Consider the following 72089-nt stretch of genomic DNA (forward strand, 5'->3'; position numbering starts at 1 on the left):
TCCCCTTCACCCATACCTCCCCTCCCTCCCTCTCAAGGCCAAGGAGCCATCAGGGTTCCCCATTCTATGCTAAGACCAGGGTCCTCCCAACTCCCCCCTGGTCCAGGAAGGTGATCGACCAAGCTGAGAAGGCTCCCACAGAGCCCGTCCATGCAGAAGAATCAGAGCCCAGAGCCATTGTCCTTTGCTTCTCAGTCAGCCCCCGCTGTTGGCCACATTCAGAGAGACGGGTTTTATGCATATATGAAAATTAATTGCTAAAGAACAAATTTAACTAATAAATTTAATTAATGATTAAAATTAAGGAAGGCAGTCTGGCATGATGACTCAGCATGTAAAGGTGCTTGCTTCACAAACCTGACGATTTTAATCTGTTCCCGGGGTACCATGCCATGTGAAAGGAAAAACTGACTCTATACAGTTATTATCTGACCTCTACGAGGGTGCTGTGACACCCCCACATCATGGATACACACACACACACACACACACAAATGAATTTTAACAAAAAAAGAAATTAAACACTGTTTACCCATTTTCGTAAGTGAGGGCACACTAGAGGACACTGGGTTTAAGCCAAGATGATTGCCTCCACTGAACATTTATTCTACTATTTGCATAGCCTTGGATTTCCTAACTGTCTCCATAATAAGAAGTAAATGGTGTTTATAAGCCACCTGCTCAAATATATTTCTATTATGAGAGCTGCAAAGAGCTAATGCAGCAGCTTTAACGCATATATATATATATACATATATATATTAGTGATATTTACATTTGCTCCTTTAATCAGAATCATGTTCATGACCAAGTATGCAGCTATCATATTTCCTTGTCCCCATAATTTATACATCACAGGCTTCAGTATCAGACACAAATTCCCATACAAGAACTGCTTTTCACAGTCACTGTCAATTTATCCAAAGGATAAAATGACATTGTACTGGAACAGTTAAGAACTTGGGCTCATGAGCAGGGCCAAAGGACAGAGAGGGGCAGATATATTGCACTTGGAGAATATCAGCTAAAAATTACAGAACTGAATAGAAGTGCATAATATATCCAAAAGTGAAAATTGGTAAGTGTTCATAAAATATAGAAAACACCTTGACTCTATCATAGATGAAGATAGAGGGAAGGAAATGGTCATGCCAGGTCACAAGAGACCACAGCTTCTTGAGACTGAAGAAGTGTGGAAAACAAATCACTAGCGTGAAGCAAACACAGACTTACATGGGTGAGCCGTTTCATCAAGAGCTCTAGGGAAACCTGCATCCTTCTAACTTAGCAACAGAATTGACCCTTAGGAACTTTGTTGATGGAAATTCCTGTGGAAGCTTCTATTTATAGCATTCTTTAGCTCCTTATTCCTGAGGCTGAAAATAATTGGACTAAGAAAGGGGGTGAAGACTGTATAGGTGGTAGACATGAGGGTGTCTGTGTAGAGTGAATGGGGTCCCCTGGACTTGAGATAGATGATGGAGGCGAAGCCATAGTGCACAATCACCACCGTGAGATGAGACACACACGTGGAGAAGGTCTTTTGCCGGCCCTCAGTAGAGGGGATTCGCAAGATGGCAGCCACAATGAAGATATAGGAGAGGACAATGAGGACCAGGCATCCTATGAAGGGTGTGACACACACCAGGATCACAACAATGGTGACAAGCGCTGTCCTTTCCCCACAGGCCAACTTTAAGAGGGAAAACACATGACAGAGAAAGTTATGAATCACATTAGAGTCGCAGAAAGTGAGGTGGAAAATTATTAACGTCACTGTCATCCCAATGAGGGAGCCACCAGCCCAAGACCAGGCCACAAGACGAGCACAGCCTTGGAGGCTCATGAGCACGTGGTAATGCAGGGGGCGGCAGATGGCCACGTAGCGGTCATAACCCATGACCATGAGCAAGAAGGAGTGAGTGTAGCCAAACGTGAAGGAGAAAAAGAGTTGGTTAGCGCAAGCTATAAATGTGATGGACTGATGCGTAGACAGCAGGTCAGCCAGCATGCGCGGGGTAATGACAACAGTGAAGAGGATCTCAGAGATGGACAGGGCGCACAAGAAGAGGTACATGGGCGTGTGGAGTCTGCGTTCTGACCAGACGACAGCCATGATGAGCAGGTTCCCCAGGAGTGTGAACAGATACATCAGCAGGTACAACAGGAAGAGAGCGGGCAACATCTGCCGCGGGAAGGCTGAGAAGCCAAAGAGGATAAACTCTGACACGGTGCTGTAGTTCCGACGAGGCATGGCTTCTGTGGCTGGTGAGATCAGAAACACATTGATGAGAACACTGCTCTGCATCAGAGCAACAGCAAACTAAAAGTTCTGTGTTTGAAAAAGTTACTGAGTCTTTCGGGGTCTCCTTCTCCCTAAAATTGTGACCCCAGGGAGCTCACAAATGAGTCCTACTAATACCTGAAACATCAGTCACTCACTCAGTATTATTCAAAAATATAGAAAAGATGAGAAAACTTCTTAGATTACTTCAACATGTTAATTCACTGTTCATCTAAATCCACATAAGAATGTGCATGATCTGCAGGACGCAGCGGCACACGCTTTTAATCCCAGGGCGCAGGAGACAGAAGCAGGTGGATCTTTGAGTTTGAGACCAGCCTGATCTATGGAGTGAGTTCCAGGATCGCCAATGGCTAAACAAATGAACCTTGTCTCCAAAAACCCAACCCAATCCAACCAACAAACAAAAAGGAGCTGGAGACTGCCGTTGTAGAGAACCAGAGTTCAGTTCTGAGCACCTCTTAGGGCAGCTCACATGCCTGCTACTCAGACACCCTCTCTGGCCTATGTGGGTACCTGCACTTATATTTGTACACTCTATTTGTCCAGCCTGCAAGTAGAGACACATAGACATAACTAAAATAATGAAATAACTCTAAATAAAGTATGACTGTGGACAAAGAGAAGCATATGCTCACTTCCCCAGGCAAGCCCATCTTAAAATCCACAGTCAAACATTCCTTAGTGGAAAGGGCATACTTGAGGTTATGTGGTCAAGTGGTTTTGGATTATCTCTTGAATACCAAAAAATGATTCAGTGTCAGAAATTGTGTCTGGGCACTCATCACGTCAACCAACTACATCGAAATATTATGTGGTTATTTCAATCCTGATATAAACTCATTTTCTGAAATGTATTAGGGAATTTCTCCCTTGAAGCCCCTCCTACTCTCAGGAATCTTTTCTCACTCTTTACACTCAATAAAAACTGAAGCCCTTAAGAGACTTCTAAGTTGATTTAGCAACAGCTTTTTATCATATTGGAAGTTAATACCACTTTTGGGTATATACCCAAAGGATGCTCAATCTTGCCACATAGACATGTGCTCAACTATGTTTATAGCAGCATTGTTTGTCATAACCAGAGCCTGGAAACAACCTAAATGCCCCTCAACCAAAGAATGGATAAGGAAAATGTGGTACATTTACACAATGGAGTATTACACAGTAGAAAAAAATGACATCTTGAAATTTGCAGGCAAATGGATGGATCTAGAAAATATCATATTGAGTGATGTAACCTAGACTCAGAAAGACAAATTTCATATGTACTCACTCATAAGTGGCTTTTAGACATAAAGCAAAGAAAACCAGCCTACAATTCACAATCCCAGAGAACCTAGACAACAATGAGGACCCTAAGAGAGACATACATAGATCTAATCTACATGGGAAGTAGAAAAAGACAAGATCTCCTAAGTAAATTGGGAGCATGGGGACCATGGGAGAGGATTGAAGGGGAGGGGAGAGAAAGGGATGGGAGCAGAGAAAAATGTATAACTCAATAAAATCAATAAAATGAAGTTAAAATGGAATGTTTTAAATTATTTAATGTTTCATATATAGATATAAAGTATGAGACATCTTTATACTTCTGTGTGTTTCTATTCAGTCTGTGGAAAGGCACTGATTAATTGGAAACTTCACCTCCTCTTGTGTCATTAGGAAGAACTCATGTAGACAGAGGAATGGTTTCAATGATACCCTATAGACATCCCATGATAATTTAAAATATCTTCTATGCAATATACATGGATTTACATAAATGTATTTTCTGAAAGGGAATTTTTCATGTTAATAAAAGTGTAAAGGTTATATAAATACCCAGTTTCACCCCTGAGTTGATTTTATATGATAGCACCTCTGCAAATTACTTCTGCGGTGACATTTTATTTGAAAACTCAGTGATTCAGCTGTAAGTATGATTTTTTAAAACTCCTCAAATTCCTCAAGGGGAAAAAACTGCATTATAAAACTAGTCTTCAAAAAAAAAAAGGAGCAGAGCTGTCCTATCTCAGTTTCAGGGACAATTAAACAACATTTTCCCTGTTTATTGGCAATCCATTTTTTCTCATGCAATATGTCCTTATCACATGGTAATTTTTAAAATATAATATTCATATTCATTCTTTGAGAATTATATATATACATATGTGATGTAAGATATATATATATATGGTTATATACATATATAATCATATTCTACTCTCACCTCTTCTCATTTTTTAATTACCCACCAATTCTAGGTTGTGCTCCCCACATACCCATGGGTTTGGGGCCATCCATTGAATGTCTTCCTCTCTAGCAACCATCAACTCTCAGCAACGTTTCAGCTAGAGGTTAGGTCTCTGGAGACGTTCCCACACGACATAGTCATTTCTAAAAGAGCAATATTAAAGCAACTTAGAGACAGATTAAGCTTATTAGAAGATTTAAAGTACTGAATTTTTCAAAATCAAATGTAATATTTAAAAAAAACCCACAAAATCTGGGCAATACGTATCAAGAGAAAGAGATAGACTCTTTACTCATTTGTGGTAAGACAATGAATCCAATGAAGCTACAAAAAGTTACGAATAAAAATTATTTGCATCTAATTCCACATTAAGTTGGAATCTGTAGAGAGTGAAGGTATGAGGAATAAATACCAAACCATAAAAAATAACAAGAAGGAGAATAAGTTTGCTTTCCTGGGCTATGATAGAATAAATATGTAAAATCACAGCATCAGGCAACTATCAAATTATAGGCCTTTCTGGTCAACAAGATAGCTCAGATAATGCTAGCAAGCAGATAGAAAATTGATAGAAGATCATTACATTGTCTAAGACTGGCAAGAGAAATCCATCTAGAACAAAGGAGTAACAGGATAAACCAATGAGTAGTGATTTGATGTAAAAAAAAAAGTAGGGAAAGGATATGAACAGAAAGAGGTTACTAAGACATTAGCAGAGTAAACAGAAGAAAGGGGACATAGGGAAGAAGTAGAAAAGGAAGGAAATGAAGCCAGTCATTGAATTTTCTGTTTATAGTAAAAATTCCCTAAAGCAGAAAGTTTCCTGTGTTTGCTGACCTAGGAGGTATAAGAAACCCTCAGAAATGTTGCTAGGAGCATAGAAAGTGGAAATTAAAAATTTATAGGCTGAGCCCCATAAAATGGTTCAGTGATAAAGTCACTTTTGGCCAAGCCTAATATTCCAAGTTTGATCTCTGGGACCCACACGGTAGAATGAGAGTCCTTTGACCAGAGACTCCCATGGCATGCACTACCCCGATCCTGCACACACAAAATAAACAAGTTTTAGGTGGAAAGCTAAAATAAAAATTAAAAATAAAATGTACGTAGTCTCATGATGTGTAGTCTAGTGAACTTCCTCCCTGATGTCTACAGTAGTTTTCAAACCTATTTGTGAGCAAGCATGCAAAAACGTTGCCTGTAGCATTGATTTTAGCAAGGGGGCTTGCTTTTGTGTCTGCTTGTTCATAACTGCAAAGAAGGCAGACAAGATGGAGAGGAAGGAGACAGTGAACCCACTGCTAGGAATTAGAAACACACAAAACATTGTAAGTGGTTCTTGTAGATAATACTGAATAGATAAAGCAAAACCATGGTGAACTCTGTGGCATTTTTGTGTTTGGAAATACCGGAATCCTTTGTAGGACCTAGTGTTGATGAAGCGGGGTGCAGCTGTGGAAGTCAGATACCCGCAGCAGTGATCCTCAACCTCAGCAATAGTGTATCAGCAAAGGCTGACTCTTTCTTGGAGTGGATGATGCCTTGGGCACTGTATGAGTCATAACAGCATCTCAGCTTTCACCCACAGTATGCCAGTACATCCCAGTCTGTCTCTGTGTCTCCCTCCCTCTCTCTGTTTTTGTCTGTCTCTGTCTCCCTCTCTCTCATTCCAGATACATCCACAAAGAAAATGAAGGCCTTTAACACAGTACTTGAAGTGGACACCCAGAAGTATGAAAGACAAAGCACTCTGGGCAAACAGCCCAGGTATCTGTAATACTCTGGTTTCTGGTCCCAAACCCCAGTACCAGGCTAGGCCAGTCTACAGAAATCACTGCTGTTGTGTCGTTTAATCCTTGGCCTTCTGGCTCCTTGTTACCTGGCCTGGTGCTTCTGTGAGGCACCCAGACTGTGTTAGTAGAGGTGTTTCTCCTGCCTGGAACTTGAATGTGAACCCCACAGGAAGGTTTAGCGGAAAGCACACAGAGGGTTTTGAAGTGATTCTCTGTTCCTTATCTATGCCATACCCTCATACAAACCACTCCCAAGGGCCTCTTCAGAAACTTAGCCTAGAAAAGTTTCACTCAGCATCTGGGAATATAAAAGGACCTCAATGGGCCTTCAGAGACAAAGTCTTGACTCCTTCCAACACATAACAAGCACTCTCTGCCCCATTTCCCTCCCCAGAGAATCTTCAGTCTGTGCCAAGGATGAAGCACTCTGAGTCTGTAGAGAGACCAACTGGAGAGAGCTGTCCTCAGACCTTTCAGGTCAAGATAGTGTCACAGGGAATAGAGGAGCTGGGGGAGACCAGAGCGGATGGCCAGGATTGTATTGTGTGGTAAAGGCAGTTTGAAGGCATCTATGGTTGGGAGCATTGTGTAGAAGCATGCCTTTTCTTGGGCACTGTATGCATTCATCATCCTTTGGTTACACTGGACAGCCTGGCCTGTCTTATTGGTCACTTTCGCTTCATTTTCCAGTAATGAAAGTCAGTCTAACACAAGTGATGTGCCCCTATGATATAATAAAAAATTAAAAAGATTCCCTGAGCCAGTAATTATTTTTTTTGCTTGAAATCATGTGATTATTAGATGGAAATAAAAATAAGCTTTGTCTCCTTATTGCTTAATATAGTAAGACAAGAAATTATGCCAGATTCACTATACAAGATAATGAGTCATATTTTAATTCCCTAATTTTAATTCTTAATTATACAATCACTATATAGCCAATCACTGGATTTAGACTAAGAATAAGCATAAATACCAATTTTTTAGACACCTTTTTTATTACTGTAAGTAATTAAAATTTTAAGTTAGCCTATAAAATATATGGATAATTGGGGACTGTGGTCAGTGTCACTGTCTCAGCACTGCTAAAGTACTGGGGATATGATGATGGCCCCTGTCAGAGCAAGAGAATTGGAGGAGTTTTGGAAAGATGGGAGGAATAACATTTAATGTAGACTGACAAATTTTATAATAAGAACTTATTTTTTGAAAACAATAAAAATGTGAGAAGCATGTTGTTCGGTAAATAATTTAGAAAAATAAATCTTACAGGATGTCGAAACATTAACTGAAAAAAAAAGACATTGAAGAAAATGGGGAAGTGAGAATAACCAACATAGTTTTGAATGTTGGGATTTGTTGAAATTGCTGTTTGAAGGATGGCCTTGCTAGGGTAAGAAAGGATGTGTGAGTGTGAAAATGGACCAGTTTTATAGCATGCATCATTTCTGCCCAGCTTCCTTGAATCAGGGAGCATGTGACATTTTCCACTCAAACCCTTGGTCTTATTAACAAATTTTATGCACACAATTAATAAAGTTAAATCTGTATTCTAAACTAGGTATAAATACCAATTTTTAAAATTAGACTTGGAAGAACTAAATTTGTTTTCTGTTTCTGTTTGTTAAGTATGAATAAATAACATCAAGAATGTATTCTGAGAAGAAAAAAATTGATGATAAAACTTTGCTATCCTAAGATGACCAATAGAGTAGTAAAGCATTAAATTTACTTTCCAGCGGAGAAATTCACTCTTCTGTTAAGTCAGTCATCAAATGTGAAGACGTGCTGTGTTACATATATCTTGGGTCATAATGAAAATAAAACATAATTATTAACTGGCAGATATCCTTAAAAATGAATGCAGACAATAATTAATACTTTGCAAATACTTGAAAAAGTACAGTATCTGCCTTATTTAAGTAATTTGGTTACAGAAAGCAAAGAAAACTTAGCAAATATGCTTTGAAAGTCAAAACTCTTGGTTTACTGTTAGGCAGAAATACTCTGCTCGCAGGTAAAGCTGGATCAACAGATATTAAACAGTGTTCATCCTAATGTTGCACCCCTATGTTCATACTGAATGATTACCTCCCTACAAATATTTTGAAACATAAATATGATAGGTCAGCTCATAGCAGGACAAGCCTCTACTCCTCACATTCTGGAGGTAGAGACAGGAGAATCACAACTTTGAGGTCTAATTTGGCTACATATAAAGACTGTGTATCATAGAAAGTAAAAATATCAACCAATCAAAAGTTTATTGGACTCTACCAGTTTTAGAAATTGATAAAGAATAAATGTATATTTTTATTTTCGTTTATATTTCACATATTATAAAATAAAAGGTTTTAAAAATCAGCAATATAAAGAACAAAACTTGAAAAGAAATGGAGTAGTGCCCACATTGGTTAAAGAGAATGTTTTCTAAGATCCAGATCAAATGTTCGAAATACCATGTGTACTATGTTCTGCCAATTTTTAATTTCTAAATTTAGCACAGTAAGATTGACAGTACTTAATTTGAAAAAAGAACAAGTTACCAACATATTATAATAACAACCCCCAGAACTCAATATATCAAATCACTCATCTTTCTTCTTATTTTAATGCTTTTAATTTATTTATTGTTTTTTTATTTTTAAAATTAAATTATAATTACATCGTCCCCCTCCATTCCTCCATTCACACACTCCCATATACCCCTCTTGCTCCCTCTCAAATATATGGCCTCTAATTATTGTTGCACTACATATATATATATATATATATATATATATATAGAGAGAGAGAGAGAGAGAGAGAGAGAGAGAGAGAGAAAGAGAGAGAGAGAGAACTTGCTGAGTCCATTTAGTGTTGCTTGTATTATATGATTTCAGGACTGCCCACTTGATTACTGGATAGCCAGTTACAGTGGTACTTGTTCCTAGGGAAGACTAGTTCTCCCTCTCTCAGAAGCCATTAGTTGCCTCTAATTCTTTGTATGTGGTGGGATCTGATGTAGGAGTGTCTTATATCTATCTGTTGTTTCATTGGTTAATTGATAAAGAAACTGCTTGGCCTGATAGGTCAGAACATAGATGGGTGGAGTAAACAACAGAATGCTGGGAAGAAGGCAGTGAGGCAGACCCCTCAGGCAGTCGCCATGACTCTCCTCTCCAAGATGGATGCAGGCTAGAATCTTCCCGGGAAGCCACCACCTCGTGGTGCTACACAGATTACTAAATATGGGTTAATCAATATGTGAGAGTTAGCCAGTAAGAGGATAGAACTAATGGGCCAGGCAGTATTTAAATGAATACAATTTGTGTGTTGTTATTTCGGGGCATAAGCTAGCCAGACAGCTGGGAGCCAGGCGGGACAAAAAGCAGGCCTGCCCACAGCTTGTTCTACAGGGATCCTTTGAAATAACCCCCTTCCTTGTTAGCATGTCTGTTGGTGTTGCCATTGTTCATATCTTATTTAGGTAGCCATATTATCGAGGTATCATAAGGGTAGCTTCTTTGTCATTTCTAATAGACACAATCCCATAGCCACCTTCCTGACTTCTGTTGTATTATTTCCGTCCCTCTTCTGAGGTGCTCCTTGGGCCTTAGGCATATAGCAAGTGTTGTGGAGTATCAATAGGGGCAGAAATCTTGTGATCACATGACCTTGTATGTTGACTCACTGTGATTTTCTGCAATTGTCTCCATCTGCTACAAAGAGAAGCTTCCTTGATCAGAGTGAGACCTATGCTTCTCTGTGGGTATAGGCTAATTATTCAGAATACAATTATAAATTATACTCCTTTATTAAGTACTCCTCTAAGATCCATGACCTCAGTGACCTGGATAGTTGGCTAGCTTTCCATTACTAGGCATGGTTTTTCTCCTGCTAAGCAGACAAGTCCATGCAGGGAGTTGCTGGTTACTGTCAAAATATAAGAACTACTCTTGCATCTTTAGGGTGTCTTGTGCTAGTCGTTGTGAGTCATAGGACCCTCATCTGGGTAGGACTTTAGATTGTTTCCCTTTGGGGCAGCTTACATACTACCCCTGATGCTATGAAAGCCAGTCCTCAGCGAGGCTTTCAGATGGAATCTAGCTTGAATCCCCCAAGTCTTGTGTCTGAAGTGTATGGTGTCCCCAGCAATAGGGACTTACCTTCTACTTCTAGGAGACATCCAGGTACAACAACAGTAGCCTGTTTTGTTAGGGGAGTTTCTTACACTCCCCTGAAAAACCACTAGAGAGTCTATGCCTGGTGCTGGAGTTTCTTTCAGAGAGTCTATGGCTCTTATGGAGAGTATTGTTGCCCCAGTTGTCAACAGTTGGTCTTAATTGCTGGTGAAATAGAGTTTTATTTAGAAAATACTTCACTAAATCTACATCCAGTAGAGTACTGTCTACATTTTCTTCTAACACTTTTAACATTTCAAATTTCTCTATTCACCTGCAATCTCTGTGAAACTCTGAAACACAGCTTGCTTCAATACTGAGGGAACTTAAGAGGTGAGTGAACAGCCACACAGCCAGACACCTCACTCTCAAGGTCCTGCACAGCAGGACAAAACCCCAGGCCCCTCCTCAAACTCCCTCGGCTTTTCTATCCAGCCACCAGGGAGTTCCCTACTGCCAGGCTGCCCCAAAACACAAATCCAGCCAAACTACTGTCTACACCCTGCCCCCAAACCCACTATTCACCTGCAATCTCCATGATACTCTGAAATACAGCTGGCTCCAATACTGAAAAGACCTAAGAGGTGAATGAATAGCCACATGGCGGGATGCCCCACTCTCTAGGAACAATATACAGCAAGCCAACAGCTAACATCAAATTAAATGGAGAAATACTCAAAGCTATTCCACTAAAATTGGACACAATACAAGGCTGTCCACTCTCTCCATATCTCTTCAACATAGTTCTTGAAGTTTTAGCAATAGCAATAAGACAACAAAAAGAAATCAAGGGGATTCAAATTGTAAAGGAACAAGTCAAACTTTCATTATTTGCAGATAATATAATAGTGTACATAAGTGACCCCAAAAAATTCTACCAGAGAACTCCTACAGTTGATAAATACCTTCAGTGATGTGGCAGGATACAAGATTAACTCAAAAAAAAATCAGTAGCCCTCCTATACACAAATAATAAAGAAGCTGAGAGGGAAATCAGAGAAACATTACCTTTCCCAATAGCCACAAATAACATAAAATATCTTGGGGTAACACTAACCAATGAAGTGAAAGATCTATTTGACAAGAACTTTAAATCTTTGAAGAAAGAAATGAAGAATATGGGAAAATAGAAAGATCTCCCATACTCTTGGATAGAAAGGGTCGACATAGTAAAAATGGCAATCCTACCAAAAGCAATCTATAGATTCAATGCAATCCCCATCAAAATCCCAACACAATTCTTCACAGACCTTGAAAGAACAATAATCAACTTCATATGGAAAAACAACCCAGGATAACCAAAACAATCCTATACAATAAAGGAACTTCTGGGGACATTACCATTTCTCATATCAAGCTTTATTACAGAGCTACAGTAATAAAAACAGCTTGGTATTGGCATAAAAACTGAGATGTTGACCAGTGGATTCAAATTGAAGACCTGGATATTAATCCAAACACCTATGAACAATGGATTTTTGACAAAGAAGCTAAAATTATATAATGGAAAAAAAGAATCTTCAACAGATGGTGCTGGCATAACTAGATGTCAACATGGAGAAAAATGAAAATAAATCCATATCTATCACCATGCACCAAACTCAAGTCCAAATGGATTAAAGATCTCAATATAAATCTTATCACACTGAACCTGATAGAAGAGTAATTGGGAAGTAGCCTTCAATGCATGGGCACAGGAGACCACTTCCTAAATATAACTGCAGTAGCACAAACACTAAGAGCAACAATAAAGAAATGCAACCTCCTGAAACTGAGAAGCTTCTATAAAGCAAAGGACACAGTCAATAAGACAAAGAGGCAACCTACTGAATGGGAGAAGATCTTCACCAACCCCACATCAGACAGAGGACTGATCTCCAAAATATATAAAGAACTCAAGAAATTAGGCATTAAAATTCTAAATAACTCAACTTTAAAAATGGGGTACTGAACTAAACAAAGAATTTTCAACAGAAGAATTTCAAATGGCCAAAAGATATGTAAGAAAATGTTCAACATCTGTAGCTATCAGGGAAAAGCAAATCAAAACAACTCTGAGATACCATCTTACACCTGTCAGAATGACTAAGATCAAAAACACTAATAATAGCTTATGCTGTAGAGGATGTGGAGTAAGGATAACACTCATCAATTGCTCGTATAATTGCAAACTCGTGCAGCCACTCTGGAAATCAGTATGGCGATATCTCAGAAAATTGGGAATCAACCTACCACAGGATCCAGCAATACCACTCTTGGGAATATACCCAAAAGATGCTCGATCATACTACAAAAGCATTTGTTCAACTATGTTCATAGCAGCATTATTTGTAATAGTCAGAACCTGGAAACAACCTAGATGCCCCTCACTTGAAGGATGGATAAAGAAAGTGTGGCACATATACACATTAGAGTTCTACTCAATGGTAAAAAACCAATAACATCTTGAATTTTGCATGCAAATGGATGGAATTAGGAAACACTATCCTGAGTGAGGTAACCCAGACCCAAAAAATGAATATGGTGTGTACTCACTCATAAGTGGATACCAGCCATAAACAAAGGACATTGGGCTTTAGTTCATTGGCTATAGTTCATGATCCTAGAGAAGCTATACAATAGGATGAACCCAAAGAAAAACATATATAGACCCACCTGGAAGTTGGAAATAGTCAATATCGCCTGAAATTATTGGGAGCATGGGGGCAAGAGGTAGAAGGATAGGTAGAAGGAGAAGAGGAGGGGAGAAGGTAAGGGTTGAAGAGAACTTGAAGGAATGGGATAGTCAAGATGGAGGAAGGACAGAGATAAAAGCAAGAAAATAGATAGCTTGATTGAGAGAGCCATTATGGAGCCATTATGGAGCCATTATGGCTCTAGAAAAATTCCCAGGAATCCACAAGGATTAACCCAGCTAAGACACTAAGCAATAGAGAGGGTGCCCAAATTGGCCTTGCCCTGTAGTCAGACTGATGATTAGCTTAAATATCATCATAGAACCTTCATTCAACAACAGATAAAAACAGAGGCAGAGACCCACAGCTGAGCACTGGACTGAGCTCCCAAGGTCCAGTTGAAGAGTGGGAGCAATGAGCATATGAGCAAAGAGGTCAAGACCATGAAGGGTTCATCCACTGAAACAGTTTACCTGAGCTAATGGGAGCTCACCAACTCTAACTGGGCTGGGAGGGAGCAAGCATAAGACTGTAACAGGAGGAGCAGGCTGCCTGTCATTTCAGCTGCCCAGCCATCTCACACCCAAAATAACCACACAGAAACTGTATTAATTAAAACACTACTTGACCATTAACTCTAGTTTCTTATTGGCTAATTCTTACATCTTAATTTAACCCATTTCTATTAATCTGTGTATCACCATGTGGCTTACCAGCAAAATTCTAACCAGTGTCCGTCTCAGGCAGAAGATCCATAGCATCTGCCACTCTGCCCTTCTTCCCAGCATTCAGTTTTGTATACTCCGCCTACCTAAGTTCTGTCCTATCAACTAGGCCAAGGCAGATTCTTTATTCATTACCCAATGAAAGCAACACACAAACAGAAGGAACGCCTACACCATAGGACCAAACTAGTTCCTCTGAATGTGGTTGACAGTTGAATGATTGGGGCAGACTGGCAGTGGCACTGAGATTTACTGCATGTACTGGCTTTTTGGGAACATATTCTCTTTGGATGGCTACCTTGCTCAGCCTGGATGTAGTGGGGAGGGCCTTGGACCTTCTCCAAATCAATGTGCCTTATCCTCTCTTAGAATTGGAGGGGGATCAGATGAGAGGGTGTGTGGAGGGAATGGGATGAGGGGAGGGAGTGGGAATTTGGATTGATTTTAAAAATCTAATAAAAAACATTTCAAATTTCATACTCAGGTTTCACAGTGACAGACATGTGTCTAATTTCATTCTTCTACATGTAAACACCCAGTTTCTCCTGCACCATTTGTTGAACATGCTGTCTTTTCTTCAGCATGTTTTGTTTGTTTCCTTGTCAAATATAAGGTGGCTACCATTATGTGTACTCATGTGTGGGTCTTCTGTTTTGTTCTGTTGGTCTACATGTCTCTTTTTGTGCCAGCTATTAACACCATATTTTCATTACTGTAGCTCTGTAATTTATCTTAAAATCTGAAATGTTAAATCCCACAAATTTATTTATTTTTTCCTCTCAGGATATCTATGTCTATCTGGGATCTTGTATGGTCTCATATAAGTTTTAGAATTTTATTTCTATTTCTGTGAATAATTATGTGGGTATTTTGATTGGGATTTCATTGAATCTGTAAATAGCATTTGTTAGAATGATCATTTTTACAATATTAACTGTAACAATCCATTAGAGTGGGAGATCTTCCCACTTTCTAATGTCTTTTTCATTCTCTTTCTTCAGATACTAAATGTTTGATTGTAGAGGTCTTTCACCTACTTTATTAGATTTATTCCTAGGTATTTTGAGGCTATTATGAATGAGAGTATATTCATTATTTCTTTCTCAGAATGTTTGTTGTTGGTGTATATAAAGGTTTTTTGTAAGTTCATTTAATATCCAGCCACATTGTTGAATTTGTTCATCATTTCTAGGAGATTCCTCAAGGATTTTTTTCAGGATCTTTTATGTATAATATCATCATGTGCATATAGCGATAGTCTGACTTCTTCCTTTCCTGTTTGTGCTTCAATTTTCTTCTCGTTCCTTACTGCCTTATTGTTCCAGCAAATACTTTAAGTACTATAATGAAAAATAATGGGGGACAGTGAATAATCCTTATGTTGTTCCTGATTCTAATGGGACTGTTTCTAGGTTTTCTCTATTTTGGATGTTGTTGATTGTATGTTTGTTGTATATAGTCTTATTGTGTTTTGTTTCCTCCTATCTTACTCATTCTAAAACTTTTTTCTTTCATTTATTTATTTATTTAAAAAAGAAAACAGACTATCTTTTTTATTATACATACCAATCCAAGTTCCCACTCCCTCCTCTCCTCCCATTCCCTCCACATACCCAACAACCCCACCCCCATCCAATTCTCAGAGGGTAAGGCATATTGCTTTGGGCAAGGTCCAAAGCCATCCCTATTATATCTTGCTGAGCAAGGTAGCCATCCAAAAATAGGTTCCCAAAAAGCCAGTACATGTAGTATGGATAAATCCTGGTACTACTGCCAATGGGCCCACAGTCTGTCCCAGCCATGCAACTGTCAATCACATTCAGAGGAACTAGCTTGGTCCTGTGCTTGTTCCTTCCCAGTCCAGCTGGAGTTGGTAAGCTCCCATTAGCTCAGGTAGACTGTTTCAGTTGGTGTCCTCATCACGGTCTTGACCTCTTTGCTCATATTCTAACTCCTCCCACTCTTCAACTGGACTTTGGGAGCTGAGCCCAGCACTCTGATGTGGGTCTCTGCCACTGTTTCTATCAGTTGCTGGATGAAGGTTCTATGATGATATTTAAGATATTCATCAGTCTGACTAAAGGGCAAGTCAAGACTGGGCCTCCTCATAATAACCTTATAGCCTTATAAATGGTTGTAAGACATCATACGCTTGCTGGGATTTGAACTCTTAACCTCTGGAATAGCAGTGAACATTCTTAACCACTGAACCATCTCTCTATTTTCCTGTAGAACTTTTTAATCATAAGGCATGTTAGATTTTATTGAAGGTTTTCTCTATTGAGATGATCTAAATTATTTATCTTTAGGTCCATTTATATGATTTTTACATTCATTAACTTGTTTATATTGAACCATTCCTGAATCTTGATCATTCTCCAACTTGATCATGGTGGATAACTTTTTGAGATACGCATACACTGAGTTAGCAAATAGCTTATTGAAGATATTTGACTGCTCAATGGGGATATTTACTCATAGTTTTCTTTTCTTTTGTTGTCATTATCTGGTCTTGATATTAGAATGGTACTATCTTCATAGAAGCCATTTGGAAGTGTTTCTTGTGCACATATATATATATCTTTTTAAATTTTATTAAATTTTATTGATTTTTATTGAGCTCTACATTTTTCTCTGTTCCCCTCCCTGCCTCTCCTCTCCCCTTCAACTCTTTCCCAAGGTTCCCATGCTCCCAATTTACTCAGGAGATCTTGTCTTTTTCTACTACCCTTGGAGATTAGATCTATGTATGTCTCTGTAAGGGTCCTCATTGTTGTCTAGGTTCTCTGGGATTGTGAATTGTAGGCTGGTTTTTTTCTTTGCTTTATGTTTAAAAACCACTTATCAGAGAGTACATGTGATAATTGTCTTTCTGGATCTGGGTTACCTCACTCAAAATAATGTTTTCTAGCTCCATCCATTTGCCTGCAAAATTCAAGATGCCGTTATTTTTTCCTGCTGTAGCTCTATAGTAGCATTTGAAGTCAGGGATTGTGATTCCTCCAGAAGTTCTTGTATTGTACGGGATTGCTTTGGCTATCCTAGGATTTTTGCTTTTCCATAAGAAGTTGAGCACCTTTCTTCGAGGTCTGTGAAGAATTTTGCTGGATTTTGATGGACATTGCATTGAATCTGTAGATTGCTTTTGGTAAGATTTGTGCTCCTATATATTAAAAAAAATTAAGAAGTATTGGCTGGCAGTTCCAGAGAAGCTACGTAACAAGGAAGACCTTAAGAGGGGCACAAGGATCATCCTTAGAAGGAGAAATGGATGAGATCTCCTGGGTAAACTGGGGGCAGGACAGTTAGAGAAGAGGGGATGGGGGAAGGGAACCCAAGGGAATGGGAAGGTTGAGTTGGAGGAGGGATGTAGTAGGGGAGCAATGAAAGAGATGTTCTGATAGAGGGAGCTATCATGGGGTTAGGGAGAAATCTGGTGCTAGGGAAAATCCCAGGAATCGACAAGGATGACCCCAGCTAAGACTCCTAGCAATAGTGGAGAGGGTGCCTGAACTGACCTTCCCCTGTATTCAGATTGGTAACTACCATAACTGTCATCATAGAACCTTCATCCAGTAACTGGTGGAAGCAGATACAGAGATCCACAGTCAAGCACCTGGCCAAACTCTGGGAGTCCATTTGAAGAGAGGAAAGAGATTATATGAGCAAGGAGGGTCATGATCATAACAGGGAAACCTACAAAGACAGCCGACCCAAGGTTGTAGGAACTCATGGACTCTAGACCATGCTGGGGAGACTGCACTGGACCTAATTAGGTCCTCTTCGAGTAAGCAACAGTTGTGTAGATTGGTCTGTTTGAGTGGTTCCTGGCAGTGGGACCAGGATCTATCCCTGGTACATAAACTGACTTTTTGGAGCCCATTTCCTATAGTGGAATGCCTTATTTAGCATTGATGCAGGGTAGAGGGGCTTGGTCCTGCTTCAGCTTAATGTGCCAGGCTTTGTTGACTCCTCATGGGAGGCCTTACCCTTTCAGAGGAGTGGGTGGGGTGGGTTTAGTGAAAGGTAGGATGCAGTGGGAGGAGGGAAGTGAAGGGAAGGGGAATATTGTGGTTGGTATGTAAAATGAATAAAAGGTTAAAATAAAAAAACAAGTATTGGTTGTATATCTTCTTTGAATGTGTGGTAAAATTTTTCTGTGAATATTTCTTTACCTGTTTTTGTTGGTTGGTTGGTTGGTTGGTTGGTTGGTTGGTTGGTTGGTCGGTTGGTTGGTTGGTTTTGATTGAAAGACTGCTAAAGAAACAGCACCCAAATGACTCCTAATAACATACTGCTATAGTGTGTGCCTTCCTCCACCTACATCAGAGAAGCTCCTTCTTGCAATTGATGAGAATTTACAGAGAGACCCACAACTAGACAATGTGCAGTGAGTTTGGAGCATTCAGTTCTAAAATGGGATGTTTTCATCAAGGCCCAGGCATCTTTGCTAACCATGAGTCAGAAAGATTACAAGAGGCAAAGAATGATTCCAATGAAATGGTGTTTTTCAGACACAACAGGAATCATGCATGTATAAGCTCACAGAGACTATGGCAGCACATACAAGATGTGTACAGGTTCATAGCACATGGGGATCCAGCACTGAAAGGGAGGACTACACACAGGTTCCCAACCCTAACCAAGAATCTGTCTGCAATTGACACCCATTCCCAAAGGAGAAATCAGTTTTCTCTGGTGGAGTCTCACTGGGTACCTCAAGCAGAGTTCAAGGTAGGTCCTATGCCGAGGAGTAGATAGCAAGCACAAAATGAACTCAGTGGAATTTTCCATGCAATTTTTTCCATTTTTCTTTATTTTGCATTTTTATCTCATTGGTCTTTCTCTTGTTTCTTTTGATTTTCTTTTATTTTTTGTGTACAGGGGGTTATTTCTTATTTTTGTTTCATTTTTTTCTGAAAGAAAGAACATAAAGTTGAGTTGGGGGAAGGTGAAGAGGGCCAGAAGGGAATTGAGGAGTGGAAAAAATTATAAAAGTTTATTGAATGAAAGTATATTTTCAAAATAAATAAGGAACACACAGGGAAAGACAAAATTCATTCTAATGAGAAATAACACTGATCCCAGAACATGCACTCTTTTGTAGATGTGTGACTTATGACAGTTCTATTCATGCACACTGAATCAGCATGTGAAGAAAATCAAAGAAAGACAGTAAACCTTCTGAAAATGTGTGTGTACTTGCATTCATCTATGGAAAAGATTTAATCAATAGCATGGTTGAAACTTTGCAACCTTGAAGTATACATGCCTCTTTATATTATATCCTTTATAAACTGTGTATTTAGAAAATGTGTTCTATGTGAGAATCATCTTAATCTTTCATAGTATAACAAATTTTTCTACCTTATGCATTTATTTACTTTCCTTTATGATTTTATAACGTGTTACATCATTCTGACAGGTCACTATCCTCATATTTAGCAGGTAAGCCAGAGAGTAAAACCTATAACTGTAAATATGTTCTTTTCAGTTCTAGTGTACTACAGCACAAACTGTAAACACGCACATGCCTGAGCTGGTATGACTAGAGCAGAAGAAGAAGAATTACAGAGAGCCTCATATGTTGTGAAGTAAAGAAGTCTTCCTCCAGCATCCAAGGTTCTTGAGTCTGTTAGGTCATGTAAGACAACTGTGAATCTTACTTCGAATGACAGATGATCTGTCTTAGTCACTGTTCTATTGCTGTGAAGACACACCATGACCCTAAGAACTCTTACAAGAGAAAGTATTTAATTGGAGTTGGCTTACAGTTTCAGAGGCTTAGTACATTGCCATCATGGTGGGGAACATGGTGTCCCACTGGCAGTCATGGTGCTGGTAAATTAGCTGAGAGTTCTACATCTGGACCCATAGGCAGCAGGGAAAGCCAGACACTAAGCCTGGTTTGAGCTTTTGAAACCTCTAAGCCCATTCCCAGTGCCACACTCCCTCCAATAAAGCCACACTTATTCCAACAAGGCCATACCTCCTAATATTCCCCAAATAGTGCCACTTCCCAATGACTAAGAATTCAAATATATGAGGCCATGCAGTCCATTCTTACTCAAACTGTCACAACTTCCAAGGCAAATAGAGTTCCATATGAATAATTTCATCTAGTAGTCGTCAACTTCTGGGTTTCTCTGGCCATGTTTTCTATGCCCTTTTCAAACAAGATCTGTCAAGATGTCCACTAAATGGCTTTTCACGTCTGAGCACTTTCTTCCCAAACTCTTCTTGACCTGTTAATTCAGTACCACACCAAAGTATTAGCAAAATCACAGTAATGCCACAATCAATGAATCCACCTCATTTCTGTATTTTCTTCAGCATTTTTTTCATTCACTGACCCCAAGCCTAGACCTTATTTATATATTTCCATTTTCCCTTGTTGTGTTCAGAATTGAATACAATCTATATTCCATTATACAACCTTATCACATTGATTCCCTATAGTTATGTGGATGTCTGCAAGGAATAAACATAATTAGTTTCCTTTAACTTGATCAAGGAAAATTGAAGCCGATTATGTGATACTCTTAATCTTACAGATTTGAAAGTGACCAATTATCAACTCTCACCAGACACCATTGCAGCCAACACGTGTATGAATGCCATAATAATTCAAGAGGAAACATGTTGGAAACACTGGGCAAACAGTTAAAAATGATTTAAAAATTGCCTGAGAATTAAAATAGGAAGCAGACAAATATTTGTATGCAATTATCTGGAAAAAGTAAAGACTTTACAAGACTTACAGAAGACATGCAATTTCTAATTCTGAAATGACAGGGACACACACTTGCCACTTTGGAATCCGATGAGGATTTCTGATCTCACTGCTTTCAATGGCGTCGTGTCTTGTCACAGAAGCATAGGCTAGCATCAAGAATTCCCAGGAGTGTTTTGCCAACCTTGTATTAATTTAACTTTCTACTGTAGAGTTAACATGGTATGTATTCAGATGTTTAGGAATATTAGACATGACAGAGAAAGGTGTATAAATGCAAATGTCAAATATGGAGACATTTCTCTTTCCATTTGAGAGAAGAAAAGGAGTCAGTCAGAGGATGAAATTAAAAAGAAATCTGGGAAGGGAGGAAAAGGAATTCCTAATACAAAACAAAGGGACCAAATATGTTTGAGTTCATGTTTAACCTAGGCTCCTGAATACTGAAAAGGAATAAATGGAGAAAGTCCCTTACTTGAGCTGAAGTTTTCTATTAGAGGAAGGCATTCTCAAATCCCCAGTGAGAACTCAGTGGGGGAAATCTAGTAATCATTGCATTCTCATCACAGTGCAATGGTACTCTATTTCAGTTAAGCAGAAACAGTTGTCAGAGGTGAAAACAAGAGTTAGAATCATCAGAAATTTGGAGATAAAAATCCAAAAAAAAGGAGTCAGTAACCTCCTCTGGAGCAGGCCTGAGCCAGAGATATCCACAGGAGCATGCATGAGCCAAGGCCTGAGCCAGAGACCTCTGTGGAAGCAGGCCCAAGAAAGCAACCTCGGAGGGAGCAGGCACAAATAACCTCCTGGATTGCAGAATGAGCTGCAAGAGCGCTGAGTGACTTCTGGGAGAGCCACGGGACCTCAGGGAATGCCAAGTGATCTACCAGGTGACTGGAAAATGGCCCCTACTCCACCATAAGGAGCAACCAACTGAAACATGGATACACTGGCATCTGGAAGAGTGATCACCAGAGACACAGCCCCAGCTATACCAATCAGAGGAAAAGATGGGTAGACAAGGTAAGAACACACTCAACACCACAAAGAGCAACAAAACAGCAACAAAAACTAGTGGCTTTGAAACAGCAAGACTTGAGCATACTGATACAGATAAAGCAGAAGAAAATTACCTAAAAAATAACTTTAGGATAATATTTAAGTCCCTTAAAGAGGAAAGAAAAAATTCTCTCAAAGAAATGGAGGTAAAGACAAACAAAAAATTGGAAGAAATCAACAAATCCCTTAAAGAAAACCAAGAAAAGCAATCAAACAAGTGAAAGAAAAGATTCAAGACTTGAAAACCAAAATAGAGACAATAAAGAAAATACAGGGGAATATGGGGAAGTGATCAGAAACCACAAATGCCAGCATAAACAGCAGAATACAAGAGATGGAAGGGAAAATCTCAAGTGTTGATAAAACAATAGAGGAAATAGAATCATCAGTCAAAGAAAACATTAAATCTAACAAAGGCTTAGCACAAAATATCTGGGAAATATGGGAAACCATGAAAAGGCCAAACAAAAAATAATAGGTATAGAAGAAGTAGTCCAACTCAAAAGAACAGAAAATATACTTAACAAAATCATAGAAGAAAACTTTACCATCCTAAAGAAAGATATGCATATAAAGATATAAGAAATTTACTGATGGAGGACTCTCATTGGTTAATAAAGAAACTGCCTTGGCTTTTTGATAGGGTAGGATTTAGATAGGTGGAGTAGACAGAACAGAATGCTGGTAAGAAGGGAAGTTAGTCAGATGCCATGCCTTGCCTCTCTGAGACAGATGCCATGGAGCCAGCTGCCAGATCAGACATGCTGAATCTTTCCCGGTAAGCCACCACCTTGTAGTGCTACACAGGTTATCAGAAATGGGTTAATCAAAATGTGAGAATTAGCTAATAAGAGGCTGAAACTAATGGGCCAGGCAGTGTTTAAATGAATACAATTTGTGTGTTGTTATTTCAGGGAATAAGCTAGCCAGGTGGCCAGGAGCCGGGCAGCAGGAACGCAACCCACCACTCCTTCTACAATTTACAGAACACCAAACAGACCAGATCAAAAAAAAATCCCCTCACTACATAATAATCAAAACACTAAACATACAGAATAAAGAATAAGACCTGAAAGGAAAAAGGTCCAGTAACATATAAAAGAAGACCTAGCAGAATTATACCTGACTTCACAATGGAAACAATGAAAGCCTAAAGGTCCTGGTCAAGCACTATGTAGACATTAAGAGACCATGGATGACAGCCCATCAAAACTTTCAATCATCATAGATGGATAAAACAAGATATTCCATGACAAAAACAGATTTATCCAATACCTAGCCATAAACCCAGCCTACACAAAGTACTAGAAAAAAATTCCAATCCAAGGAAGTTAGTTACCTCTACTCCCTCACAGCAGCAAATCCCAAAGAAGAGAAAAACACACAAAATAACATCAACAAAAACAAAAAATAGGAACTAGCAATTCCTTTTCATTAATATCCCTTAATATAAATGGACTCAACTCCATAAAATGATACAGGCTAAGAGACTGGATATGAAAACAGAATCCATCCTTCTGCTGCATACAGGAAACACACCTCAACCTCAAAGACAGACATCACCTCAGAGTAAAGGGTTGGGGAAAATTCCAATTAAATAAACCTAAGAAACAAGCCGGTGTAGCTATCCTAATATCTAACAAAACAGACTTCAAACTAAATTCAATCAAAAGAGACAAAGAAGGACATTTCATATTTGTCACAGGAAACATCCATCAAAAGGAAATCTCAATACTGAATATCAGTGCTCCAAATATGAGGGCACTCTTATATGTAAAAGAAACACTACTAAAGCTTAAATAACACATTAAACTCTATACCAAAATCATGGGAGACTTCAACATCTCACTGTGACCTCTGCACAGGTCTGCCAGACAGAAACTTAACCGATAAATAACGGAACTAACAGAAAAATCAACAAAATAGAAAAATCATTATCCAAATTAAACAAAAAGCAGAGAGAAAAATATCAAAAGTAACAAAATTTGAAGCGAAAGGGAGATATAAGAACAGACATAGAGGAAATCTGGAGAATTATCACATCATACTTCAAAAATATACTCTATTGAATTGGAAAAATCAAAGGAAGTGGGCAATTTTCTGTTAAATGTTACTTATCAAAATTAAATCAAGACCAGATAAATTAAACAGACCTAAAGTGCTAAAGAAATAGAAGCAGTCATCAACAAAAAAACAAAAAAACAAAAAAACAAAACCAGTACCAGATGTTCTCAGCACAGAATTCTGTAAGATTTTCAAATAACTAATACAAATACTCTTAAATTTTTCCACACAATAGAAACAGAAGAAACATTGTCAAACTCTTTTAATGAGGCTACAATTATCCTGATACCCAAGCACACAAAAGCATTCCTAAGTAAGAGAATTACAGAACAATCTCACTCATAAACATTGATACGAAAATACTCAATAAAATACTGGCAAACTGAATCCAAGAACACATCAGAAAAATCATCCACCATGACCAAGTAGGCTGGATCCCAGAGATATAGGGATGGTTCAACATAAGAAAATCTGTCAATATAGCCCACCATATAAACAAACTAAAAATAAAACACATGATCATCTCATTTTGCTGAAAATTCTTCAACAAAATACAACATCTCTTCATGATAAAGGTCTTGGTGAGAGCAGAGATACAAGGAATATACCTAAACAAAATAAAGGCAATATTCAGCAGGCCAACAGCCAACATCAAACTAAATGGAGAGAAACTCAAAGCGATCTCACTTGAAATCAGGAATAAGACTAGGTTGTCCACTCTCTCCATATCTATTCAACATAGTTCTTGAGGTTCTAACTAGAGCAATAAGACAACAAAAGAAGATCAAGGGGATACAAATTGGAAAAGAAGTCAAACTTTCACTATTTGCTGATGATATGATAGTATACATAAGTGACCCAAAGCTTCTACCAAGGAACTTCAATGACTCACAAACATTTTCAGTAGTGTAGTAGAATACAATATTACCTGGAAAAAATCAATAGCCTTCCTTTACGCAGATGATAAGTGGTCCGAGAGAGAAATCAGAGAAACATCACCCATCACAATAGCCACAAATAGCATAAAATATCTCAGAGTAACTCTAACCAAACAAGGGAAAAACCTGTATGACAAAAACTTTAAGTCTTTGAAGAAAGAAACTGAAGAAGACACCAGAAAATGGAAAGATCTTCCATGCTCTGGGTAGGTATAATTAACATAGTAAAAATGGCAATCTTACCAAAAGCAATCTACAAATTCAATGCAATGCCCAGCAAAATTTTTCACAGACCTCTAAAGAATAATACTCAGCTTCATATGGAAAAGCAAAAGACCCAGGATAGCCAAAATAATCTTATACAATAAAAGAACTTCTGGAGGCATCACAATCCCTGACTTCAAACACTACTACAGAGCCACAGTACTGAAAACAGCCTGGTATTTCCATAAAAACAGACAGGAGGACCATTGAAACCAAATCAAAGACTCAGATATCAATCCACACACTTATGAAAACCTGATTGTTAACAAAGATATAATCTGGAAAAAAGAAAGCATATTCAACAAGTGATGCTGGCATAACTGGATATCAACATGTAGAAGAATGAAAATAGATACATATCTATTGCCATGCACAAAACTCAAGTCCAAATGGATCAAAGACCTCAACCTAAAGCCAACTGCACTGAACCTCATAAAAGAGAAAGTGGAAAGTACGCTTGAATTCATTGGTACAGGAGACCGCTTCTTAAATATAACCCCAGTAGCATAGACATTGAGAGAAACAATTAATAAACTGGACCTCCTGAAACTGAGAAACTTCTGTAAAGCAAAAGACACAGTAGTCAGCAAGAAAAAATGGCAACCTACAGAATGAGAAAAGATCTTCAACAATCCCACATTGGACAGAGGGCTGATCTCCAAAATATACAAAGAACTCAGGAAATTGGTCCTCAAATAAATAATCCAATAAAAATGGGGTACAGACCTAAACAGAGAACTCGCAATAGATGAATTTAAAATGGCTGGAAGGCACTTAAGGAAATGTTCAATATACTCTGCCATCAGAGAAGTACAAATCAAAACAACTCTGAAATTCCATCTTATACCTGTAAAAATGGCCAAGATCAAAAACACTGATGAAAACTTATGCTAGAGAGAATGTGGGGTAAAGGGAACACTCATGCATTGCTTGTGGGAGTGCAGACCATTACAGCTGCTTTGGAAATAAGTATAGTGATTTCTCAGAAAATTAGGAAACAACCTACTTCAAGACCCAGCAATATCACTTTTGGGTTTATACTCAACAGAATGCTTAATCATATCACAAGGACATGTGCTCAACTATGTTCATAGCAGCATTGTCTGTCGTAGCCAGACCTGGAAACAACCTAAATGCCCCTTAACAAAAGAATGGACATAGAAGGTGCAACACAGATATACAGTGGAAAAAATAATGACATGTTGAAATTAGCAGGCAAATGAATGGATCTAGAAAACAACATATTGAGTGAGATAACCCAGACCCAGAAAGACAAATATCACATGTTTTATAGTGGCTTTTAGTCTGATTAGTGGCTTTTAGATATAAAGCAAAGAATAATCAGCCTACAATTCACAATCCCAGAGAACCTAGATAATAAAAAGGACCCTAAGAAAGATATACATGGTTCTAATCTACAAGGGAAGCAGAAAAAGACAAAATCTCCTGAATAAATTGGGAGCGTGGGGATCATGGTAGAGGGTAGAAGAGAAGAGGAGGGGAAGAAAGCTCAATAAAAACAATTTTTAAAATCTAAGAGATTTTTTTCTTACCATTCTGTAAGTCTTAGGGAACTGGAACCCACAGTGTTATATGGCTGCCTGTATATAAATAACTCCTGAGTCTGTGTGCATATATGTTTATCATGTTAATGACCAAAGTGCTCATTTTAATCACCCTGAAAACTTTCTGATGAGTCTCTCCTCTCCCCTGGAGAACTGTGGATCATATTCTTTATTTAGGCTCCATTGGGTAAATAAAGGGTATGAGCTCACCTACTCATTTGAAAAAAAAAATGAAAAAAGCCCCCAAATTGTGGAATATTCCTTTACATGGTGTGAATATATGTCACTGTGATTGATTTAATAAATAAGGAAACTGGTCAATAGCTGGATAGGTAGAATTTAGGTGGGATTTGCAGACAAAAAGAGAACACAAAAAGGAAGAAGGAAGAAGTCTCGGAGTTATAAGGAGATATGGAGAGAAGGAAGCAGAACTTGTCATGTTGAATGCACCACCATATTGCAGGGTTTAGATAAGAAATATGGGGTAAGACCCAGAAAGATGAACATGGTATGTACTCATTCATAAGTAGATACTAGCTGTAAAGCAAAGGATATTGAGACTATAGTTCATGATCCTAGAGAAGCTTAAGTAACAATGTGAACCCTAAGAAAAACATACATAGGTCCACCTTGAATTGGGAAATAACAAAATAACCTGATAAAATTGGGAGCATGGGGGTGGGAGGAGAAGGGGAAAAGGAAGGTAGAAGGGGAGGGAGGAGGAGAACTTGAGGGAACAGGATAGTCGAGATGGGAGAAGGACAGATATGAGAGGAAGAAAAGAGATATTTTGATTGAGGGAGCCATTGTGGAGCTAGCAAGAAACCTGGCTCTAGAGATATTCCCAGGAATCCACAAAGATGACCCCAGCTAAGACCCTAAGAAATAGAGGAGAGAGTGCCTGAACTGGCCTTGCCCTATAATCAGACTGATAAATATCTTAATTATTACCATAGAACCTTCACCCAGGAACCGATTGAAACAGAGGCAGAGATCTACAGCAGAGCACTGGACTGAGCTCTCGAAGTCCAGTTGAAGAGTGGGAGGAGTGAGAATATAGTAAAGAGGTCAACACCATGATGGGGACACCCACAGAAACAGTTTGCCTGAGCTAGTGGGAGCTTACCAACTCCAGCCAGATAGGGAAGGAACCAGCATAGGGCCAAACTAGACCCTCTGACTGTGGGAGACACTTGTATGGCTGGGACAGACTGTGGGGCAACTGACAGTGGAGCTAGGATTTATCCCTACTGCTTGTATTGGCTTTTTGGGAACCTGTTCTCTTTGGACGGATACCTTGCTCAGCCTGGATGTAGTAGGGAGGGCCTTGAAACTTCCCCACAGTAATGTGCCTTACCCTCTCTGAGGAGTGGATGGGGGAGTGGGATGGGGATATGTGAAGGGAATGAGAGAAGGGGAGGGAGTGGGAATTGGGTTGGTATGAAAAATTTTTTTAAAAAAGATATTTTTAAAAGAAAAGAAATAAAAAAGAAATTGGGTTAATTTAAAATATAAGAGATAGTAACAAGCCTGAGCTATAGGCCAAGCATTTATAATTAATACAATTCTCTGCTTGGTTATTTGGGAATGGGCTGGAGGGGCAGAAAAGTCCACCTACAACCAATCTCTGAGCTCCAAAACCACCAATCTCTGATCTTGAAAATCCACCAAGCCTTGAAGTCAAATCCCATTTGTCTCTGGGGTTGTCCCAAGTTCAGGACTTAAAAGCTCATCAAAACATACCCTGGAAATCTTCACCCTGTAAAACTCCTCCTCTAAGAACTTCTACATAAGTCTGTCTCCTCTTCAATTACCTGCTTCTTCTTGCTGGAGCAGAGGTAACCACCCTCTTGTGCCTCTCCCAATAAATCTCCTGTGTGAGGTTGTTTTGTGGTGTTACTTTAGGGTATTCCTTGGCTCCCAATGGCCAGGATACCTTTACCTTCAAAGCTGCAACACTTCCATTGGGAAAACCTTTTCCCTCAGATCTATAACTAAAAGACTCAACAAAATAAACTCTACAGAATATATTTGCTTATTTTTTTCTCCAGACAGTCACAGCAATTTCATCCAAGAATGAAATCCAAGAATACAATCCCAGGGGTAGGCTTTTCTTGGGTAAATTTGGCCACATGAAACAGTTCATGTCAAAGTCAATGAAGATAAGGCAAACTTGTTTTATGAGAGGATGCATTACTAGGGGATATAAAAAAAAAGATAGATACAGAATGAGTGAAAATGTTCCAACATTTCTTATGTTTAAATCCTTCTCCACATCTTCTGACACCCATTTGATTTCCCTTCATGTTGACCTCTGAAAAAAATATCTGAGAGTGAATGTAGTATTAATAATAGAAACCCAGAGACAGATATTGGGGTTCAAGCTGAAGGTCAGAAAAGCAAAGCAGTCAACCACTGGAGAGACGTTTTACGTCTACCAAATCTTCAGACCAAAGGAGCAAGATCTTGTCTCCATGAATCCTCAGACTCCACACTCCACTGAGTTCCTGTCTCTTCCCTCTTTAAATTCTTCTCTTTGCCCAATCATATTACTCCTGTCTCCACCTCCCTGGTGCTGGGATTAAAAGTATGTGACTTCGAAACACTGGGATTAAAGATGGGAACCATCACTTCTTGGATCTGTTTCTGGATTGACCTAGTATAGCCCAGGGTAGCCTTGAAGTTATTTGAACTTACTCCATTTGCCTCTGTCTCCCAAGTCCTGGACTTAAACCTGTGTGCCACCACTCCCTGGTCTATATGACTGATGACTCTGACTGCTTTGCCCTCTGATATTTTGGCAAGCTGTATTTATTAAAACACATTTGATATACCACTATAAGTGAATGGCCAATGATGTTTCTGATATACAACCTGTTTTCACATATTGCTACTGCAGGAAGTATGTCTGCACTGGCAATATGTCCTAGAATCTCTTGCTGGACTTCTGCACACTGACTGCCATGTTCACATTCATAATCTGTTTTATTTACAAGTTCTGCAAAAGAATTGAGAAGAGCATTACAGTACTGTGATGATTAGCCAAGAGAATTGTTGGAGGCCAGTGTAGTGATCTTGAATGTTACAGTATTCCAGAGACAGTGCCAGGAGGCTGTCGTGTCTGAGGCCAACATGACTGCATAGAAAAACATGGACCCAAGAAAAAATACAGAGTGTCAACCTTTTTTCTTTAAGAATTTGTGATCAGGAAAAGGGTGACTATCATCAGAAGCTCTCAAGGACAACATACAATCACAGGAGGTTCAGCAACACTGTTGTTTTGAGGCTTTTGGAAAACATTGTCTATGACACAGTGAATAAAACTGAATATCAGACAATGTAGAACTTGAAATAGTTGAATGTCCTTAATGCAATTTATTGAAGATTGATTTCAACTTAAGTAGAAAAATAATATTTGCTTGAAATATACCTTATCTTAAAAGTTAAAAGATAATACTATAAAATGATCCAAATACGTTGCATGAAAATATTGTCAACAAAAATGTTTTAAACAATTTTGAACATGATGGAAAGTTTTTTACAGAATGAATCACTGTAAAAAGTTTTACATAGTAAAATATTTCACTAATTTTAGTAATATTAGTGTATCACAGAGCTGAGGTCCTCCAATTTGGAATGCCCAAGCTTCCCATCTTCCTTTCTCATCTCCCTAAAGACTGTTATCATAATCATGCACAAGCATGCTCAGTACTAATTATTCATTCTGATGGGATGTGTCATCCAGTTTATTTTGAAATGTTAGTTATATTTTTCATTGTCGTGTACAAACCCTCAAGATCAATGCCTCCCATTGAGTGGTTTTCATACATCATATTATAGACCTTGATACTCAAGATTTTTATTCCTTCTGTAAAGAGTATGTCAGTAACCACTTAGGTGCCAAACACTTTTCAATGTTTGTTCCCTCAATCATGCACAAGAAGTCTTTAGCATTGTGATTGTAATTTCTTCTTTTTGTTGATTTTCTGGAGTAATTCAGAAAACTTGCTTTCAGGATTTGATATTCTGTCTTTTCCTTGGTGTAGTCTGAATGGCACATTTTCAGATAGTTGTCGTGTGTGTGTGTGTGTGTGTGTGTGTGTGTGTGTTTATGTGTCTGTCTTGTGTGCACACACTCACGCATACCACCTTAGGTGTGTGAATATTGGGGGAATTTGTTTCTGATAAGTTGTATACTCCAGGCTAGATAAGCGGCCACATACCTATAATCCAGTCCCTTAGGATTTGAGACAACAGGATTTCCACAAGTTTGAAGACAGTCTGGTCCACATACCAGGTTCCAGTCCAGGTATGGTGAACACACAGTAGGACCTTGTCTCACAAATAAAAAAAATTAAAAATCACTCAAAATCTAAATAACCAAATTATTTATTAGCCAATTTTTAAAACATACTGATGGCTTTTCTTGTGGCATATCGCGAACTGATCATATGTGACCTCTCAAGGACTGTTCTTCCCTCTAGCCCAGCCTCCTACATCCTCGTCTTTCTCAAATACCCTCCCCCCACTACTTCTGTTTTGACTTTTTTCTTCCCACGTTATGCTTTCCGCTTCTGAGTGAAAGTCTGTGGTAGCTTTTTCGGGTTTAAACATTAATATGAATGGGGATTACATTGTTCCTCTTATGAATACTAATGTGTGGAGAGACAGAGTTCATAATGGAGGAAATGAGAGATGTCCTAGTGAGCTCCCAGAGTTAACCTGTGAGGACAACGTCTCTGACCCATCAATAGTGAATGGCCAGTCTGGTAATCTCTGTCAGCAGTCAATGTGATTCTGATGTTTGGGAATATTTGTACTTGTGAATGTAGGCTTCAATTCGACTCTTTGATACAGAAACCTCTCGTTTAAAAGAATTTTAAGGGTCCCTTTCATACCTCCCGAATCCTTTGCATGCTATTGCTGCAATTTAACCACAGAGACACGGACTCGCACACCTCCCACTGAGGAATTGTATTCTTCTTGGTGTGTTTTAATTTTCTTGCCTGCAGATGAGTCGATAGAAGCATAAGGTGTGAGAAAGCTTTGGGAGCCTGCCTGTCAAGACAAAAGCAATATCCACTTCAAAGGGATATGCTTACTCTGAGGCTAAACAAAAGTGACCATGGCCTAGAGACACAGAATTTAGATTATCCCACTTTCCACATTCCAACATGAATATGAAATCATAAATAAAGACACTTTTAAAAATCCATTGTGGGAAACATTAGGTAGACGGGTCATAAAGCAAAGGGGGAAACCTCTCGGTTGGCCTCAGATGCCATCTGACCATATTCTTGTCTTTTCGGTTAGAAAATTAGTGTTCTGTACATTCCGAAGGAAACTGCTGTCCTATTGTCCATTCCAAATGATTTCCATAATACTCATCAAGAAGATGGCCACAAAAGGCTATTCAGAGGGCTGAAAAGGGCCCGAGGTAATTGACTTGTAACACTCCAAACTCTAATCAATCTTTCAGAAGGCTCGTCTTTAGTCCACAGGCATCATTCTTGAGCGTGCATGCCAGGCTGTTCTTCCTGAACCTGTGGACCTGTGTTCTTCCTGACCAAGGGACCTTTTCTACTCTGTCATCGTGCTTTTGGTTTCTAAGGTACTGAATCTGGTTGCTCCACCATCAAACTAGTGGCACTATTTGTAATCCGAAGCACCTATTGTGGCCCACTAAGTACACCAGGGAAATTGCTCTAAAACCCCTGAATACATGTTTCCTTAAAGGTTTATTCTAGGCGGGAAACCCAGGGTAGAAAGGTTACTGCTAAAACCTATTCTTGTAGCTGCAGGGAAGGGGTGTTTTCCAGGTTATAAGATGCTCCCTCCCCCCACCCCCGGCACACACACACTACAACCCTCTCAAAGCTCCCAACCTCTCCAAAGCCCCCATCACATCCCCTTCACTGCCTGTATCATCCGCCAATCAGGGAACGCTGTTATGACTTTGCATTAATTGTCCAATGAGAAGAACGGATATTCAGAAAGTGCAGCCGTTAGCCGAGTTTGAGTCGCGAGAAGCCATTGAGACCTTTTTGATTATGCTTTCAGCTGATGGTAGGCCCCTTCGGGGCGACGCCTGGGTGCAGCAGAAGCAGGAAATGGTGAGTGCTCCCTGGCCCGGGTTGTGACTCTGCGGCTGTGGTGTGATGTGGCGCCAGCCGCCGCCCTGACGTTTCCCTGGCGCTGTGCAGCTGAGTGTGAGCTGAACGCCCTGGCGCCATCTCCCCACCTGCTCTTGAAATGTGTGCAGAGCAAGCAGCAGGAAATTTAAGGTGCTGTCCTGTCGCTGAAAAGCTGCTTCATTCCAGTCGGCCCTGTCGGGTTGCGTCTGCCGCAGACATTGCAGCTCTTGAGGGTTAGCGCTGCTCACACTCCAGGCTGTCTGAGCTTGGACGGTGTGCGCTGTTTTCCCGTCCTTGCACTCCCGTTTGACCTGCTTTAGATTACCCCCGTGATCGCTCTGGGTTCTTTTAAAATTTTTTCCGTATTGAAATTTTTATGCATATATACAATGAAATATGATCATATCCACCCCGTTCCTCCTTCCAGCAATTCCTGTATACTCCCAACACGCCTTTTTTCCAAATTTATTATTGTTGTTGTTTTTGTTATTATTATTTAATAATAGTGCTGCCAGTTCGTGCAAGGTGTTTGGAAAGGGAATCTGTCCTATCAGTGGGCTATTTCCTTTAAACATAATTCTCCAGAAAACTGTTAATTGTCATTAACTGCTCAGTAAATGGAGAACCAGAACAGTATCTCCCCATCTATGCCCAATCTTGGACAGGTAACCACAGGTGCTGCGAGCTCCTGGGTACAGGAGCTATGGCATTTCCAGAAGACAGCATTTCCCTGACTTCTGGCTTTTACATTTCTTCTGCCTCCTCTTCTGAGGAAGGAATTTCATGATGTTTTATAATACAAGAATAAAAGTCATAAATCAAAGCTTTTAAAAAATACATACATAGATACATTTGAAAGGCGGTTATAGTAAAATAAGGAATCGCTCACATAAGCCTCAAATGCCACCTGTTGATATTCTTAGTTTGGGGATTGGTAGAAACTAAGTTAATAAATTCCAAAAGAATTTTATCTAGTTCTGACATAGAGATGGACAAGGAATGGCTGTTTAGGGGCGCGAAAGCGATCCCAAGATATGGTACAGGTTCTGGTCTCCACGTCATTTTAGTTCTGATCAATCAGTCCTTGCAGACAGAGCTTCTGATCAGGGGTTCTCAGTCACACCCTAAATGGTGCTTTGCCCAACTGCTGTGTTTTAAGTGTTTTTGTGCATGTCCATTTGTTTAGATATGCTGTTCAGCTTCATTATGTCTTTACTATTTATCTTATTTTGTCCAGTGGATTTCCAGCATTATTAATTTTTAATCTCCATCTAGATATGCTTTCTTTGGTTTAGTTCTACCTTTTAATGATCCGTTCCCCTGTTTTTGATTCATTTTTTTAAAAATTTTCTAGTATTCTACTTGTCCCCCTCCGTGTTTTCCCCTCACAATCTGAGTATCCTTTGACTTTCTTTTTGATGTCATTGACACGTTTATTCATGTTGGTGGGTTTAGTTTGTTTTTTTTTTTTTTTTTGTCCAGTTTAGTCTGTTGTTTCTCTCAAGGTATTCTGGGTAATTTGGGTATCACCTTGTTGGTATACTCTGAAACCATTGATCACGTCTACCAGTAACTTTGAAATCTTTTTGTTTGTTTGTTTGCATTTTGCCTATTTCAGTATCTTGGAATTCAGTAGCTGAGTCATTCTGATCATTTGTAGCAGCAACTGAACAAACTGGAAACCGGGCAGGAAGAACGACACAGACAGGCTGGTGGACACAAGGGTAGAGGCTGAAACTGAAGAGGATAAAAGGCTGTCATACACCACAGGAGAAAAAATAACTTAACGATGCCATTAGTGGAAGAGGTTCAGAAAGGAAGCAAGTGTTTAGGTCCTTGAGTTGAGGAATTCCAGCTTCTTGAGCACACAGTAGAACTTGAAAAAATGCACAAGAACTTGATTCCTTGATACCAACCACGAAGAATAGAAGGAGGCCAAAGACAAGTGGTTAAAGACCTTCTTCATGCCTGTTTATAATTTCTATTTGGAGTAAAAAGACCCCACCCCATAGAACTGACTGAAAACACAGTGTTGTGTTCTCTTGGTCTCTGTATCTGCAGGGTCTTTTATATTTCCACAAATATTTTAGTCTGACTGTCTCTAGTTCTGTGAAGCATATCATTGAAACATTTGTTAGTATTACATTGACTGTACAGACTGCCTTCAGCAGAATTATTTACTTCTACAATGTTATTTCTCTGACATCATAGGCATAATAATTCAATACTTTATTATTGGAAAATTTTCCTTTGTTAGGCTTTTCCCACCTTGGTTAGGCTTATCTCCAGGACATTTCTGATTATGGTACTTTTAATATACAACCTTAACTCCCCAATCTGAATTCTTTCTCAGTCGAAAGCAGTTAGGAGCTTTCATACTTTCTTCCTTTCTATCTTCCTTCCTTCCTTCCTTCCTTCCTTCCTTCCTTCCTTCCTTTCTTCTTTTATTATCTTTTTTATCTTTTTTTTATTAAAATTTTCCACCTCCTCCCCGCCTCCCATTTACCCCATACATACAAGTAAAAGTAAATCTTTTAAAAAAAGAAGAAAGAGCCGGGCGGTGATGGCGCACGCCTTTAATCCCAGCACTCGGGAGGCAGAGGCAGGCGATTCTCTGTGAGTTCGAGACCAGCCTGGTCTACAAGAGCTAGTTCCAGGACAGGCTCCAAAGCCACAGAGAAACCCTGTCTCGAAAAACCAAAAAAAAAAAAAAAAAAAAAGAAGAAGAAGAAAGAAAGGATGCTCACCTTTCTTTCTTCTTTTTTTAAAGATTTACTTTTACTTTATGTGTATGGGTGTTTTGCACGCATGTATGTTTGTGCACCACATTAATACACTGCATGAAGAAGTCAGAAGAGGGCATCAGATTTCCTGGAATTGGAGTTATAGATGATTGTGAGCCTCTATATAGCTTCTGGGAATCAAACCTTGGTTCTCTGGGGGAGGGGCAACACGTGCTCTTAAATTCTGAGCCATCTCACCCACCCAAATACAAACTTGTCTGAGAGAGAACCATGTTCTTTGTCTACTGTCTCCTTTGGTAAGAATTGTATTTCCATTTTGTCACTTCTCATCGCTCTGAAGTTTGTGGGCTTCTGCACAGCTTCTGTTCATGCCGCCTTAAGTAGTATCTTTAATATATGTGTCAATTTTTCTGACAAATTATTTTTTCTTATTTTTCAAAAAATAAAACAAGCTATCTTTTTTTATTATTCATGCCAATCCAAGTTCCCACTCCCTCCCCTCCTCCCATTCCCTCCATATACCCACCCACCCCATCCACTCCTCAGAAGGGGTAAGGCACATTGTTTTGGGGAAAGTCCAAGACCTTCCCTATTATATCTAGGCTGAACAAGGTAACCATCCAAACAGCATGGTTCCCAAAAAGCCAGTCCAAGCAGTAGGGATAAATCCTGGAGCCACTGCCAGTGGCCCTGCAGTCTGCTCCTGCCATGCAACTGTCAACCACATTCAGAGGGTCTAGTTGGGTCTTATGCTGGTTCCATCCCTGTCTGGCTGGCATTGGAGAGCTCCCATTAGCTCAGGTAAACTGTTTCAGTGGGTGTCCACATCATGGTCTTGACCTCTTTGCTCATATTCTCACTCTTCACACTCTTCAAATGGACTTTGGGATCTCAGCCCAGTGCTCAGCTGCCGGTCTCTGCCTAGGTTTCCATCAGTTGCTGGATGAAGGTTCTATGGTGATATTTAAGATATCCATCATTCAGGGCAAGGCCAGTTCAGGCACCCTCTCCTCTGTTGTTTAGGATCTTAGCTGGGATCATCCTTTTAAGATTTCTGGGAATTTCTCTATAGCCATGTTTATTGGTAATCCCATAATGGCTGCCTCAATTAAGATATCTCTTTCCTTGCTCTCATCTCTGTCCTTCTTCCATCTCAACTATCCCGGTCCTTCAAGTTCTCCTCCCCACTTCTCTCATTCTTTTCCCCTCCTACCCTCACTTCTCCCCGCATCCCCATGTTCCCAATTTTGTCAGGTTAACTTATTTCCCCATTCCAGGTGGATCTATGTATGTTTTTCTTAAGGTTCACCTTGTTACTTAGCTTCTCTAGGATCATGAACTATAAGCTCAATATTCTTTGCTTTACAGCTGGTATCCACTTATGAGTGAGTGCATACCATAATCATAATCATAATCATAATCAAAGACATAGTTAAACAAATGTCTTTGTAGTATGATTGAGCATCTTTTGGGTATATGCCCAAGAGTAGTATTGATGGATCCTGAGGTAGGTTGATTCCCAATTTTCTGAGAAACCACCATACTGATTTCCAAAGTGGTTGTACAAGTTTGTATTCCCACCAGCAATGGATGAGTGTTCCCCTTACTCCACATTCTCTCCTACATAAGATATCATTGGTGGTTTTGATCTTAGCCTTTCTGACTGGTGTAAGATGGTATCTCAGAGTTGTTTTGATTTGTATTTCCCTGATGGCTAAATGATGACCATTTCCTTAAGTATCTTTTGGCCATTTGAGATTCTTCTGTAGAGAATTCTTTATTTAGTTCTGTACCCTATTTTTAATGGGGTTAGTTAGAACTTTGATGTCTAATTTCTTGAGTTCTTTATAAATTTTGGAGATCAGTCGTCTGTCTGATGTAGGGTTCGTGAAGATCTTTTTCCATTAAGTAGGCTACCTGCTTGTCTTATTGACTGTGTCCTTTGCTTTACAGAAGCTTCTCAGTTTCAGGAAGTCCCATTTCTTTATTGTTGCTCTCAGTGTCTGTACTACTGGTATTATATTTAGGAGGTGGTCTCCTGTGCCCATGCATTGAAAGCTACTTCCCACTTACTCTTCTATCAAGTTCAGGATGATCAGATTTATATTGAGGTCTTTAATTCATTTGGACTTGAGTTTTGTGCATGGTGACAGATATTGATCTATTTTCATTCTTCTACATGTTGATATCCAGTTATGCCAGCACCATTTGTTGAAGATGCTTTCTTTTTTTCCATTGTATAATTTTAGCTTCTTTGTCAAAAATCAGGTGTTCATAGTTGTGTGGATTAATATCCAGGTCTTCAATTAGATTCCATTGGTCAACCTCTCCGTTTTTCTGCCAATACCAAGCTGTTTTCATTACTGTAGCTCTGTAATAGAGCTTGATGTCAGGGATTGTAATGTCTCCAGAAGTTCCTTTATTGTACAGGATTGTTTTGGCTATGCTGGGTTTTTTGGTTTTCCATATGAAGTTGAGTATTGTTCTTTCAAGGTCTGTGAATATTGGCAGATGTTTCTGTCCTGCCCAGTCCCACAGCCATTCAGTCCCAAATAAACACACAGAGGCCTACATTAATTATAAACTGGTTGGCCTATTATTTCAGGCTTCTTATTAATTAATTCTTACATCTTATATTAACCAATTATTTTTGTCTGTGTTAGCCATGTGGCATGGTACCTTTGTCAGTGAGGGATTCTCATCTTGCTTCCTCTGTGTCTGGGTGACAACTGCAGACTGACCTTTCCTCTTCCCACAATTCTTCTGTTCTCATCACTAGCCTATAATTCCTGCCTGACTACTGGCCAATCAGCATTTTATTAAAAACAATACAAGTGATAGGATAAAAGACCACTGTCCCACAGCACACCCCCCATTTTTTTAAAAAAAAGAACCCTAAATCTAATATCTTTGTTTAGCTTTTTTTGTCCAGACCATTATTTATAACATCTTGTAACCATCACTCTAAATAAAGATAAATATCCATAATCCATATTTTGGAAAAGTGGGTGTAGCTTTCCATATTACTTCCTGCTGATTGGGGGTGCTGATAATTTTATGAGGACCTAAAGAAAATTTAGAATTTTGGTCAAGTCCTGGCTGGAATATTCTGTGAGGCTTGATCATCTCAGCCAGCAGTCTTGAGGCTGTTCTGGATATAGAACTCAGATATCTAGGCCATCTGCTCCTATCAGAGATTTTACAGGGAGTCTTCGTTGATCAAACCTTATTTTTTTTAATTCATAATGAATTCATGGCCTCTCATTTTCTGTGGAAACAAAAGCAAAACCTCTTTTCCAAAGTAACATATCTTTTGACTTAAGTTTTGAAGTCAAGGCATTTTCAAAATATATATGTTGGATTAATCCAGCAACATTTATTATCAAATGTATTTTGCAGCTGTTGCTCCTTCCTCAGCCATCAAACAATTCAAAGAGAATACAGTAATATACAGTATCCAGATTCTCTATGTATTTTCCATCTTTACATGACATTATTTTAAACTCTATTTCTTTTATTTTTATTTTTTTAAGACTAGGTTTCTCTGTGTATCTTTGGCTGGCCTGACACTCACTTTGTAGACCAGGCTGTCCTTGAACTCACAGAGATCTGCCTGCCTCTGCCTCCCAAGTGTTGGGATTAAAGGTGTGTGCCACCATACCCAACTACTGTCTTTTTTATTTTAAGGACTTTATCTATTTTCCTTTCTCTTCCAAGCCTACACATATTTTTAAATATGCTGTAAACCATTTTGAGGTTTCCTTTCATCTGAATCTATCTTTACTGTATACCTTTCTTTTTCTGACCACATGAGTCTTTAATTTGCTAAGTGATGTGACTAAGATTAAAGCAGTGGCATTATCAGCTGGATCCACCCCGTTCCTTAGCTTTCTGAGAGTCTAGCCTCATTGTGGAGGTACTGGTGGGAGCCATGTTTACTACCACACTCTATGGAGTTTCAAAGTCCCTGCCACCACGAAGAAGCATGCTATCAGCTACTCATAAACACCATTTAAGTGTTTGATAGTGGGAGCATCTTAAAAGAACTGCAAAGTCTTTGCAGCTAAAGCTGAGTCAGGAAGCCTCTCTTAAAAGAGGCGCACTTGCCTCTAGCAACAGATCCCACCTGAGAAAATACTACCATGCTTAATTCTGCTCTTTTTGTGTCTATAATTCCTTCTCAAACTCGCTCAGTTTTTATGTGAATGCAGTTGTCCATGTTAGCACTGTTTGTTGGCTGCAGTTTCTGTCCTGCCGAGTCCCACAGCCATTCAGTCCCAAACACACAGAAGCCTACATTAATTATTAAATGGTTGGCATATTAGCTCAGGCTTCTTATTAATTCTTACATCTTACATTAACCCATTACTCTTGTCTGTGTTAGCCACGTAGCTTGGTACTTTGTCAGTGAAGGATTCTCATCTTGCTTCCTCTGCAGCTTGGTGACTGATGTAGAAGGCCCCTCTGTATGCTGTGATTACCACTGATTAATTAAGAATTGCTAAGAGCCTATAGCAGAGCAAGGCAGAACAAAAGTAGGCAGAAAAAACTAAATGGAATGCTGGGGAAGGGGAGAAATGAGGCAGAGTCAAGGAGAAGCCATGTAGCCCTGCCAGAGACAGATGCTGGAACTTTAGCTGGTAAGCCACAGCCATGTGGCAATACACAGATTTAATGAAAATGGGTTAAATTAATATGTAAACATTAGTCAATAAAAAGCTAGAGCTAATGGGTCAAGAAGTGATTTTAAATAATATAGTTTCTGTGTGATTATTTGGGGGCTGAGCAGCTGGGAACCAATAAGTGGCCTCCTTACAACAAATTGACACCACACCCAATGTGCACTTGTAAAGGAACTCTAGACACTAAAAAACAAGGTTTAGCTGCATTTATTTTCCAAAATGGCCTTTGCTGGCTGGTGGCATGCTGCAGCTCCTTTAAGAGAGGTTTTTCTGATTCAGTGGTAACAGAAAAATAGCCGCTCTGTTTTGAAATGCCAGCTTTCTGGGCCTTGCTACCAGCATAACTGCTGGCTCTTTCAGGAAGCCTAACATTTAAATGGGTTTTGTGAGCAGAGTGCTACAACCTGCTTAATGGCTTGACATAGACCCGCTGCATACTTGGAACTGGGGAGGTGTATGCAGCTCAGAGGCAGTAAACAGAGCTCCTCCACCATGTTGGTCTGGGTGGGGCAAGCAGGCAATGCCATATTTTCCCTAGCAGTGGCACTGTTTAAGTTCATAAAAATGGGCTTAGCATTTTAGGAAGCACTTCTGGTCAGTAAAAGGTTACAGATGCTTAATAAAGACAAATTCAGATGGAAAAGACTTCTAAATGGGTCACAGTGTTAGATAAATGTATGTAGGCTTGGGGGAGAAAAGAAAAAAAGTATAGACAGTTATAAAAGGAAGTAAATGGTTTATAAATAAAAAAAATATTAAAAATAGAGTAAAAACAAGCCATGTAAAGATGGAATATACAGAGAGAGTCTGGATTATGTATATTATTGTGTTTTCTTTGAATTTTTTGACTGTGAAGTAACCAAAATATATATCTTAAAGGTATCTTGATTTCAAAATATGGATCTAAGGATATGTTGCTTTGGAAAAGAGGTTCTTCTTTGGTTTCCACAGAGGATGAGAACCTGTGGATTCATTTGAGATTAATGTGGTTTGATGGACCAAGACTTCCCAAAAGATTACTCTGAACACTCCCCAACAAAAAGCAGTAAGCAGTTTGAAGAGAACTATGCCTATATTCCCAAATATTGTTTATATATGTTTGTTTACATTTAAAGAGAGATATGCTATAGAGATTTGCATTCATATGGATCTTGGTTTATTGATACAAATTTAAGGTCAATTTTGTTATATGTACATGTATTTCTGCTCTTGATTAAGGTATTTTGTTTGTGCAGTTCATTTAAAAATATAATGTATAATTAAGAAATATAGGTTAATAGATAATCTTCTATAATTGTCATGTTAGTTAGGTTTTCCATATTTACAGAGATGCATTCCAAATGGATAGGTGTTCTTCAAATCTTTCAGAGGCCTTCAGAATATAGCATTTAAAATGTTTCAGGAACTTAGGACTTTTTATGACAATGTGACACATCTGCTTCTGGCTGCACCAATCTATTTCAAGAAGATGATGGTCATCAAAGAGGCCCTTTGTGGAGTTGGTTAGCCATTTGGGCAAGAAACTGCTCTTGCCTGAACTACTTGATGAACTGGACATTCAGGACCCACAGAGAAGTGACTGTTAAACTTGCCTAAAGGGGAGATGGTCCTTCAGGGTTCCTGCTTTATGAAAGAATCTGCCAGACATTCTGCAAGACACAGAAAAATTTGACTGACAAACTGCCACTATAGGTGAAAATCTCTTTGAAATTTCCTGCTTCATGAAAAAGTCTGCTGGATACTATGGGCCTTTAGGCTGAAGATGATGCCCCAGCATTACAGAAGAACTTTGGGTGACTGTCCAGGCAGCAAGATGTCTCTGTCAATTCTAGAATTCTGGAAGTACCTTACAATGCATTTCCTGTTTTCTTAGGTAATGTTATATCTTTCTGGAGTCTTTGATGGACTTGAAGAATTTATAGTATAGTTTTCTTTAGTTATGATAAGAGATAAAGTAGATAAAAATATTGTAATTGTAATTCTTGCCTAATACCTGTTTTGTTATATGTAATTTTACTATGTTCAAGTTAAAACCTTTTTATTTAAACAGAACAGGGGAGGTGATGTGTGATTCCCCTCTGTATGCTATGATTACCATTAATGAATTAAGAAAGCTGGCTTGAGCCTATAGCAAGGCAGAATTTAGCTAGGCAGGGGAAACTAAACTGAATGCTGGGAGAAAGAAGGGCATAGTCAGAGAAGCCATGGAGCCATGACCAGAGACATGCTGAAACTTTGCCAGTAAGCCACAGCCACATGGTGATACACAGATTAATGGAGGTGGGTTAAATTAAGATATAAGAATTAGCAAATAAGAAGCTAGAGCTAATGGGTAAAACAGTGATTTAAATAATATGATTTCTGTGTGATTATTTTGGGGTCTTCCAGTTTGCAGGTGACAACTGCAAACTGACCTTTCTTCTTGCCAAAATTTTCCTGTACTCATTACCCAGCCTCTACTTTCTGCCTGGCTACTGGTCAATCAGCATTTTATTAACAATAATACAAGTTACAGGATAAAAGACCAGGGGATTACATTGAATCTATAGCTTGTTTTGGTAGGATTGCCATTTTTATTGTGTTAATCCTACTTATCCAAGAGCATGGGAGGTCTTTCCATTTTCTGAAATCTTCTCCAATTTTTTTAAAAGACTTAAAGTTCTTGTCAATTAAGTCTTTACCTTGTTTGGTTAGTGTTACTCCAAGATATTTTATGTTATTTGTTGCTATTGTGAAAGATGATGTTTCTCTGATTTCTTTCTCAGCTTCTTTATCATTTGGATATAGGAAGGCTACTGATTTTTTTTAGTTGATCTTGTATCCTGCCATATTACTGAAGGGATTTATCAGCTGTAGGAGTTCCCTGGTAGAGTTTTTGGGGTCATTTATGGATACTATCATATCATCTGCAAATAGGGGAAGGTTTGATTTCTTCCTTTCCAATTTGTATTCCCCTTATCTCCTTTTGTTGTCTTTATTTTTCTGTACCCAGAACTTCAAGAACTATATTGAATAGATGTGGAGAGAGTAGACAGCCTTGTCTTGTTCCTGATTTTAATGGGATTGCTTTGAGTTTCTCTCCATTTAATTTGATGTTGGCTGTTGGCTTGCTGTATATCACATTTATTATGTTTAGATATGTTCCTTGTATCCATGATCTCTCCAAGGCCTTTATCATAAAGGTGTGTTGGATTTTGTTGAATGCTTTTTCAGTATCTAATGAGATGATCATATGTTTTTTTTCTTTAAGTTTATTTATATGATGAATTACGTTGATAGATTTTTGTATGTTGAACCATCCCTGTATCTCTGGGATAATGCCATCTTGATCATGGTGGATTTTTTAAAATGTTTTTCTTGAATTCAGTTTGCCAGTATTTTATTGAGTATTTTTGCATCGATGTTCATGAGTGAGGTAGGTCTGTAATTCTCTTTCTTGGCTGAGTCTTTGTGTGGTTTCAATATCAGGGTAACTATAGCCTCACAAAAAAAGGAGTTTGGCATTATTCCTTCTGTTTCTATTATGTGGAATACTTTGAGGAGTGTAGGTATTATCTCTTCTTGGATATTCTAATAGAATTCTGCACTAAAATCATCTGATACTGGGCAATATTTGGTTGGGAGGCTTTTGATGACAGCTTCTATTTCCTTACAGTTTATAGGTCTGTTAAAATTGTTCACCTGGTCTTGGTTTAATTTTGGTATATGATATCTATCCGGAAAAGTGTCCATTTCTTTTTTGTTTTACAATTTTATGGAATATAGGTTTTTGTAGTATGACCTAATGATTCTCTGGATTTCTTCAGTGCATTGTTATGTCCCCCTTTTCATTTCTGATTTTGTTAATTTGGATGTTCTCTCTCTGCTTTTTGATTAGTTGATAAGGGTTTTTCTCTTGATGATTTTCTCAAACAACCAGCTGTGTTTCATTGATTCTTTGTATTGTTTTATTTGTTCCTCTTTTGTTGATTTCAGCCCTCAATTTGATTATTTCCTGTCTTCTACTCCTCCTGGGTGAGTCTGCTTCTTTTTGTTCTAGAGCTTTCAGGTGTGCTGTTAAGTCACTAATGTGAGCTTTCTCCATTTTCTTTATGTGGGCACTTGGTGCTATGAAATTTCCTCTATGCATTGCTTTCATAATGTCCTATAAGTTTGGGTACATTGTGCCTTCATTTTTGTGGAATTCTATGAAGTCTTTCATTTCTTTCTTTATTTCTCCCTTGACCCAGGAGTGGTTCAATAATTCACTGTTCAATTTCCATGAGTTCATAGACTTTCTGAGAATAGTGTTGTTGTTAAATTCTAACTTTAAACCACAGTCATCTAATAAGATACAGGGGATTACTCCTATTTTTTGTATCTGTGGAGGCTTGCTTTGTTACTGTGTATGTGGTCAATTTTAGAGAAGGTTTCATGAGGTGCTGAGAAGGTATATTCTTTTGAGTTTGGGTGGAATGTTCAGTAGATGTCTCTTAAGTCTGAGTCATGACATCTCTTAGTTCTTATTTCTCTGTTAAGTTTCTGTCTGTTGACCTATCCATTGGTGAAAGTGGAGTGTTTAAGTCTCCTACTATTAGTGAGTGGGGTATGACGTGCAATTTAAGCCTTACTAATGTTTCTTTTACATATTTGGGTGCACTTGTATTACGGGCATAAATGTTCAAGATTGAGACTTCATCTTGGTGGATTCTTTCTGTTATGAGTATAAAGTGTCCTTCTTTATCTTTTTTTATTTATTTTAATTTGAAGTCTATTTTGTTAGATAATAGGATAACTACACCTGCCTTGTGGGTGCATTTGAATAGAAAATCTTTTCCCAACCCTTTATTCTGAGTTAATGTCTATCTTTGAGGTTGAGGTGTGTTTCTTGTATACAGCAGAAACATGGGTCCTGTTTTCATATCCATTCTCTTAGCCAGTAACTTTTTATAGATGAATTGAGTTCATTGATCTTAAGAGATATTAATGACCAGTGGTTGTTAATTCCTGTTATTTTTCGGTGGTAGTGTGTGTGTGTGTTTCCCTTCTTTGGGATTTGCTGGTAGGAGATTATCTGTTGCCTGTGTTTTTGTGGGTGCATCCTTGGGTTGGGGTTTTCCATCTAATACTGTAGGGCTGGGTTGTGGATATGTATTATTTAAATCTGGTTTTGTCATGGAACATCTTCTTTTCTCCATCAATTGTGATTGAAAGCTTTTCTGGGTATAGTAGTATGGGCTTGCATTCATGTCTTTTAGTGTCTGCAGCACATCTGTCCAGGACCTTCTGGCTTTCATGGTTTCCATTGAGAAGTCAGGTGTAATTCTGATAGGTCTACCTTTATATGTTTCTTGACCACTTTCCTTTACAGCTCTTAAAATTCTTTCTTTATTCTGTATGTTTTGTGTTTTGATTATTATATGGCAAAGGAACATTTATTTTGATCCAGTCTATTTGAAGTTTTATAAGCTTCTTGTACCTTCATAGGGATATCATTCTTTAGGTTGGGAAAGTTTACTTCTATGATTTTATTGAATATATTTTCTCTGCCTTTGAGCTGGAGTTCTTCTATTCCTATTATTCTTAGATTTGGTCTTTTCAGTGTCCCAGATTTCCTGGATGATTCGTGTTAAGAATTTGTTGGATTTTGTTTTCTTGATCAATGAATCAATTTCCTTTATAGTATCTTCAACATCTGAGATTCTCTCTTTCATCTCTTATATTCTTTTAGTTATGCTTGCCTCTGTAGTTCCCTCATTTACCCAGATTTTCCATGTCCAGAATTCCCTTAGTCTGTGTTTTCTTTATTGCCCCTATTTCAGTTTTCAAGTCTTGAACTGTTCGCTTCACCTGTTTGTTTTTCTTGGTTTTCTTTGAGGGATTCGTTAATTTCTTCCAATTTTTTGTTTGTCTTTTCCTCCATTCCTTTAAGGGAGTTCTTCATTTCCTCTTTAAAGGTTTTCATTATCTTCATAATGTTATGTTTAAGATCATTTTTCTGCTTCTTTTGGTCAGAATAATCAAGTCTTCCTGTTATATGATCACTGGGTTCTGGTGTTACCATATTGCTTTTTAGTTTGTTGGATGAATTCTCACATTGGTGCCTACCCATTTCTTCCTTTAGTTGATGCCAGCAGTGTCTTTGCGTCTTGGTCCAAGACTTCCAGTGGCTGTCTGAGTCTTTGGAAACTTGTTTTTAGTCTGCTCTATACTGTCAGTGTCTGTGTCTCAGGGAGCCACTGACATCTCTTAGCCTGTTCTCCTGGTTTGCTCTCTTGATCCTCTTTACTTAGTTGCAGCTTGTTTTTCAGTGTTTCTCCAAGGCTGCAAGGACATGGGGGTTGGAGGCTTTGGGGGTGGAGTGGGACTTTTAGCTTTCAGGGTGTTGGAGCAGCCTACTTGCAAGAAACTCACCTGCTGTCTGGCTTTAGAAGCCAAAGCAGCTGGGGGAGGGGCCAGGGATTTTGCTCCACTATGGAGGGAGGGCTTGCAGCATAGGGTGTCTTGCCGGGTGGCTGATCACTCACCTTTTGGTCTTCTCTGTGTAGTTGCAGGCTGTGTTTCAGAGTTCCACTGAGGTTGCTGGAGTATACGCAACTTTGGGGTGGGATGGAACTTGCAGCTTGCAGGGTCTGATGGATGAGATGAGGGTATTGAGGCAGCCTGCCTGCAGGAATCTCTCTTTCTGGCTGGTTAGAGAAGCTGAGGCCTGTGGGGGAGGGGCCGGGGTTTTGCCCCTGTATGGAGGGCTTAGAGAGTGGGGTGTCCTGGCTGGTGGTTGGTCACTCACCTCTTGGTTCTCTCTGTATTATAGCAGACTGTGTTTCAGCAGTTTACTGAGGTTGTAGGAAGATTCAGACAAATGTTTTAATAGAACACTCAACTGTATTTAATTTTTTATACATTTATGAGGTGTGTGTGCCCATCTCTGGATGTCAGAGGACAACTTACAGGAGTCAGGTGTTTTACTTGCACTAACTGAATTCGGGTTTGGGACAAATACCCTTAGACACTGAGCCATTTTTCTGGCTCCCTTAAAATAGTTTTATGCAATTAATACTTCATAACAATCCCAAACTTAAATGGTTACCACCATAGCATGTTACACTTATTTTTTAATGTCTATCTCTGTATGCACATATGAATACAACCATGCATGCATGCCGTGTGAGAAATTCAAAATACAACTCTCAGGAATGAGCTGTATCCTTCCACTATGTGGGTTCAAGGGATTAACCTCATTTCCTCATTCATAGTAACAAATGCTGTTACCCAATAAACCACTTCCCTGACCCAAAGTAAAGATCCTTCAGGAATTACAGAAATTTTGAAAATTAAACACTCAATGTATCAAATAGAAGGTCAGTCAATAATGTCATGCATAGGCTACACCATGGGAAATATGTATTTCAAATCCTGTAAAACAAGGTTGGTATCCAGAAAAATAAAGGAAATGAAAATGAAAAATTGAAACTATGCCTTTTAAGACATCTGTTATGTGCAACCAAACTTACAAGGTTTGTGATCAAAGATGATGTGAAGGAACTTACTCAAAGGATTTTTTAAAATGTATATAGTGATACAAAAATCAAACTAAGGTCCCCAAGAATACTGAAAAGTACAAGTGCAATGTACCAAATAATTAATAAAGGAAAATACATCTCACCAGGAAAGCTCTAGGCAGGTGCATCAGAGAATGATACCTGCCAGTCTTAGAAAGGAAACAGCGGCCGGCCACAAGGCAGCCCTAACATGCGTTATCATCTCCTGGGGGTTGGCCTCAAATCCAATCAGAAAATGGTTGGTTACCTCCCTAACTTTTAACTTGCTGACTTTTGTCCCCCAGTAGCCTGCTTAAGGCCCTTCCTCATGTAGAAAGTCAGCAGCAATGAGGAAGCTTCACGCTCAGTTACAGCTTGATTTGTCTATTTCTTGGTTGCTGGCTTTTGTCTGAACTCCACTGTTTCTTCTCCCACCCACACACACATCCGGTGACAGAGTAGCAGTATTGTATAGTCAGCCTAGCCAAACATCCGTCCATGGTTTGTTAAATTCTAGTCTGTGTGTTTACCACATACCTATCTGTGCGAATATGACTATGCATGTGTACATATATTCAATCTGGGTTGAATTGTGCAGCCATAAAGAAGTGACATAGATTATACTAAAATAGATTGAACTCAAGATTGTACTATAAACATACTAAACTAGAAACAGAAAGCATTTATGGGGTATGTTTTATTCCACGTGTGAAATCTGGAAGAGAATAAAAGACTTCAAAATAGCAGGCAAAAAGCAAAAGGTAACAATTAGGGTAGAAGGTGGAACTAAATAGAGAGTGAATGTGATAAAAAAAAAAACAATTTTTAGACAAAATGTAGCTATGAGACAAGGATGTCGTGAAGCTGGTTATGTGCAGAGTGGATTTCGTTGTTCTTTCTGCTTGTGTCAGCCTCGTTATTTGTAATTACCCAGAAACTACTTCATGTGCCACACAGCTCTATTTTCATCTTCCCTATTTCGTATGAAACTTGATTGTTGTCCATGGAATAGAGGAGATTATAGCGCATGCTTCCAAGTCGATTCCAAGTTGTTAGCCATGTTATACAGCAGATGGGTTCATTGCTGATCAAGATCTCCACTCCTGTCAATGAGTTTTCTGCTTGTATCTCATGTTGCTGAAGTCTGCTGTCATTTCCTCTGTCCTGCTCATCTTGTCTTCATGGTGGAGTTCCCTGAGTAGCGTATTTCCAAAGTCTATCATACTCTTTTTCAATTTCTTGTTCTTGCTATCCAGTCCAGGCAGGCTTTGAATTCAAGGTCCGTTTATCTCCTCCTGAGTCTGGTAATATTCATATGTGACTTCACGTCTGGATCAAACTATCATTTTCTTATTCCTAATATATTTATGGTACCAAACATTTACTATTGCATACAGATTTTGAGAAGCAATCCTTGTTAACAATCTAAAAGTTTTGTGAGGTTTACAGAATTTGATGCAGCCATGACAGCCTATGTTTTGTGACATTGATCTCTTTCTAAGAACAGTGCCATTGTTCCTGTGGTGTCACTATCACTGCATTATTAGAAATAGTATGTAGTGCTTATATTGCAGCATAGAGAATTACCCTTTGTTGTATTTAGTATTAAGTCAAGGTTGGATGATGAGAAACTACTTGTTTTGAATTAATACTCCTTTATAAGAAACTTTTATAAAAAGCAGTCTTCCTAACGATGTTACTCATAATGAGCCCATCATAAAAAGATGTGCTCAGTGATCTAGGTAGCAAAATTTGTCAGGCCATGTTTCCTATTATCTATGAAATCAATGATAAGAGATTTTTCATGTAAATTTTCTTTCAGGTTTTGATATTATAAAAACCATGCTTCACTCTTTAAGAAGTATGCTGAGAATGACAGTGATAATAGTTTGTGAAATACTGTTTTATGTTGTCATAAACTACCGCATAGCAGTGAGTGCCTCTTTTTAAAAAAATATTATTATGAATACAGTTTTCTACCTGCATGTATGCCTACATGCCAGAAGAGGGCACCAGATCTTATTACAGATGGTTCTGAGCTACCATGTGGTTGCTGTGAATTGACCTCTGGAAGAGCAGGCAATGCTCTTAACCTCTGAGCCATATCTCAAGCACCTCTCTATAGTTAAGCTGTTTACACTCATTTATGCGAAATCCCTAGTCTCTAGAGGTAGATGAAGTTTGCTAACAGACACTTATAACTGTGCATGCCCAGCAGAGCTGGTGTTCACTATGGGTTTTCAGTAGGAACTTGTGGTGTAAGGTACAAAGAATAGTTGAAACCAGCAGCAGAGCAAAGCACTCAATCCATATTTCCTGTATTAGATAGGCATATACAACTCTTAGAATTGTGTGAGAAGATGAAAGGATAATGAGTAAGTTTGTGCTAGCCATGATATAAGATGAATGTATTAAGAATGCATGGAGGGAACTTATCAGGTGACTGATGTATCTCCAGTGTTTTTAATCTTTCTTCTAATAACTGCATTTTAATAATGCTGTGAATTATTTTAGGAGCCAGTGAGCTTTGACGATGTGGCTGTGAAGTTCACCCTAGGAGAGTGGGTTCTGTTGGATTCTTATCAACGGAAGCTCTACAGAGATGTGATGATGGAAACATGTGTGAACCTGCTCTCCATAGGTAACAACAACAACACAGTGTCATTTTTTTTCTCATTCATTTGGGGAAAAACTTCTTCTTAGTCATCTGTGTAATTATATGGCTTGAAATATTGAAAGGGAATGTGGTGGTAAATGTAGCATGCCTGGTCACGTTATACTAGAGAAAAAGCTGAAAAGTAATATCTTGTGTATAAGGTTGAATAACATAATGATTTCTTGATTTTAATTTCTGCGGAAAACAGAGAAAGAAAATATTGATGTGGACTGCCAAGAACTCCAGAGAAACCTGAGGTAATTCACACTTAAAGCAAAGGGAGTTTGCATCAGATATTTGAGAGGGAGAGCCAATCTGAGAAATAAGGAAACCATCCCAGTAGATCAAAATGCAAGCCAGGTGGTGGTGGTGCACGCCTTTAATCCCAGCATTTGGGAGGCAGAGGCAGGTGGATCTCTGTGAGTTCGAGGCCAGCCTGGTCTATAAGAGCTAGTGCCAGGACAGCTAGGACTGTCACACAGAGAAACCCTGTCTTGTAAAACAAGCAAAACATGTATATTGACTTAATCTCAAATTTTCTGTAAAACTTCACTGAGTTTGAGAACTCATAAATCGATAATCCTAAATCTAATGTACTCGCATGGAATTTTTGGATTGCACCTGTTACTGCACTGTTTTGAGAGAGCAGTAACAAAATGCAGTGCACCCTTTAGCTGAAACATTTACCGGCGGGCCCTTATATAAAACTGCCTGTTGTCTACAAATTTATTTGATGTATTTTTAGCAGGTTATCTTTGGGCCTTATAAGGTTTATGTGGGAAGTTTGGGGTTTATATTGAGACCCATCTTCAATGAATTGACTGAAGGATATTCAGCTATTTAAAATTTGAGAATGTCTGACTCATATTATAGCGCATAAGGAATAAGCTTTGTTAACTGTATCGTAGACAGTGTTTATCAAACTATTACTACAGAACATTTTATGGCTGTATACTTTCCTCAGCCCTTGCTGAATGTTCAGTACTTTGTGTTTATTAATTCTAATGGAAACAAACTCAGCACATTTTTTTTCCTCCTGAGGACAGGGTCTTTCTCTGTGGTCTAGTTTGCCCTCAATTTGTTCACTTCCTGCCACTGCCTCCTGAATACCGCACAGGCAGAGACGGCAAAATCCATTATCTACTGCTTATTTAGTAATAAAATAGCAATAATCTCTCCCCATTTTTGTTTTTTCAGAATCCAGGTCATTGAGCGATTCTGTGACTATGAACACGGTAGTGAGTGTGCAAAGACCCACCACCAGATGCCTCAGAATGTTGTTAATGCACGCGGTCATCCTGAAATCACAGTTTATGAAAGCAGCATCTATACAAAGGACATTAATGATCACCCATCTTCCTATATGATCATTCACAGTCAAACTGAAGAGAAACCATACGTGTGTCAGGAACATGTGGAGAAGGCTATTAAACAGGAGTCGTGTCAGAAAGATTTTATTTATTCTGAGTCCTTTCAAACACTTGAGAGTGCTCCTGCTAGAGAGAACATCTGTGAAAGTAAACAATCTCATGAGTCTTATAGTACTCCCAGTTCTCATCAAGATTGTGGGAGAACTTGCACTGGAGATGAGCTACGTGAATGTAAGCAATTTGAGAAGACCTTGAAGGAAAAAAGTTGTGTTCAAACATTGGAAAGGACCCATACTGGAGAAAAACCATTGGCGTGTAAGAAATGTGGTGAAACCTTCATTCATTCCAGTCAATTAACCAGACATCAGAGAATTCACTCAAGAGAGAAAACTTACTCTTGTAGACATTGTGGTGAAACTTTCATGTATTCCCTGGCCCGTCAAAATCATGAAAAAACTCACAAAAAAGAGCATAGTTACATATGTAAACACTGTGGGAAAGCATGTATTCATTCTTACCATCTTCTCCAGCATGAAAGACGCCACACTCGAGAGAAACGTTATGCATGTAATCAATGTGGCAAAGCATTCAGACGGTCCTCAAACCTTCACAAACATGAAAGAATTCACAGCAGAGAGAAACTCTATGCATGTAAGCAATGTGGAAAAGCCTTCTTTAGTGCGGGCAACTGTTACAACCATGAAAGAATTCACACTGGAGAGAAAACCTATGTTTGCCAAGAGTGTGGGAAAGCATTTATGTTTTCCTCATATCTTCGAAAACATGAAAAAATTCACACTGGAGAGAAACCCTATACATGTAAATATTGTGGAAAAACCTTCGCCCATTCCAGTGCTTATTACAGGCATGAGAAAACGCACACTAAAGAGAAGCCATATGTATGCGTGGAGTGTGGGCAAGCATTCCCTTTTTCCAAATCCCTCCAAATACATGAAAGAACTCACACTACTAGAGAGAAATTCTACAAGTGTAATCCGTGTGGGAAAGAATTTGTGTATTTCTCATACCTTCGAAGACATGAAAAATCTCACAGTGAAAAGAAACCCAGCGGGTAGAGCTTATACTTGTGTAAAGCATGTGTAACTGTAATCAACCTGCTTTTTAAAATATCTATCCTTTACTTATTTGTTTGTTTATTTGCATGAAGTTTTGAACAAGAATACACCAATGCTCTGGTGTAAAGTTTATTGATTTGTTTATTTACTAATTTATTTATTTATTTACATGAAGTGTTGGACAAGAATTCACCAATGCTCTGGTGTCAATTTTATTTATTTGTTTATTTACTTATTTATTTATTTGCATGAAGTGTTGGACAAGAATACACCAATGCTCTGGTGTAAATTTTATTTATTTGTTTACTTACTTATTTATTTATTTGCATGAAGTGTTGGACAAGAATTCACCATTGCTCTAGTGTAAATCTGGAGCTCAGCAGACAACTTGCTGGAATTAGTTCCCTTTCCATTATGTGAATCCCAGGGATGGAGCTCCTCAAGATTGGCAACAAGTTCCTGTCCCTTCTAAGCCACCCCACCAGCCTCTGTCTTGCTTTTCTTGTAAGAGAGGTTTCTTATGTAAGTTTTACATTTTGTACTTTTCTGTGTATACTTTCTCCAAAAACAAATGGAGAGACTGTGTTGATGGAGGTTTCTGTCCCGCCCTGTCCTGCAGCCGTTAGGTCCAAGAGAATCACACAGAGGTCTTCATTAATTACAAACTGATTGGCCTATTAGCTCAGGCTTCTTATTAACTCTTATAACTTATATTAGCTAATAATTCTTGTCTGTTAGCCACGTGGCTTGGTACCTTTTTCGGCGAGGCAGTCACATCTTGCTTGTTCTGTGTCTGGTTTCCTCTGTGTCTGGGCGAGGACTGCAGACTGAACCTTTCACTTCCCCAAATTCTCCTGTTCTCTCCCCGCCTATACTTCCTGCCTGGTTTCCCTGCCTATACTTCCGGCCTGGCTACTGGCCAATCAGCATTTATTTAAAACACAAGTGACAGGGTACAGGCCATTGTCCCACAGCAAGACTGGTCTTGGATAGCTCAGTGGTTGGGTACTTCCTGTGCTGGTAGATGACCTGGGTATAATTTACTACAACCACATGTGGATCACAGTCATCCAACTCCAGCTGCAGTTAAGCCAGTGCCTTCTGAATGTTGCACACAATACATACAGGAAAAAATATACACATAGACCTTTAAATAAAAACACGAAAATATACTGGTGATAATATAAAATCAACATAAGTATAATTTTCCCCATATGTGCACGTGAACACAGGATGAACACCTACTCTTGCATCAGACATCATAATGTGTGCCTTTTATTCCAACACTCGGGATGGGGGATAGAATATAGAAAATTGCAACACTGAATACAGAGGGCATGGATACAATTCATGAAACTTAAGAAAACCAGTTCCAAACAGATTCAATTGTCATAGGAGAGACCCATGTGTGGTGGCATACATTTTTAATCCCACTAATTGGGAGGCAGAGGCAGGCAGATCTCTCTGGAGTCCAGGTCAGCTAGGGATACTCAGACCCCAACTCAAAAAAAAAAAAAAAAAAAAAAAGAAAGAGAAAGTGGAGCTCTTTAACATAGCTATTTCAAGGTCAGCTTGAGCTACATGCATCTCAGAAAAAGAAAGAACGTTGTGATTTTCTTATGCAATTGAATCTTATAAAAGTGAGAAATGTGAATATCTTGAGCAAATTAGTTTATGTAAATAAATATTCCTAAATAAAACCTAAAAGAAATTAAGTAAAAGTTATGCGCGTTTACAACATCTGCCTACTCCTACTCAAGACTTTTGGACTTTACTTTCTTTTTCATTGGAAGTATAAGTTAGTGAATAATTTTGGTATGATTGCACATGCCTGTCGCCCCTGCTGCTCCAAGAGCTGAGTAAAACTGAGCTCATATTTGAAGGCCATGAAGACACCACCTTAAGGAGCAAGAACATAAACTGAGCTGTGGCGATGGACTTTGCCAAGTCAATTGCATTGCCGTCAGTTAATGAGTATTTTTTATGGTCATTGTTTTTAAATCATGAGGTAATGCTTTACCCTTTACTGCAGAGCTGTATTGGATTTGTTGAATTGAAATGTGTTTATTATCTGGTAGACTATACTAGTAAATACTTTTTAAAATTGCAGTTCTGTGTTGGCACGTATGTGTTTGGGCATAAGTGTTTCAGGTGCACGTTTGGATGTCAGAGGTCAACTCTCCTTACCACGTAAGTCCTGAAGATGAATTTAGGTCGTTAGGCTTATGGGCACGCTGCTGAACCTTCTCACTAGCCCATCGGGTAGTTTTTGAATAGTTGTATTCGATATGAAATTGAAAATGTATCAGTGTTAGTATTTTTCTGGGTGTTATTACATAGTAGATTCTTTAAAAAAAAACCTGTTTTCATTGTTAATTCCTTGGTAATTTCAATGTATTTCAATGGAGTGTAGTCTTAGTTGTGTGGACTTGCTTTTCCCCTTCATCTAGTGTTTCAGAAAGTATACTGGACTCTGTTTTCCATAACTATGAATACCTCCTAGCATCACAAGATTTACAAGGTAGCTTTCAAATAAATTATGGTAAAGGAAAAATGTCAATGAGATGTGTTTAATACAAACTGTTGATCACTAACCCCTGGCCTACACTGTTAATAATGCTTCTATCACTTGGTGTAAAGTTAGTTTTAAAAAATTGTTGGTTTTTTTAAATAAACTACTCATTGTGTATAATCTGTATAGTACCAGTTTTGTGTGTTTTGAACACATGATAGCCACACTACAGATCACAAATGCTATCCATGCTCATCAGAAAGTCAGTTCAGTCTGTCACTGCTGTCAAAAAAATCCAGCTTTCCTCTCCTTTTTATCCTTTTTTACCCCCTCTTATTAAAATTAAATTGTTTTCTCATACACTGTATCCTGATTACATTTTCCACTCCCTCTCCTTCCATATCTTTCCCACCTCCCCTCCCCTCCCCTCTAGATCCACCTTCTCATTAGAAAAGAATGTTTTTCTTTTTATTTATTTATCTATTAAAATTTCCACCTCCTCCCATTTTCCTCCCACTCCCTCTCCCCCTCCTTCTCCAGTTCTAGGAGAAGGCAGGGTGCCCTGCCCTGTGGGAAGTCCAAGGCCCTCCCTTTTCCATCCAAGTCTAGGAAGGTGTGCATCCAAACAGACTAGGTTCCCAAAAAGCCAGTACATGCAGTAGAATCAAAATCCAGTGTCATTATCATTGGCTTCACAGTCACATTTAGAGAGTCATTGTCAGCCACATTCAGAGAGTCCAAGCTCTCCCCAATCCTCCCCTTCTCCCTTCTCTCTCCCCATCTCCCCTTTCTCCCACCCCACCCCACCCCCATGATCCCAACTTTTGCCTGGCGATCTTGTCTATTTCCAGTATCCAGGAGGACAAATATATGTTTTTCTCAAAATATATAAAGAACTCAAGAAACTAGACATTAAAATTCTGAAAAACCCAATTAAAAAATGGGATACTGAACTGAACAGAGAATTCTCAACAGAAGAAGTTCAAATGGCCAAAAGACACTTGAGGTCACGCTCAACCTCCTTAGCCATCAGGGAAGTGTAAATCAAAACAACTTTGAGATACTATCTTACACCTGTCAGAATGGCTAAAATCAAAAATACCAATGATAGCCTATGCTGGAGAGGATGTGGAGTAAGGGGAACACTCATCCATTGTTGGTGGGAATGCAAACTTGTGCAACCACTTTGGAAATCAGTGTGGAGGTTTCTCGGGAAATTGGGAGTCATCCTACCTCAGGATCCAGCAATTCCACTCTTGGCAATATACCCAAGAAATGCCCAATCATACTAAAAAAGCATTTGTTCAACTATGTTCATAGCATTATTTGTAATAGACAGAACCTGGAAACAACAACCTAGGTGCCCCTCAATAGAAGAATGGATAAAGAAGGTGTGGCCCATATACACTTTAGAGTTCTACTCAGTGGTAAAAAAACAATGACATCTTGAATTTTGCATGCGAATGGGTGGAAATAGAAAACACTTTACTAAGTGAGATAACCTAGGCCCAAAAAGATGAATCTGATTTATAGTTTTGCTTTTCAACTTTATCATCAAAACAAACAAACATGCCAAGTCAAACCTGGGCAAGTCATTTTTCTTAGGTCAGTAGAAATACATGAATCTGTTTACATAAATAGTATATAATCTTGGTCTCCTTTATAACTAAATTAAAAAGTTTGAGTTTTCCTTGTGGAAGCTCAGTGATGGACAGAGAAAAAAACATTCACATTAGGTACTAGTTTTCAATCATCCCACATGTGTCAACATGGTAGATAAGGAACATTTTGAATTACACATACAAAATAGAGGTATTCACTCTGTGTATATATAGTTCTGAGAAAACTAATGGTTATAATCCTAGTGTTGACAGTTTGGTGAGAAAAAATGAGGTTGTGAGTAAACATTAATTATTTATGAAATTTGAATGAAGGAAACTTTTCAAAACAGTCCCAATAAACTGAGCCTTGGCTTTAATCTCTTTTACTTCCAAAAGAATAAAAAGCAAAGACAAAACTAAAACTTATTAGTAAAGTAAATTTTGCAAATATGATTTCCTCAGAGGCAAATTGCTCTTCACTTGTCTCCAGATAACTTTCTATTTGATAGTATAAATATATTACAAAAAGGTAATATCAAATTGTATAAATTGTCTCCTCATTTGGTTTCTGGAAGTCTTCTTAAATTCTATACTTCTTTAGGAACCTTCCCATATTGTGTATAAAGAAAACTACAAAAAATAATGTTTTCAAAATAATTTGAAAATCACAGGAGTTTTAATTTTTGAGGGTTGCTATGAGGAAGAAGGAAAGTCATACATCCATTGACCATTTGCAGGTCATCTTAGAGAACTATGTTCATTTCATTAGCTCATGTTTAGGGTGTCTGATTTTTTTGTGGTTTCTTTAGTTCTTTGTATATTCTGCATATTAGTTCTTTGTCACTTGTGTGTTGAGCAAAGGTTTATTCCCATTATGTTTTTTCCTTTATTTTATTTTACACACCAACCATAATTTTCCCTCCCTCTTCTCCCATTCCCACTCCCAACCTCACTTCTACTCACACCCATCCACTCCTCCATCTCCATTCAGATGGGGTAAGGTCTCCCTTGGGAATTAACAAAGCATGGAATATCAAGTTGAGGCAGGACCAAGCTCTTCCACACTTCATAAAGGCTCAACAACATAGGGAATAGATTCCAAAGTCAGCTCACACATCAGGAGCAGGTCCTGGTTCCACTGTTGGGGGCCCCATAAAGATCAAGATATACAACTGTCACCCAGATACAGAGGGCTAGGTTGCTCCTATTCTGGCTCCCTAGCTGTCCAGCCAGAGTCCATGAGCTCCCTCAAACACATGTCAGCTGTCGCTGGGTTTTCTGTCATGATCTTGACTCTCCCCTTTTCTGATATAATCCCGCCACTCTCTCTTCAACTGGACTTCCAGAGCTCAGTCCAGTTCTTGGCTGTGGATCTCTGCATCTGCATCCTTCAGATACTAGATGAAGGCTCTATGATGACAATTGGGGTAGTCATAAATCTGATTACAGGGGAAGGTTAATTTAGGTACCCTTTCCACTACTGCTAGGAGTCTTAGCTGGGTTATCCTTGTGGGTTCCTGAGAGTTTCCTTGGTACCAGGATTCTCCCAAACCCCATAATGGCTCTATCTATTGAGACATTTCTTTCATTACTCTCCCCCCTGCCTTACCCCCATCTCGACCATCCTGATCCCTCATGTTCCTATTCCCCATCCACTCCCTTCTACTCTATTACCCCCAAGTTTACCAATGGCATCCCATCTATTTCCTTTTCCCAGGAAGATCTGTATATCCCTCTTAGTATCTTCCTTGTTGCCTAGCTCCTCTGGGCCTGAGGTTTGTAGCCTGATTATCCGTTGTTTTACATCTAATACCCATTTATGAATGAATACATACCATGTTTGTCTTTCTGGGTCTGGGTTACCTCACTCAGAATGATTTTTTCTAATTCCATTTACCTGCAAATCTCATGGTGTCACTGCTTTTATTCCACTGAGTAATACTCAATTCTGTAGTTATTACATTTTTATCCATCTTCAGTTGTGGTGTATTGAAGTAGTTTACAGGCTCTGACTATTATGAATAATGGTTCTATGAACATAGTTGAGCAAGTATCTTTGTGGTATGGCTAACATCCTTTGAGTATATGCCCAAGAGCAGTATCACTGGGTCTTGAGGTAGATTGATTCCCAATTTTCTGGTTTTTCCTACCATACTGATTTCCAAAGTGGCTGTACAAATTTGCATCCCCACCAGCAATGGAGGAGTGTTCCCCTGAATCCACATTCTCTCCAACACATTCTGTCATTAGCACTTTTAATCTTGGCCATTCTAACAGGTGTAATATAGTGTCTCAGAGTTGTTTTGATTTGCATTTCCCTGATAACTAAGGATGTTGAACACTTTTAAAAGTGTATATTGGCCATTCAAGACTCTTCTGTTGAGAAATCTCTGTTTAAATCTGTACCCCATTGTTAATGGAATTATTTGGTATTTTGATATCTAGCTCCTTGAGTTCTTTATTTTGGTTATCAGTCCTCTGCATATGAGGGGTTGGTGACATCTTTTCCCATTCTGTAGGCTGCCATGTTGTCTTATGGACAAAATTATTTTGTCTTCTGCCTTACAGAAGTTTTTCAGTTTCAGGAGGTCCCATTTACTAATTGTCAATCTCAGTGTTTGTGCTACTGGGGTTATATTCAGGAAGTGGTCTTCCGTGCCAATGCATTCAAGGCTGCTTCCTATTTACACTCTATCAGGTTCAGTGTAACTGGATTCATGCTTAGGTCTTTGATCCACTTGGACTTGAGTTTTTGCTTAGGGATAGATATAAATCTATTTGCATTTTTCTACATGTCAAAATTCACTATGATTTGTTGAAGATGGTTTATTTTTTCCATTGTATTTTTGGCTTCTTTGCAAAAATCAGGTGTTCATAGGAGTGTGGATTTATGTCAGAGTCTTTAAGTCAATTCTGTTGATCCACATGACTGTTTTTATGCCAATATCAAGCTGCTTTTATTATTATAGCTCTATAATAGAGTTTGAAGTCAGGAATAGTGATACCTCCAGAAGTTCCTTTATTAGACATGATTGTTTCAGCTATCTTGGGTTTTTGTTTCCATATGAAATTGATTACTGTTATTATGATATCTGTGAAGAATTGTTTTGGGATTTTGATGGGGATTGCATTGAATCTATAGTTTTCTTTTGGTGATATTACCATTTTTACTATGTTGATCCTACAAATTCATGAACATGGGAGATCTTTCCATTTTCTGATTTCTTCCCTAATTTCTTTTTTGACAGACTTAAAATTCTTGTCATATAAGTCTTTCACTTGTTTGGTTAGAGTTACCCCAAAATATTTTATATTTCTTATAGCTATTGTAAAAGGTGTTGTTTCTCTGATTTCTTTCTCAGCCCATTTATCATTTGTATATAATGGAGTTACATTTTTTTCAGTTAATTTGTATCCACTGACATATTATTGAAGGTTATCATTAGTAGGAGTTCCCTGGTAGAATTTTTTGGGTCGTTTATGTATACTATCATATCATCTGCAAATAGGGAATATTTGATTCCTTCCTTTCCAATTTGTATCCCCTTAATCTTCTTTTGTTGCCTTATCACTTTAGCTAGAGCCTCAAGTACAATATCGAATAGGTATGGAAAGAGTGAACAGCCTTGTCTTGTCCCTGATTTTCATGGTATCATTTTGAGTTTCTCTCCATTAAACTTGATGTTGGCTGCTGTCTTGGTATATATTGCTTCTATTACATTTAGGTATGCTCATGTATCCCTGTTCTCTCCAGAACCTTTATCATAAAGTGCTGTTGGATTTTGTCAAAGGCCTTTTCAGCATCTAATAAGATGATTATCTGTTTTTTCTTTCAGTTTGTTTATATTGTGAATCATATTGACAGAGTTTTATATGATGAATCATGCCTGTATCTCTGGGATGAAGCCTACTTGATCATGGTAGATGATTTTGTGTGTGTGTGTGTGTGTGTGTGTGTGTGTGTGTGTGTGTCTTCTTGGATTTGGTTTGCCATTACTGTATTGAGTATTTTTGCATCAATGTTAATGAGGGAGATTACTCTGTAGTTCTCTTTATTTGTTGCATCTTTGTTTGTCTTCAATATCAGATTATTAGTGACTTCATAAAAGAATTTGGCAATATTCTTTTTGTTTCTATTGTACAGAGCAATTTGAGGAGTTTTGATATTAGATCTTCTTTGAAATTGTGAAACCATCTGGTCCTGGGCTTTTTTTGGGGGGGGGGAGGAGACTTTTTTATCAATAAATCCATTTTATTTCCATTAACTCACAAATTAAAAATATCATACAGCTAGTTTAAGGAATCCATTCAAGCACATGCCTAGTCCTCATACGTGCTCGGCAAGTACCTTCTAGAGATTATGGGTCCATTTAAATTTCTTTTCTGGTGTTGATTTAAATTTCATATGTGGAACCTATCAAGAAACTTGTCCATTGCTTTTAGATTTTCTAATTTTGTAGAGTGCGGTTTTTGAAGTACAACCTAAAGATTCTCTATATTTCCTCAGAGTCTGTTGTTATGTTCCCATTTTGTTTTTGATTTTGTTAATTTGGATATTCTCTCTCTGCCTTTTGGTTAATTTGGATAAGGGTTTGTCTATCTTGTTGATTTTCTCAAAGAACTAACTCTGTTTCATTGATTCTTTATATTGTTCTCTTTACTTCAGTTTTATTGATTTCAGCCCTGAGTTTGATTATTTCCTGTCATCTACTCCTCCTAGGTGAGTTTGCTTCTTTTTGTTCTAGAGCTTTCAAGTGTGCTATTAAGTCACTAGTGTGAAATTCCTCAAAATTCTTGAAGTAGACACTTAAGTTGTGAACTTTCATCTTAGCACTGCTTTATTGTGTCCCTTAAGTTTGGGTATGTTGTGGATTTATCTTCATTTAATTATAGAAAGTCTTCAATTTCTTTATTTCTTCTGTTACTCAGGGGTGGTTCAGCAGAGAGTTGTTCAGTTTTCATGAGTTTTTAAACGTTTTGTAGTTTGTGTTGTTGAACTCTAACTCTTAACTGTTATATCTGAGGACTCTAAGTGTTGTACCTAAAATGTCTTAGCTAAGACATGAGAGGATAGTAACTGTGACTATCTAGTCTTTAACCCCATCAAAGACTTGCTAAGGAAAATTATATTACCTGAGGAAGCAGGAAGTGCAAGCAAGTGACTGCCAAATGATTCAAGAAATGACAGAAACAGCTAGCTGCTTAGATAGTCACTCAAAGTATCTCTGTAACATTGAGGCAACCAGATTTGGCTTTAGGCCTAAAATATCTGACAGACCATTTTCAGTAGAGGGAAAATTTGAGTGTCCTGTCCTATCTTGGCAAGGTTCAGCAGTCACTTTTTATCAAGGTTTATGTTGGGGTTAAGCTCCACTAAACCTCTCAAAATTCAGGAGGAATATAGCAGGCAAAAACTGCCTAAGATATCTGAGCGTAAACAAAATAAATTAACTCACATAATTTTTATTACATCCTATTTATTTTTCCCATGCTCTCTCTAATGCTCTCTTGATGTTTCCCTATTGATGTTTTTTCTTGATATTCTTCATTGTTCCTTGTTGCTCCTCTTCACTGTTTCTGGCCATCCCACAAGGGTTTCAGTTTATATACCTACAGACATAAGAAGAATGTATTTTTTAGGGTTAACAGGATGGACAAGTGACTGAGAAGGTAGGTGCCTTATGTCTCAGAAAGGGCATGGTCATGAAGCTCCCTCGAAGATACAGGGAGGATTAGGATGGAGCTTTCCCCCCATCCTGGTACTGTATCCACTGGCACCCAGGTGAGAAGGAATTTCTTTCTCTGGGGCTGGTTTAACGACCCGCAATTTTTTTCTTATATATCTTAGAGGTAAAAGTACAAACAGTTAATTTCCTAGACTAAGAGCTTGTGTCAAAGAAAGGTGAAGGTAAGTACACAATATTGATAGCTTGTTAAGGTAGAGCAAAGGCCAGAAGATTATATTCTCCTGAGTTGGCTGTTAGAGAATTCAGGGTCACCCAGACCTGTTTATCAGTAAGAGCAGACATACTGTCTCTCTGCTCGGTGTCTCCTACTTTTGGTTCCTTTCTTGTCATTAAGTCCTGTCAATAGGATAATTGTGGGGAACTAGATTTTAGACTATGAAAACAAAAGCTTTGGCTGAGTGAATGCTTTCATACCAGGGCCCCAGTGTGGGGAAAGGTATCTAGTTGCCAGTAGAGGAAAAGTCAGATTTGAAGAATGATTTATACTCTGCTGGGATATTTTGGGATGAATCCCATTATGGAAGGGAAAATTATGACTTCACAAGATTTCTACAGAATTGACAATGACTACCAAAAGACAAGTGTTCCTGAAGCCTTCTGTGGATCTGTCCACAGATCTGTCTGCTATACCTTTACTGTATCATACTTGTGGTTCACATCAACATTTCCTTGTATCCTGCTTGTCCAGATCAGACAGCATACTTACTGTCAGCAGTCAATGCAAGGGCAATTCTTTGCCCAGTAGGCCAGTTTTGCCAAGAAGAAAACAAGCTCCGTATGAAGTGCCTTTGGTGCCCATTCTCTCATAAATCAGTGTTATCAGAAGCACTAACTAAGTCTAATGTTAACAGAATTCTAAATTATTGAAACATTAAATGCCATATTCTGTAGGTCTTTGAGATGTTTGAAGATTACCTGTCTATATGGAGTACATCTCTGTGCCTCTAGGAACCTAACTAACATAACTATAAGTAGGATTAATATGGGCAACTATCAACCTGTAATTCTTAATTAACCTATGTAGCTTAAAGACTAAAGTTTCACAGTATAAAAATAAAGTCTTTAAACATATATGCAGCATGAAGACAATGACCTTGAAATTGTAACAATATATAGAAATATCTTGATCAGAGGTATAAATGTATAGTGCAATATGACAAAAATATCATTAATTTGTATCAATATATAAAATATCTTAAGCAGAAGTAGAAACATACATACAGTATGACAAAATTATTTTCCATTTCTGTACAAAAACATTGTAAATGGAAATAGGAACATACACAATATGTCCAATATAATTTTGAATTTGTATCAATATACAAATTATATTAGACAGGAATGCAGAAATACTTTTACATATGTATCAATATACAAGAATCTATACCAATGTAAATTGTCTAAAACTAATGATTGCTAAAATAGTTTACAAGTATATGTACTAATCCACCTTACTATCCTGTACTATCTATTCCCCCTTTTTCTATTCCAAAAGAGATTTCTGAGTCTAAACTTCATTGTTCCACCCCAACCCTAATGTAACTTATAACCAATCCCCAACAGATGGCAATAATCCATAACCCAAAACAAAATCTGTTGGGAGAGTGACCCATAGATCAGATTTTTTTTGGTTTGATATTTTTTTATGGATAGCTTTTTTCCCTGGGATGGGCATGGTGGCACTAGCATGAGCCAGGAGGCTGGAAATGCCTGTAGTCACAGAGAGTCTGGCAGAGTGTGAATTTCAAAAGATGGAGTTTGGGAATGTACTCCTGTACTCAAACCAGCTGGCAGGTCACATGGACTGACTGCAAGCTGGATTCAAGTGGCTGTTGGTTTAGCTCCATGCAGGGTGCAAAATGTTGGTAAATCCATGAGAGCCCATTTAGATCGGTAACAAGAATTTAATGGGATACACTTACAGATACATGACAAGGTAAATAGCCACTGTAGTCTTCCATTCTTTCCCAGGGGTAAATAGAACCAGCAATCTGATCTCTGAACATCAAACAAATGAGCAAGCTACCACCTCCTTTTTCCTTTCAAGGGGTCACATCAGCAGATAAGAGGCTCTGCCTTTATCTGGTCAGCTAGCCCAAGGTCATGGGCAGAGGAAATACCTACTACAAAACAGTCCTATAATTTTTTTCTTAAGTTTTTGTCCAGTTCCAAATCAAGGTAATACCGGGTTTATAAAGAGGATTTGTAGCATCCTCCCCTTTTTATTTTATGGAATAGTCTGTGTAGCATTTAGTTAATATTTCTTTAAAGTTCTGATAGAATTCAGAATGAGAGTCTGTACTAACTCCACTTTTTATGTCACAAGCTCCGTGTGTGATGTGGGATTCCCCTCTGTATGCTCTGAATACAACTGGTTAATAAAGAAGCTGTCTTGGGCCTGGCAGAGCAGAATGGAGGTAGGTGGGGAAAGCTAAACTGAATGCTGGGGAAAAAAGGCAGAGTCGCAAATGGCCGTGTAGTCCCACCAGAGACAGATGCTGGGGACAGAACTTTACCCAGTAAGCCACAGCCACGTGGCGATACACAGATTAATGCAGATGGGCTAGTTTAGGATGTAAGAGCTAGCCAATAAGAAGGTAGAGCTAATAGGCCAAACAGTGATTTAATTAATACGGTTTCTGTGTGGTTATTTTGGGTCTGGGCGTCTAAAAACGAACAGGCACAGCCTCTGCACTACAAGTGTCACTGATTGTTATAGACATGTGTGTGTGTGTGTGTGTGTGTGTGTGTGTGTGTATGTGTGTGTGTGTGTACACAAGTTGTTTATCTCTCTGTTGAATTTGGTGGATCATATGTATCTAGAAATTAACATTCTTTTAAGAGTTTCCAATTCAGTAGAACATATGCTTTCAAGGTATTTCATAATGATTTTCTGAATTTTGTTGGTGTCTATTCTTTTTTCTTTTTACCTCTATAGAACTTGGATGTTCTTTCTATTTTGATTAGTTTGACTAAGAATTTGTTTAACTGGTTTAAGTCCTGACAACACCAACCCTGTTGTATGAATTCTTGGTGTCTAGATTATTTGTTCCCTCCTTTTTTCTTTGATTTATTTGCAAAAATTAGTATTTTATCTCTTTCCCTAACCCTCTCTCCTCCACTGTGTGTGTGTGTCAGAGAGAGAGAGAGAGAGAGAGAGAGAGAGAGAGAGAGAGAGAGAGAGAGAGAAAGCATCTGTGTATGTGTATGTGGGTACCCACATACCACAGGGCTGGAAGTCTATTGTTTGAACTATAGCATGCTGTATATAGTTTTTATGGAATTTCCTGCATTTTTGGATTATTATTTTAAGATTTTATTTAATTCATTCTGTTAATTCCACTGAGTGAGTGTAAAGACTATTACCAAATTTAAAGTCAATTAAGTCAGCTTTATTTTACTGTACACAGGACTGGCTTTCCAAAGCAGGATTTGGGAGAACAGTGTGTGTGAACCTTTCAGGCCTCCCGATAGAGGAGAAAACGCACAGACTGGGTGTTTCCAGAGGAATCTGGTAATGTATGGAATTGGAATGTGAATTTCAAAACAAACAGCAGTTAAGTTATTTGACAGATCATCTTGGCAGAACATCTCAAGATCCTTGGCAGAAAACCTTATCTTATCAGGGCAGAGTTAACTGTAGAGTGTGGAACCTGTCAAATTCCAGGAATGGGTTTAAGCCCCCATCAACTTGAGTTTTGCAGTAAATAAAAATGAACTTACATTGACCTTGTAATGAGATAGCTTCTAATCTTAAGATTTGAAGGCTGGTCTATCAACTCTCATTGAAATCATTTACTTCGGATTTGATACTTCACATAGTACTGATTCTGCCTCAGATTTTCATGTTTCTTTTATTTATTCATCAGAGCTTTTATATCTCAAGTTATTTCCTTGGTTGGATTTTCTTCCCATACCTGTTGTATTCCTTCTCTTAAGATATTTGCAATATTCAAAAGGAGCTAGTCTGTAGAGAGTTTTAGGTTGTGTTCTTCCTCGGTGGACAGAGAAAATATTCATCGCAGAAATGATACAACAGCTAAGTATAATAGTTAAAAACAAGGTGTTCTTCAACTTTTAATATCTTTTAATATCGGGTATCAGCTAAGTAGCATGTGATGTGTATGAAATAAGAGTTTCTAAGTTGTTATATGGTGGTGGCACACACCTTTAATTTGAGCACCCAGCAGGCAGAAGAGGGTGGATCCCTGAGTTCCAGTCCAGTCTGGTCTACACAGAAAGTCCCAGTATAGCCATAACTACAAAGAGAAACCCTGTCTTGAAAAAAAAATGGATTAAAGCTGGGTGGTGGTGGCGCACGCCTTTAATCCCAGCACTCGGGAGGAAGAGGCAGGCGGATCTCTGAGTTCGAGGCCAGCCTGGTCTACAAGAGCTAGTTCCAGGACAGGCTCTAGAAACTACAGGGAAACCCTGTCTCGAAAAACCAAAAAAAAAAAAAAAAAAAAAAAAAGAAGAAGAAGAAGAAAAAGAAAAAAATGGATTAAAAGCACACAAGGGAAGAGAAAGTTAGAGGGAAAGTATTTAGTTTTTGTATTGAAAGAATAGGGTACACCTTGGCATGGTTGTAGAAACATACATAACATTAAAAAAACTAGTTTAGCAACAAAAACTACTGCAAGACTAAAGAGAGGTATTTATGCAAGGTTAAATATTTCATGTTTATAGTCAGTATTTCTTCTTTGCTTGGGTAGATATTAATTCTTTTCCTCCTGGCGCCATCATAGAAACTATGATGAAACCACATTTCAACTACTGTTGAGAGAGAAGTGAATAGTGCAAGCCATAAAATCCGATCTGTGAGTATGCAGTGTCCCAACGCAGATTTGTCTCTTGCACATCTGTGCCAAAATCAGCTTTTTCCATTTTCACACTGTGGCTTTGTTGCCAAATTTAAATGTTTTTGTCCATAGCAATTGCTGATCTTATATCCCTGTCCATGGTATATGCAAAACTTGGTTTAATCTATGGGCCAGTCTTTCATTTTCTAGTTAGCTGTTCCTGAGGTATCCATGTCGCAGAGGTGGAAAATACAGTTTTTTTTAAGTTTTACTGACTGTGGCAAAAGTCCCACAGTGGTAGACATTATTTGCTTTAGGATCATACTCACACATCAGCCTTTATCATTGCTATCTGCGCTATTCCTGTCTTAGATGCCCAAGGTGTGTCAGGCCCCCAGTCATATCTTCATTGGCTGGTGGAGCTTCTGCTAGATATTTCTGTAGCTCTAAGGGATTTTTCCTAACTGGTGTGAGCTATCAAATACATTGACATTGTGCCCACTTGTTAACAAATGCTGTTTCCATCTGCTACTACCTTATCAATCCAGGGCTTCTGACCACTGTGGACTTTATAGTATTTGGAATCGTCTCTGTAAAATGAATCTGTGCATTTTAGTTCCTCATTTGCTAATCAGTAGCTTATGCTATCATATCTAAAACTGCAGTGTTGCTTGTAACAAATTTTTCTACTTCCTGTTTGAAGATGTCCTCCCTGCCCCACCTAAGCTAGCTTGCATCCACCTTAAAATGTTTTAATTGAAAAATATAGGGTTATTGAGATGGCTCAGTAAGTGAAGCCTCCTTCCTTTAAAAGTTATCCATTTTTTTTTTTGTAGATAGTAGACAAATTTTTGAAAGGGAGCCCAGAGTGATCCTGAGTTGGTAAAGATTCTTACTTTTTTTTCTTTTTTTTCTTTTTTCCTTTTTTTCTTTTTTTTTATTAAAAATTTCCATCTCCTCCCTTCCTCCTCCCCCTTCCCTCCCCTCCCTTCCACCCATACCCCCACTCCACCCCTCTCCAAGCCAAAGAGCCATCAGGGTTCCCTTCACTATGTTAAGTCCAAGGTCCTCCCAGCTCCCCCTAAGTCCAGGAAGGTGAGCAATCAAACTGACAAGGCTCACGGTGAGCCCGTCCATGCTGTAGAGTTCATGCTCATCGCCCTTGTCCTTGGTTTCTCAGTCCTCCTCCACCGTCAGCCACATTCAGAGAGTCCGGTTTGGTCCCCTGTTCCATCAGTCCCATTCCAACTGGACTTGGTGGTCTCCCGTTAGATCTGTCCCACCGTCTCAATGGGTAAACGCACTCCTCACGGTCCTGACTTTCTTGCTCATGAATTTATATTTGATATTCAGACCAACATAGTAGAAGGAGAAAATCTGTTCCATTGACTTCTACAAGCATGTCATTGATATGGATATTATGAACAGACACAGACATATGTAGCTAACAGATGAAATCATCACCTAATTTGTTCTAGTATAATAAAAACATGGGAGTCAGAAATTGAGGTAAAGAGAAGCGATTTTCTAAACAGAATTACAGTTGTGAAGTATCAACAAAATAATTTTATGGTTGAGGGTCACCACAGCATGAAGAACTGTATTAAACAGTTGGAGCATTAGAAAAGTTGAGAACCACTGATTTGAACTTTGGGAACTTCTGTTTCACAATATCTAGGAAGTCATGTCAAATCTTCAAAAAGTTCAAGAATAGTTTTAAGTTTTAAATAGAGATTAGAGTTTTGTTTCTCATGGTATAATAATGTGAATTAATGTAGAAATCATATATAATTTCCCTTAAAACTGGAATTTAATTCAATCTTTGAAAATCTCTTTAGTGAAATAGCTTATGTAGAAATGAATGCTATAATTATTTATGCCTCAAACTTAGGTTCTCACGAGAAGAGTTTCTGCTAATAAAACTTACACTAAAAGTAGACACATGGTCACATCATTACAGAAGCAGGTTTGGACAAGATCTGACACACTTAAAAAAGAACCCAGGTGTCTGAAACAAGATAATGCCACAGAACAGTAATTCCACCTTTTCTCTCTGATCAAGAATAAAATACCATTGTTCTTTCAGAGAACATCAGATTCCTGTTACACTGTCTCAGAAGTATTGATGGTTTTTTGTTTGTTTGTTTGCTTGTTTTTGTATTAAAAACTGTTACGTCCTTCAGGCCCTGGCTGGTGGGAGACAAACACCTGATGCTCAACTGCACAGATGAGGGTTAGCTGGGTCCTCCTTGCCCCAGATATTGGGAAGACAGGTGGGGCACACATGGCGCCACAAGGAAATATTTAGTGGAGGTTTGGAAGTAATAAAGAAATGGAATAGTTCATGGGAACAGATATGGGAAGATGCAGAAGGGAAGACACGATTACGGTGAGGAGCTGAGTGAGGAGTGGGAGGCCTGTTTGCTACCTGGACTCGTGGTGATGACGGTGAGAAGGAGGCTGAGGGGCAGATCTGCTTGCCACCTGGTGCCAGGATAATGATATCAGCTGGGCTGATGCCAAGTCCCATTTGGGTTTATGGTCCTACAGTAGCCATGGTCTGTGTTGATATCCATTGCTCCTGGTGCTGTAGAGTGTTTGCTGATTCCAGTGACCTGGGCCTCCTTCATCTCGGTTTTGGACCATACTCCATGCTGCCTCTGGGACCATACTGATCGGGGTAGGCTTTGCTGCTACCTGGGACTATGGAGCTAAGCAGGCCTGGGCTGCTGCCAAAGACCATGTCTGGGTTCTTGGTCCTACCACAGCTGAGGTCAATGTTGACTTCCATGTCCCAGGGAGCCATGAAAGGCCAGATGAAGCCTATGGTTTGGACCACGACCTGTGACCTGTGACCTGTATGACGGGGCCATACTTCTACAAGATTCATCCTGATCCAAGTTCCTGGGGCTACCACTTGGAGTCTGGATGTCAACCAGGCTGAGCTGCTGCCTGAAGGCACGTCTGGGTCTGTAGCCTAGCTGCAGTCAGGGTCTGTATAGCAGAATTAATAAAAAAGCCAGAGATAGAAACTGACCTTGTTCAACCTGAAGGTCAGAAAAAGCAACGCATCCAGCCACTGGCTCTTACCTCTACCTTAGTCCGAAATGATGATCCTGCCTCCAGGAATCTCAGAATGAGACTGTGTGTGAGAGCTGTCTCCTCCCCTTTTATATTCCCCTCTAGTTCTGGAATTAAAGGCGGGCACTATCACCCAGTTCCTATGTCAAACTAGCGTGTCTACTGGGATTAAAGGTGTGTGTCACCACTGCCTGGTCTGTAAGACTGATTAGTGTGGCTGTTTTTCACTCTAAACTTCAGGCAAACTTTATTTGCTAAAATACAAATGAAATACCTCTACAGGTCTGTGTTGAAGTCTGTGGTCCAGGTTGCTACTAGGACCAAATACAGAGGTCTGGACAAAAGACTGCAACTTGGTTTGAGTCCGAGGCCCACGTCACAGCAGAGGAGGTACAGATATGAGTGGACTGTGCTGCTACATGGGGTCATGGGATCATCTGGGCCCAGGCTGCTGCTGGAGGCCATGTCAGGGTTTGTGGCCCTATAGCAGCTAGAGGCTGGACTGATGCATGGGGCACCTGTTCCCACCGTGAGCTATGAGGGCGCCCAGGGTCAGATCAGTCATCTGAGTCCAGTAGGTGTCTAAGGGCCAGGAAGCATCCAGATCTGAGTAAACTGCACTGCTACACACAAGGTCCTGGTGATGTCTGGGTCAGAGCAACAGCTGAGGGCCATGTCAGGGTCCATGGCCCTATTGCAGACAGAGTCTGTGGTGATGTCCAGTGCACCTGCTACCATGGAAGGTTGTGTAAACACCACAGCTGGAGGCCATGTTGGTGTTCGGGGCAGTGGTGATATCCAGACCCAGTCAATGTCGAGCATCATGTCAGAGTCCATGGTTCTACCATGACTGGGGTCTGCGCTGAAGTCCAGGTCCTGCACTGCCACCAAAAGTCACATAGAGGCTCAAGGTTAGAGCCACAACCATTCCTACCTGAGTGGCCAATCCTTCCACCCCAAGCCAGGTGATGTGGGAAGTCCTTTTGTATATATGTTGCTTTCATTGGATAATGAATAAAACATCTGCTTTGGCCTGTGATAGGGCAGAATAGAGCTAGGTGGGGAAAACTAAATGAGTGCTGAGAGAAAATAAGCAGAGTCAGTAAGAAGCCACGTAGCCCCGCTGGAGACAGATGCTAGACAGAACTTTACCTGGTAAGCCGCAGCCACGTGGTAATATACAGATTAATAGAAATGGGTTAATTTAAGATGTAAGTGCTAGCTAGAAATATGCTTAAGTTACTGGCCAAACGGTATTACAAATACCAGGATGTCTACTAAGCCCAAACTGCTGCCAACGGCCATGTCTGAGTCGTGGCCCAGCTACAGCTAGGGTCTGTGGGGACGTCTGTGGCCTGTGTCACCTCACGGCCCTGGGAACCATGCAAGATGAAATCAGAGGGCAATGCTGAGCCGGCCACACCCTTTGCTGTCTCTGAGAGAGCTGGCCTTGCCTCTCGCTGGACACCACAGCGAGAGCTGGCCCCTGCATGCTGGAGAGATGGCCCCACCCCACATCACAGGCCAGGGTGAACCAGCCCCGAGGGCACGCATGTAGAGGAGCTGACTCCATTCACTTGCCCAAGGTGGGTGGCCCCAGGGGTCTGAACTGACCAGCTTGGCTACTATCCAGGCCCACAGCTTGGC

At 39.0% G+C, this 72089-nt stretch overlaps 2 protein-coding genes across 2 annotated transcripts; one reads left to right on the forward strand and one right to left on the reverse strand.

Annotated features, from left to right (window-relative positions):
• Positions 1–1303: 1303 nt before the first annotated feature.
• LOC119807277 (olfactory receptor 63) lies at positions 1304–2254 on the reverse strand. Its single transcript, XM_038319337.1, has one exon. It carries the CDS (start codon positions 2252–2254, stop codon positions 1304–1306), a length of 951 nt encoding a protein of 316 aa, XP_038175265.1.
• A 16026-nt stretch (positions 2255–18280) lies between these two features.
• LOC119807278 (zinc finger protein 883-like) lies at positions 18281–52702 on the forward strand. The gene is made up of 4 exons (XM_042054541.1): positions 18281–18631; positions 50115–50241; positions 50456–50513; positions 51454–52702. Exons 1-4 carry the CDS (start codon positions 18281–18283, stop codon positions 52700–52702), a joined length of 1785 nt encoding a protein of 594 aa, XP_041910475.1.
• The last annotated feature ends 19387 nt before the right edge of the window (positions 52703–72089 follow it).

Source organism: Arvicola amphibius, chromosome 2 (assembly GCF_903992535.2).
Source record: "Arvicola amphibius chromosome 2, mArvAmp1.2, whole genome shotgun sequence".
In the NCBI taxonomy this organism is placed as follows: Eukaryota; Metazoa; Chordata; class Mammalia; order Rodentia; family Cricetidae; genus Arvicola; species Arvicola amphibius.

Excerpts from the sequence above, each read along its gene's own strand:
- LOC119807277 (XM_038319337.1), bottom strand. The coding sequence starts at position 2,254 with ATGCCTCGTCGGAACTACAGCACCGTGTCAGAGTTTATCCTCTTTGGC.
- LOC119807278 (XM_042054541.1), top strand. The coding sequence starts at position 18,281 with ATGTGCAGTGAGTTTGGAGCATTCAGTTCTAAAATGGGATGTTTTCAT. Across the intron at positions 18,632-50,114 it reads TACCTCAAGCAGAGTTCAAG|GAGCCAGTGAGCTTTGACGA; the intron begins GTAGGTCCTATG and ends GAATTATTTTAG. Across the intron at positions 50,514-51,453 it reads GAACTCCAGAGAAACCTGAG|AATCCAGGTCATTGAGCGAT; the intron begins GTAATTCACACT and ends TTGTTTTTTCAG.